Source organism: Gavia stellata, chromosome 33, assembly GCF_030936135.1.
Source record: "Gavia stellata isolate bGavSte3 chromosome 33, bGavSte3.hap2, whole genome shotgun sequence".
NCBI classification, from domain to species: domain Eukaryota; kingdom Metazoa; phylum Chordata; class Aves; order Gaviiformes; family Gaviidae; genus Gavia; species Gavia stellata.
The window spans coordinates 4836879-4908967 of record NC_082626.1 but is presented as its reverse complement, the minus strand read 5'-3'; the positions used below and the strand labels follow the sequence as shown (position 1 = coordinate 4908967).

The 72089-nt window shown below is 45.9% G+C and overlaps 1 protein-coding gene across 1 annotated transcript; it reads right to left on the bottom strand.

Annotated features, from left to right (window-relative positions):
* Positions 1-23724: 23724 nt before the first annotated feature.
* LOC132320051 (uncharacterized) lies at positions 23725-62888 on the bottom strand. Its single transcript, XM_059832153.1, has 6 exons — positions 62723-62888; positions 59012-59111; positions 56267-56361; positions 26037-26122; positions 25487-25609; positions 23725-23844 (listed from the first exon to the last, which is right to left on the bottom strand). Exons 1-6 carry the CDS (start codon positions 62886-62888, stop codon positions 23725-23727), a joined length of 690 nt encoding a protein of 229 aa, XP_059688136.1.
* Positions 62889-72089: the final 9201 nt, after the last annotated feature.

Here is a 72089-nt window from a genome sequence, read left to right as displayed (position 1 = left end):
AATCAGTATCAACTAACTTGTTAAAAAAAAGAATGTTGGAGGTTGACTTCTATTGGGAAATCAAGTTCTTCATCCCTGTTCAGCTAGTAATCAAAAGGCTGGCTTTCCACCTGACCCTTTAATTGTATTTCATTTTCATATGTAATTATGGTTTCCTCAAAAAGCGTTGATTTTTCAGAGTCCTCTTTTCAGTCACGTACTGGAGTTCTATTTTCAATAATCTTACCGCAAGCACAGATCCCCTTTGTTAAAGCCAATTCAAATGAAGCCATTTAAAAATGAATTACCACTTGTACTCTCCACAACGACCTGTGCATACATTTTGCATTATAAACCAGCTGTTGTGTAAGCTATGTTTTACGGCCTCATTTAACAGGTTACAAGTCGTAATATATTGAATTTCTGTGGAATACTTACAGTTCCCAGCCCGGTCTGCCACCTGCTGAGCGAATTGTACTGGCACTCATTGGGCGACCTTTTGGAGTGGGGAGAGGGAAAAGAAAAAAAATCCCACTCAGTTTCTCTGAAGATCATCTTTTTAAAGAAATTCTACAGTTATAGTTACTTACCGGTGGTGGGTATTGATTGTCCTTGGGGGCCCAGAAGGCTTGGTAATGCTGGTTGTCTTGGTACAGGAACCTGATAGCCCTTGTGAATCAATGCAAACAGTCGGAAAATAAGCTCTACTAAAATACAAGAATCACTGCATGTCTTGAAATAAAACTCACGTTCTCTTCCAACAAACTGCTGGCTGACAGAGAGGAAGATTTAGAAAGTTCAGCGGCACTCACCAGAGCAGCAGGAGGTGTAACAGTCAGGAGCGGTGGTGGAGGTGGTGGCGGCTGCTGTGGCTCCTGAATCTGCTGACGGAGCCTCTTTGTGTAGCCAGTTCCATTTTTGAAGTTGTTCACAGCCTAGAGGCAGAAAAACATTGACAAAAAGCTAATAGGAAACTTCAGTAGAGGGACGAACAAAGGCCTGCACAGAGTAAAATTGCTTGTGTCTTCCTGTAAATGCTATCAAGCCTAAAAGAAATGGACGTACAGATATATGAACACATCACATTAAACCCTGATACTAATGATTGGTAACTCGGAGTATCTGTATTTAAAGTACTTCAGTGTTAGCTCCAAACTTGAAAGTGAGGCAATCATGTTAAACAAAAGTGGGACCTGAACTTGCCAGATTGTCTCTTCCCTTTCAGCTTTTAAGCTCTTTTTCTTCCCTTTCAGCTTTTTACAAGTAGCCTTTTCTTACAAACAGTTTCTGTGAAAGGCATCGTGTTACCTTGCGTAGGAACAGGTTGGCAATTAAAGCGTCAGGAGAAACATCGGTTTGATGACACGCTGGGCAGGTATGCTCCTCAGAGTCCAGTAATGCTGTTCTAATACCTGTGAATCATTAGAATCATCAGAATAGTTTTAGCCAAACTAAGGCAATTTGGGGGGTTCTAGCCAAGTATAAAAACACGTATATGATTAATGGGTGAATATGGTCTTGAATTGAGAGCATGAAGCTCTCCATGTTCAGTAATGTAAAGAACTTCTAGTATGCAGCAAATCACTCCAGAGTTTTGAAATTTCACTGTTGTAACATTTGAAGTCGTAGAGTAGGCTGTGTCTTGATGTTTCGACTAGTCTTTGTTCCGCTACCTAGTACAATGAGAAGTCACCAACCTCAAGGTTCCTGAATAAAACACATCTCAAAAAAGCATTAGTAGGTTTGAGTTCTGAAGGTCTTAAGCAACTGTCCCGTGGAGAAGAATGTGGATTAAATGCCTAACTAAATGCCCTTTGTGGCAGACCACAGTGAGTCACCAGAGTTGGCTATCTAATTTTGTATGAGAGAAAGGGCTGTCGACAAACTAAATGCATTCGATATCTAATACTGTAACCACCTGCACAATTACGCACTCTTCTCATACTCGTCCTTCCGCATGTAAAGAGGATTTAACTGGATATGTAAAAAGGGAAAAAAGGTTTCTGCCTTTTTTTTTTCCCTTTATGCAAGAGGAGTCCTTTCCTATTCAGGGGATACTCAAGTATTAAGTAGAACTGGCAACAAAGTAATGGCGTTATCTCCTACTTCTGCTTTCAGAAGATCAGACGTGATGTTTTGAAATAACAAACATGGGAGTAACACTTACATTCGTCACAAAAACTGTTTCCACAGCAGGGAATAACAGCTGCATCAGTCATTAGATCTTTACAAACGGGACATGACAACTCATCTGGAATGGGATCATCTGAGGAGGAGGAGGAGGAGGAGGGCTCCTCTGGTGAAAAGGGAGGCTTTTCCTTCTTTCCTCTAGCATAAGCTTCCCTAGAGGGCAGGTGGGGAAGGAAAAAGAAACCAGTCAGAGATGGGTAAAGGAAAACTCTTCCAAGCTTTTATCAAAGGGCAGATAATAGATGGAACTCTGCTCACTCCACATTTGGCTTCTAAAAAGTCGGCATTTAGTTTAAACTACTTTCCTATAGCCACAATACTGGAAGAGGGAGGGGGGAACACTTTTCCTTCTGCAGAACTCTCCCATTCATTGGGATCAACTAAGAGATGAGCTCAGACTAGAAAAATCATTTTTTGACAGCTAGAAATCAGGTGAAGTGAATCCCACCACTCCTTTGCCAGAGGCTAAATGTAAATGGCAGGCTCAGGATGAAGTTAGTCTCCGAATAATTACGTTTTATAAATGGAAGAAGTCTACGGTGCAGCTTCTACAAAAGGAGATCCACGACAGAAAAGCAGAAGTGCGACCAAGTGCATTTTCAAACAGCCACTCTTGTCAGCACACAGTAGTATTTTCTTAGTTTAGAGCAACAGGAAAACCTCAGTCTGTTTCACACATGGCATTTGACAAGAGTCAGAGGGGGAGGAAATCTCAGTCCAGCAGCTCTGTGTTAAATTTTGCAAGAAGCCTTTGAAACATAAAAGAGAAGCAAAACGAGCTTTCCAAGAGAACGACTCCGCTGTGAACACGACTGAAATGTTTTGCAGAAATACAGATTCTTAGCACACCACAAGTTGAACCAACTTCCAGGGGCACGAACAGTAGGACCACCCTATGTGAGTACTAGAAAGTATCACCGATTTTAAGGTTAAGACACAATGACAATGCTTCCTCCCCCGTAACTACAGAGGCTGGCCAACTTGGTTGCATTGCCACTCAGGCATTTACGCATGATTTCGCTCGTTCACTTTTTGGTCAGTCCAACTAATGCCATACTTACGCATTAATAGTTGGTATTGCGTATTTTCCAGTGCTTGTCAGCATAGCACCCTTTGTGTTGGGATCTTGCACCTCCATCATGAAACTCCTTGGAATTCCTGTGCTCTTTTTAAGTCTGGGAGCAGACTCAAAATTTTTGTTCTGTTAAGAAAAGCCATGCAGACATATCTCATCTGATGACCCGCACTTAAAATGACATTTCAGTGATTATTTTACGCAGCAAAGCCTTTCATCCTCTCCTTTTGCCTAGCGTAAGGGTTGCTCAGCTGAAATACTGATTTTCCTAAATGAGTATCGTCAGCATGTTCCAAAGGCTGGAGCAGTGTTTTGAACTCAGTCGACATTCTTTGGCTTAACTTCAGGTTCCTTCAGGGTGAAATATCCCTCAGCTCAACCAGAGACTCGTGCAATTAACACACGCAAATATTCAATAGATGGGGTCAACAGAAACATCTTGGTTTTATACAAAATACAGAAAATGATGAACTGTCATTAAAACCACAGTTAAAACCACAAAAATTCCCAGTAATATTGAAATACATAAAAAATATGCATGAAAGTTCACAGAGAAAGATCTATGGACATATTTAATGTCTATGACCTAGAAAAAAGAAAATTTCACATTTGTAATTCCAGGTCTCCCTTGAATTTTGAAGGGCTTTGCAACATTGCCATATAAAGTGCATTTCACCCCAAGAGAAACAACTCTTCATGTGCGTGTTCATGTATTTGTTACCTAACTGCCAAGGTAAAAAAAAAACAAAACTAAGACCAGAAGTCCCCCACAATCTTACCCCATTTGTCGGGCAGTCCTTTATATAGTGGCCAGGGTTTCCACAACGAAAGCAAGTATATGACGGTGGAGGTGGACCCAAGGGTGTCTTCATGTAACTAAACGTTTTTGGGGAGAAAAAGAAGAAGATATGCATGTGTCTCTTGTGTTAAAACAAACATCTCTACCATTTTCCCATCAGCTTCAAAGAACAGATTTGACATTACCAGCACTTACCTGGTTGGATCATATCCACAGCAAGACTGCATCATCATAGCTTTTATTTTGTCTTCTTCGGAAGCATTGGCTTCAGCCAGATTGGTGGTCTGTTTAAGAGGTAATTATTGGATGCACACATTAGAACCACATTTAAGCCCACACAGCCAAAGACAGCACCACTCACCCAGTCCTGTAAAGAGCAGCACAATGCTCGCTGAGGTCGCATGAAAACAGCTGCTTAGGCTCTGTTTGGACCTTACCTAAAGACCTGTCTAATCGATCCCATTTTCTTCCAAGTGGACTGAAGCTATGTGTAGAAAAAATTAGACTATCCACTGCCTTTAAACTGATTTTTAAGCTCCAGACTATTTGAAGGAGAAGATGTCCACTGTACATTTAATTGAGAAAGATGTATGCAAATATCACTAGTTACATTTTGCAGCATTAAAAGGACACACAACTGAAGAGCCGGAGAGGTTGTTTCTCCTTGCTGAAAGCCAGCTTCAGACACAGAAGCCTTAGAAGGAATCAAGCTTTTTATAACCCCTCAGCAAGACAAAAGATTCTTCTCTAACTTCTCTATGTTAAATGATTAAACTACAGTAAGCAGAACCTGCAGTTTTTTCCAGCTGACTGTGTCCTTTTAACGTACAAATTGTAATCCAAACCTTATGCAGAACTAGATCTTCCAATTATTGATGGCAGCTGATTGTTTTTAAGTAGTATTTGTTCAAATGTTTTTATCACACACTAGTCCATTTTATTAAATGGGTGTTTCATACAGACAGTAACATTGTCCAGATCGACATCTCTGAGAGCGCTTCCATTAACGTTTACAGAAAACTTTACAGATACTTGACTAGTTTGTGTGAACCCAAACGGTTTACAAAACACATCCAAACCCCACAAAACGTTCCCAGGAATAGAGCAAAAGTCAAAGATGGCATTTAATACATAGTAAGAGTCAAAAAGAAAACTTTTTACAACACATTGCCTCCATGCTAAGCCAGTCTGCACAAAAGAGGTTAGAGGAAGTAACAGTCTGGAGCTGCTTTATGCTATGTCCCTGCATTTTTCTGATATACTTAAATTTTCTCAAAAGCTTACATGTGCAAACCACTTGGACAGTTTTCCACATTTTAGAGTAAAACTTCACAGGAGTTTACAGAAACAAGGACACGTTTAGGGACAGCACTAATGGAGACCAATTTCTTTTGCTGGCTACCTTCCCAAGGAATTTTCTTGTTTGTGTTTGGTTTGTTGGTTTTTTTTGCCAAATGGACACAACTTAATTTCTGCAGTGAGAGATGGAAGAAGGTAGCAGTGGGAAGAGCTTTCTCCTTCTCGGAAATGAACTCCAGCCTTTCTTTTCAGAACAAAGAACTAGCTCCTCTGCATTAGGCCCTGCCTTCTCTCATCTTTGTAACTTTAAAGACTAGTCATTTCATTGGCTAGCACTGTGCCTTTTCACAAAGTGCCACCACTAGTGCTTTCCCAGAGAAAGTTACACATTGTTGAGCAAAAAATGCAGGCAGTTCCATGGCAAAACATGGCATTACAACAGTTTCAGAAGGTCACATCTGCTAATATGCCACACGTACACCTTGGTCTAGTCCTATAAACAGTTAGGTATATTTACACAATTGACATAGCCTGCGTTCAAACAAAGTCTATTGTGTTGTCCACTCTCTAGCTACTACGATTTATGAAATCGTGCAGCATTCAAAGAATGGATCTATAACTATAATGACTAGAAATTGAAAAATAGCCATGCAATTGTCCACGTTCCAGAAACGCCTCTAATTTGGCTGCTGCAAACCCCCTGAAATGTCCGTAACTTAGAGCCAACTAAACTCTTCTGTGAAAATTGTGTGAGTTTCCAGTGCAAAATTAACGAAAGGTATGAAAAATGGTAAACAGCTTCTGAAGTGCTGCTTCTTTGTGTCTTGAAGACGAGTAATACTGCAACATTACGTTGAGGCTGCTAAGGTACTCCCCTTCTATCTTCCCAAACTGGCGACTACTCTTCACAGGATAGTATCAAAATACACACACACTTTAAAGTTAAAAGAAATACTTTAAATTCTTAAAAACTACATTCAAGCTTTGCTCACATTACAACAGTTATCCAGCTACAGATCACAGCATAAGATTTAAAAAGACGAAGCAACCCCCTTTTTTTTTAAAGTATTTGACAAGACTCTCGAGATACCTTAATAAGCTGGGCCAGAGGAATCGGTGCGGAAGAGTCATCAATCTGTTCAGAAAAAATTAAACACACGTTCAAGTTCTACAATCAAAACATAGCAATAGTTAACCTCTACTGTAGCCTGAAAGTCTGCACTATATCCTCTGAGTGTCACGGAAAGAGGCATTTCCAACCTAGTGTAATTTGTATTTGTTCCAAACAAAGTCCAAACCTATGACAGCTTAAGAGTGCCTATGTGGTTAATGAGGAGAAACAACAATAACCAAACCTGCTGGAGATCAACTTACTGCTCCAGAGTATCTCAGAGAGGGACCCTTGTCAAATGTTTACAACTGCTTAGAAGTCAAAGGGCTAAGGAAGCTGCCAATTCTCAGCAAAAAAAAGGATTTGAAAAAAAATTTAAGTTTATTTGAGAAGGAAGCATCACTACAGGAAACTTATTTTCAGGGTAGTTTGGAAATTAATCAGTGAACGTCTCCTCACTTACAAATGCACATGGTTATGCTTTTTATGAACGCAGTCTAGTTGCCGGTGAAAATGAAGCACAGGCATATCAGCCCTGAAACACGAACTCTGCCCCTCCTGTCAGTAAGTTTAGAAACGCCAAACTCACCATACCCCACAAAACCCCAATAAAAATGCCAACCCAAAACATCAGCCATAGCAGTAACCCACCACTTTGTCTAGAAAAAAAAGAAACTGCTCAAAGTATTGAAATAAAGGTGTTTACCATGACAGAGTAGCCTATAAAAACTGATTTCTTGTATTTTATTAGACCACAGGCCATACCCTCCAAATTGGTTATGGAACTGTGAGAATTTAATATTATTCTCCTTGCTACCAGTCCAAAAGCAATTTCTAAGGATGATGAAAACATGGACTCAGAGCACAATCCTCTAATTTTTTTCTCCATTGCAGCCACACTCCTCCCTCCCTGCTGCCTACTGGAACAGCTTGCAGGAATGAAGTCCTCAGGCCACGGGGTAGTAATGGATTGCAGTGTCTAGTGTGAACTAATACCGAAGGGCAGTTTTGCCACAAGTGAAAAGGGTAACTCTTCTCTTGTTCCTTTTCCAGCATATTGAATTACATTCTGCCACCAACAGCACTTCAGCTTACACTAGTAAAACATTATCAGAAAGACACCGGAATCACTGCTTACGATGTCTGAAGTTGTTCAAAAACATGGAAAAAATTTCACCATGTAAACTGAACAGCTCTCCTCAAGGGGTCATGAAACTGGTCAGAAGAGAGACTAAAACCCTTCCCTGGAAAAAGCTCTTGTCCTTTATTACCTCATGTAGTGGAGGAATTCAAGGGAACAGTTTTAGCAGAGTCTGGGGGAAAAATACCTACCTGCAGAAGATGATTCCTCCCTGCAGTTAATCCTTCCCTCTCCCTCCATTTAGGAAAGCAGATGCAACATTACTGTATTACCAACTCCAAAGTTCTTGAAAATGTGCCTTTGGAGAGGAACATCCAGATCTGGAAAAAGAGGCCACCTTTCCATTGCCAAGTCTTACCACAAGATCCAACTTCCCTTCTCTGAGAACATTTGGTACCTAGTTCTGTTAAAATGGAAGCCTGCTCAAGCATTTTGAAGCTTCATGCTCCGCATGCCACTCTTCTTTACTTGTGGGAAAACAGGCCTATGTTCTCTCCTGGCAGGCACAACCACTGTCACGTGGTGCTTTTTCAGCAGCAAACAAGAAATGAGGAAAGCTCTCGACTGCAGTCTAGCATTAAACAGTCTAATATTGACCAGTAACTGAAACAGAGCAGTTGATAAACTATTAATTAGTTCTTCTGGTTTTTAGGAAGCGGTTATTATATGGCCTGCAGGCAACAGTCTCATTTCTTAACAGAGGTGATAGCACTCCTTTCTACTAAACAGCTATCAAAAGCAGCAAATAGATAATTAATGTACTATTTAGTACGTTTGCCCAACGGCCACCTTCCAATCAGCCGACATTCTTGTGTCTTTTTTTTTTCCCTTTAAATGTCTACTGGAGTATTTCCTGCCAGTCCCTCCAGTCAGTCAAGTAGAAACAACATCTCCATGAAACGTGTATACAGCCCTAAGGTAATACTGCAGAAGAACTGGGGGGGGAAAAACCCCACACACCAAAAACTAAACCCAAAACCCCAGACTCGACAGTCAATGTATTAACTCCCATTTCAAACAGAAGACTAAACAGAAACTAACACAAAGCAAGTGGGAAAGGGGACAGAACAGAGGACGAAAAGGCTAATTTCACTGCTGGGGTGCTACATTTAAATTACAGTGGTTTCCTAAAACCCGACAGCTTGGCTAAACTAAAAATTCAGCCAGGAAGGATCCCAGTTGTGCTCAACAGCGCTAAAACGATGGGCACGACTCTCTGCATTTCTGCAGCCTCTAAGGACAAATACCAACTAGAGATCCTTGCAGTTACTGACATAGTAATGCTAAACCAAAAAGGATCCCCTTTCTTGCCTTGGCTGTAGTAACAGTAGGCCAGCAGCACAAATTTGGAAGTGTACAACAACAACAGCTAACATAACAGCAAGACAATGAAGGAAGAGTTAAAGTATCAGCTTTTGTGCAGCCTTTTTAAAAATATCTTAACTAAACTTCATTTTGCTGCCTTACTGTTCAACAATAATTGGCAAGCTTTCCAGTGATTTATTCCCACCACAGTAAGATCCAGGTTCTGCTTTGAAATACCTACAGAAATATGTATATTAAAAAACCAACCAAACAAAACAAACCCCCCACCCTTCAGACCAAGACCTGAGCTATCTTTAAGAATAAAGCTCATTGTGCCTCCAAGCCTAGAAGCACCTGAGACTGCCGTGCTTTGACAGTGAGAGAGAGAGAGAGGACTTGTAAAGAGAGATGCAAGGCTTCCACCCTCCCTGTGGCTACCCACAACCCATGTCAGGTACAGTCAGAGCAAACAAGAAGGGAATGTTTTTGCCTGGTCTTTCATTTACTTTAATTAGTTCTAACAAACACTAAGTCTTCCCTCCCACTCCAGGAGTCTTCCTTTTTCTATGTTTTTTTGGTTTGGTTTTTTTTTTTTTTTTTTGAGACATCTATGTTAGCTTATGGTAAGATGCTACTTAGAAAGGTAACACAGACATGCCAGGGAGCACACGAGGCTAATGTTTATAACAATAACAACAACAACAACAACAACAACAACAACAATAATAATAATGTTTGAACATGAGAGTTGTGTTTATACACATGCTAGTAAGCAAAGAGGAAAACAACTGTTTTCAGGAAATAAAACCCCATCAGAATTAGACCAAATACTCTAAACGTGGTTTACATAAATGCATTACTTTAACTGCTAGGGTCACTGGGCCAGTTAAACTAACTCAAAATCACAATGAGAGGCATTCATGTCCAAAAAGGAATTTGAACCAATCAGTGATAGAATTATGGATGTCAGATTTAGACGTAGTGGGTTTAGACCTACCTACAAAAAGTTTTCAATTTTAAGTTGATTGCCTACCATTCCACGAGCATCAGAGGCTGTATTCTTCACAGAACACAGACCCAGAGTTCATGAATTTCTAGATTAAGTTACCCTAACACCTTATCAAGTGATCAGATCCAATGATCCAGGGTTAGTGTAATGCCTCACACCGTTCCAGTGAAGAAAATGCAGAATGTGAAAATGGCAAAAAATACACTCCAAACAACTTTTATTGCAAGAAACAAAAAGCACACAACAACCTATACCAACATCCAGATTACTAGCTGTCGACAGACAGCTGTAGAACATGGCACCATGTTCAACTGTGCAAACCTTGAGCCTACACGATCTAAAAATTATCATACGTTACCTGCACAGTACACAGTCATTCAGGAAATATTCTGGCATATTCAATGTGAAACACAATGCATTACTAGGCACAAAGACCAAGATTCACATTAGAACTGTGCAAACGATGGCATGACTCAGTTATTACTATGCTGAATCCAATACATGGTATTCACAACATATACTATGGTCTACTGGAAAAGATATTAAGTTAATGTTTGGAAAATTAATACAAGGCTACATTGTTGAGAATTAAGTGCAGTATGGAGAAAAAAGTCTGAGATGGTGTTTTTACATACTGCTTTTGGTGTTCCACTCACTGGCTCAGTTCGACTTCTAGAAGAAGAAATCAAGGAGATGAGAACTTAAAGCACTTGTACCCAACATCAAGCAGTGAAAACATGTTATAAAACCTGAACATCAAAACATTATGTTCTGATAGTCTAGTGAATGTGGAAATTTATTCCTATACATAACTCGTCTCTCTCTTTTGATAACATTCAATGCATTAAACACCACCCCCCACCCCCCAAATCCCACGTCTACTTTGTCTGAAATCACTCTAAGACTTAGAGATCGAGAACACAACAGTGCAAGAGGAAGTCTTCAGACATTTTGTCTCTGCTGCGTTAAGTTTTGTGTTCTTAAATGCTCAACCCTCAAGATAATGAAGGTAACTTTAGCCAATCCCTATATCCCGCCCTAGTCTTACAAATAGCTACCAGAGAGAGTACTTTAGTTTCTAAGAACGAACAGGGGTAGTCGAGACCCTTTGAAGTGCTAGTTTACTTAAGAGAAAAAATCAGTCATCTGACAAAGAAATAACAACAGTGTCAGCAGCACAGTCTTTAGAACAGTGTTTCTTTGTGGCAGCCCAAGCACTGTGTTCAGATATCTACCGTACTTAGCCATGAAAGTGCCAAAATACTACATGGGTTACATATGCTACATTGACTAAAAATAGTAGTAGAAATGTCACCTGAAAGCAGTTCCTAGGGTTTTGTGTGCTTTAGGAGCCCTGTAACAAAAAAAAAAAAGGTCTTAATTGCCAGAATTTGCTTTAAGAAAATCTTGAAAATGCTACAATATCTTGGGAAATACTTATTACATTTGAAACCTTGCTGAGCTTCCACATACTCCTTGATCTGTATCTGCATGCTGCTCATCAGGAATCAGACATGCAACCACTGATATCGTTAACAAACCATTCACACATCATCCAAAGTGTCCCATGAGCAGAGGCAATTCAAAGGCTGCTGTGGAACTGATGTCCAAATAGAAAGGCTCATGCTTCCTGCCACTGCTAGACCACCACCGGGCTCGCAGTTAGAGCCATGTACCTCCTGAAGATGAGCAAGTTCGAGGAGATACTTTAGATTGCCACACAAGGGTTTCTTCATCCACTGACCCTGAAGAACATACTCCAAGGCGAGTAACGCATTTTGAAGGCCTCTCCACCATTACAGCACACATTCATCATTCCCAAACGTTAACCACTCTACCAGTTGTTTCTGCAATGTTTCCAGCTGAAGGAATAGAAAGCTAATCTGCCTGGTTAATTTTCAACGTTAGAACAGCAGTGCCATTCCTTCCTTACCCCCACATCCAGCTACTTATTTGATCTTTGAGGCTAGCAGCACCTATCCTCTCGTTTTAGGGCAGCGTTACAATAGCAGGAGAGGGTGACATCCAACCAGTAAGGGAGGATGCACTGACAAGACAGCACTAAGCATCCGTATTTCGATTAACCCCCCCCAAACAAGGCCACGTTTATAAGCACAACGCTGTGGCGTCCCGAATTACTAGGCAGTGCCTGAAAGCACTGCAGCAGCTACTGCAGTAATATGCCCAAAGTTTACATGCAGAGCCACATAAAATCAGGGGGTTTTGCTTGCAAATGCTTCATGGGCACCAGCACGCTGCTGCAGTGTTTCTTCAAGACACACTGTAACTCATCAGTCTACTTGATTTATGAGAACCAACGTTAGAAAGACATGGCAAAACCACAAGCTAATAATAGCTACTGATTGTGGTGGAGAGGCGTACCTTTAAGGCGGCTGGAAAACATGGCCATTCAAACAATGCTAATGCAGCTGATACAGAACGGGACTGTATGAATACATACATGACATGCATTTGAAGAGCTGTAATTTTAATCAGTACACCCGATTCTCTGTCCTCCGTAAATCTTAGGAACACAGAATTAAAACCTGGAGCACAGATACCAGCTTAGGGTAAAAACAGACAAAGAAAGACAACCAGTAACATTTAGGAACGTGCGGAACTGCTTACTGAGTTTCAAGTTTGGAAAGGATTAACTGTTCCTTCATCGTGCTCGCACAAAAGGCAATACACTTTAGGATATTGTTGTTCTTCTCTTGCCTGAAACAGGCACTGTCTTTAGGAAACGAATAGGAATCACTTGTGAATGGAAATTCTTGTTTGCCTGGCTGGCCAGCTGGCAACCCTTGGTCTTTCCTCTATAGCTAGTATGCAGAACCCCCAGATTTGGGGCGTAAGAATACCTGCCATATCCCGCCCCCCTCCCCCAAATGCAAGAAATAGTTAAACACTCAGAATCAGACTCTTCTGAGACGGGAACAAATTACAAGTTTACACTACAGTGCGTATCTCTCTTTACTATAAAAGCAATAAAAGCAAACACATATAATAAGGAATCTCTCCACCTAGAGGGAACAGGATCTACAACTTGGATCTCAGAACAGTCAACCCCAGGAACAAACCCCACAGAATCATCTTACAAGTTACCATTGTTGGAGTTCGAACCCCGTGCCCCAGCAGGCCAAAAAATGTAAGTCTACTTTGGGACAGATGCGCTAAAATCTACCCCCTGACAACAAAACTTAACAGCAGCTTTAACAAGAAAGATACAAGCGGAATGCCTCTGTAAACTAGTATCTGTAAAAAAAGTCAACACACTGAAACCCCTAACAAAGAATACAATGCTTTATGGATACTTACAGAACAAAGGTTTTGCTGGTAGCTTTAACTCCTCCCACAGGGATTCTTCTAACAATTACCGATGAGTTCTTAGGAATCAGGGCATGATCATCTGTGTATTCTGAAAACAACATAAAGACAGACATAAACCAACATAAATTCAGGTTTGAGACTCAAACACAAGCAGCAAAATCTCCCTCATTTTTTAAAATAGTTTGAATGCCAACAGCAAAATGGTCTCAAAGGTCACTAAAGGAGAGTCTGCTAATGCACGAGGTTCTTTCCTCATCTAGCTTAGGTTGCTTTGGCTTCCGTTAGGCTACAAAACCAATAGACCTCTGGAGAAAAACAAACCACAGCAAAGTCTCACCTGCATAAACCAGATTCTAAAGCCTGCCTAGCTTGCCCTGCAGCAAACCAGGCACTTAGCTAAAGCACGAAAACTCTGCGCCGTCGCTTTCATAGCTCTTAACTGAAAACGCTTCACCTGTGCTGCTAGTGCTCCAGACTGACAGAACACAGAAGAGAGCCTGCCATGGCTGCCTATTTCTTGGGGCTTAATCCATCAACAACCACACTTCTCAGCTGCTCAGTGCTTTGCATGTAAATGGAAACAGCACTGACGCCCAGACAAACAATGGTAGATCACGCCAGCTGCAGTTCTGGAAGCCGAAAGCAGCTGTTTCTACCTGCTGAACGGAGTCATACGGAGTATTCCTTCTGGTCCAGACCACAAATCACCAGATTAAGACCAGTCCAGAGTGTCATGTTTGTTTTGTTTGGGTTTTAATTTTGCCTGATAAGCAGAATAGCAGAAAAGCAGAATAGCACATTCTCCAAGTGTTTGGAGTCAGAATGTTACAGGGCAGGCAAGAGTACTCAAGAAACCTCAGTTCTGGAGTTTGCAGTTCTTCCACTATATTGTGAGAACATCTATTGTAAAAGACAGGTCAAGAAATCCAGATCAAATTAAATGGAGGCAAGTTTAAATGCATCATTCTCGAGTATAGGCTTTTTGAAGGGAATTCTGCCTTTATAGAACTTGCCTCTGCAGTAAGCATGGAAGAGGACACCCCCCCACACCCCCCCGCACCTTTTAAAATAGGTCCCAACCATCCATTTTGCCTCCCCAGCATCTTAAAGAGAGTCCATCACATCAGTTTTTTCCACTGGTATTTAAAATCCTGTTTCCTTTTAGCTTATATTAGCATTGCTTCTATTACTAGATTGCCATGATGAAAAGTAACAATTACTGAACTGTAAAAGCTTAGAGTGCTCGGCAAAATCTGAACAAGTAGGCCACCTTCACTCAAGGTTCACTTTGTTCTTTCCACGATCATTTCAGCCTTTAGTCAGGACTCCTGCACAGGCAACGTTATAAAACCCCAATACTTTATGTCCACGTGCAAGAATGCCAAACATCCCATTTAGGCAGAATATCCGGGTCTAGTGTTTCCCTTTATCTTCTGAAGGTGAGTTTAAGCATCTACATCTGCTTAACAAAAACTGAAATTCACGGTCACGCATAGAAACCAGAAATTGGGCATACATATACATGGCACTGAAATGTATTCTCTAGCTTTGCTCTGAAAACCACTGGGGGATTTTTGCATTTTCACATGGAAAACACCCTTAGGAAAGCTTCAATAAGCATCAGTGTCACTCATATACGCAGTGTTAAGATTTTATACTCATTTTACAATGGCCAAAGGGCAACACAACCTGCCTAGAGGAGGATCTTGTCACTGTCAAACAAGAGGGATGCTCTTTAAAGCAGGGAAGATACTCCTGCTTTAACTTCACCTTTAGGCAACACCACATTTAACAGAACCTAGTGAGGCAGATACTTTTCCTTCAGTGGATTCGGATTACGTATGAAAACAAAGCAACAGACTTTGTAAAACTGGTATTATGGATATAGAGTAACACTTTGGGGGGGAACATACTGATGAGCATAAGTTTTTGTTCTAAAACTTTATAACAGAATGCTATATGACTTGATAACAGTTTCTGCTATAACAGAATCCACATGTTTGGCCTATTTCGAAACATTTCTCCTTCTGGTGATAATAATTGGTCTCCATCACAGTTTATTACCATCCACCATTCTGGTTTTAAGGCTCTGTTTGACACAGACCCAGCTATTACAGGAGTGACGTCAGCCAGTTGGCCATTCAGCCCGCTAGCATTTGTGAAGCTGAAAGGACATCAGCATCTGAAGACAAAATTCAGAGACCCTCTGCAGCAAAGCCCTTCAAGCCAATTAAACACTGTTCAAAAGCTCTCGACAATTGTATTCAATGCTACTAGAGAAATTCAAGACTTCTGAAACATATCACTACCTACGCATGTCATGCAATCCAATGGCATCCCTAAGACCCCTAACATTGTGCTGTGAAGTCTCTTCGCAACCATTCTCCTGAAAATAGTTTTAATGTCTGTAGATACACAGCGAGCTTTCGGTCCGACCACTCTAAAGGCTAGGGCTGAAGTTACGGTCCCCACAGCATACATATTATCCTGTTTAAGTTTTAATACATCACACAGGAAGAGGAAAAAACACCTGTACACATTTTAAAGAAAAGACGGTTGTAAGAGTGTCACAGAACCAGAGGAAAAAGACAAGAAATTTCATGTTTAAGGAATGAAAACACTTGACAAGTCTTTTTGTTTCCGAAAAGTCACAACCCAAGGTATTTAATCCCATTCAAACTCACCAAGATGGCAGACTACCAAACTGAAATGTCATACTAAGTAATACAAAACCATTATCACCTCCGAGAATCAAGCACCATTTACTAGATTTAAAAGAATATATGCCTTCTCTAAGAACATTTCTTATGTATATTGACCATAAATGTTCTGCCATAAAACTTCAGTACTGCCCTGATGTGGTTAACACGTAGTAGCAGGAGAAAAAGACACGGGTAGAAAGGGATGATGAAAATGATGCTCAGTAGCATCTGAATGGCAATGTCTTTGGTGTAGAAAAGAAGGTATATTAACAAGAAATTCCAAAGCATAATTTAGATACAGAGAACACTCATGGGCAAGTGTCCTCAAGGCTTTAAAGGCTCTGTATAGCTTATAACTCACAGATTCACTCTTGATCCAAAACGTGGCAGGGAGCAGTTTCTGTAACAGCCACAAAACCAGTTTTCCAATGTAGTGGAGTAAAACAAGTCGAAGACAAAATTAAGTCACCAAACCCACTTTTTGTCTTCCAATTAGCCATCTGTTCCATTTCTATCACTTTCAGCTTCCTCCACCAGATTTCAAAGAAATCTGGCAAGTTTGTTATTACAAGTTATCCTCCCACATTTCCTTATCATTCTACCTAGAAGAATTCCAGGAAACCAAAACGTTTGTAAGCACTACATGTCGCACATCAACCACACATTCTTCGCCGCCTAGCTCCGCCTCTAAAACACAGATCTGAAGGTTGTTGTCAGAACAGCAACTACGAAAGAACAGCAACTATGAAAGAACAGCTCTGTGAGGCCCCCAACACAAGTCACAGCTACCGATCGTGGCCGAATCGCATTATGGCTTCCCGGCCCACTTAAACCCCGGTGCCGCTTGCCCTCCTGGTCCCCCTGCACGCCGGCGGGATGGGTCCCAGGCTGAGACACGCTACGTGGGGACGAGCCACAAAGTGTGGGTCCCGCAGGCCACGGCCGCTGTGGGGCCATCTGCGACGATGCCAGCTGCACGGTCCCCAAGGCCCCACGCCCGCTGCCTCCACGCACCTTCTTTGGTCTGGGCGTTGGTGATCTGCAGGTCGCAGTTGGCCGCCTTCAGCTTTTCACGGCCCATGATCCGGCGCTTGAGGTCGCACAGGGAGATGTGGAGGCCGCCAAAGGTGACTGTGTCATAGCTCAACTTGGAGAAGAACTTGTAGTGGACACAAGACATGGTCAGGGCCAGGCGGTGCCCGCTCCGCGACGGCGTCTACCACGGCAGATGGCGTTGCGACCTCTGCGCCCGTTAGGGCCCACGGCGGCTCGGGGAAGGGCCCACCGAGGGGGTCGGAGCAAGCAACACAGGCTGAGCTTGAGCTCCTCCTCGCAGCCCAAGCAGACAACAGGGAGAGGACCCTGCAGCCCCCGGCTTGTCCTCCGCTCCCTCCCTCGCACACAGCGCTTCCAGGCCTGACCGCTCGCTATGGCGACGCCGGAGCCCCTGCCTCAACATTCCGCAGAGGGGTTTCCCGGCCGACAACTGCACGGGGCGTGGCTAGCACATCACTGCGCATGCACAATGGCACACCGCGCCCACCCACACCCCCCTCCTCATGTGACCCAGCGCATTATGACTAAAGGCCCACCTAACGTGATCGAGGCGGCCCCGCCATCTTCTTCCTAACGCCAAGCACCCCGAGGGGAGAGCTATCACCGGTCGGGGTCACCGCCTGTCAGCCCCGGGCCTGTCACTGCCCCAGCCCGCTGGTGTCCCTGCTGTCCCCCGGCCTGTCACCGCCTGGTGTCCTGTAACCCCCCAGGCCTGTCACCGCCTGGTCTCCCTCCTGTCACCCCCCAGGCTGTCACCACCCGCTGTCCCCTCCTCTCAGCAGCCAGCCAGGGCAAGACAGCCTGGGGGAGATGCAGCGGGCTTTGCCCTGTGGCGCTCGGCTGCCCACGCCGCAGGGCCAGCGAAGGGAGGGGACATCTCTGGGTGTTTGAGCGGATCTTGGTGCATTTATGGCAAGTTCAGTCAAAGAAGCCAGTGACCATTTAAGTTTGCTGCCATAAACCAATGTACTTCCCAACCGTGGCCCAACCACAGTTGCTTGAACGCTGGAGACGAGGACTAAAGAGTAAGGAACAAACCATTAGCGTTAGGAGGTGCCCCAGGACAATACTTCTTGCTTTCTCAATCATCACAGCTGCTGCTGCCACAGCCCTAGCGGTGGAATATGGAGTCTACGTATTCTTTCCATCATTCGGCCATAGCCACAGTCCAAACTACAGCAGCAGAGGCAAATAAGCCCGACTGTTGCATATGCACTAAAAGCCCATGCTTTACCAGAAATCAGCTCTCCTAGGCATCAGTCCCACTGAATTCTCAGTGGTACAAGGATGGGCATCTACGTTACGAATTTTCCCTGAAGAAAGGAAGCATACCGCCCTTCCGCCAAGAAGGGTTTGTCGCTGGATCTGTTCCATAGATCTGTTCCTATGCCTAAAGGCTATTGGTATTCCCCCACAGATTCTTCCAAAACCTTACTATATACCACATCCAGTGAGTGTGGAAGGGAGATGCTGCAGAAGCCCTTACAGAAATCCTATTGCAATAAGCCATCACGCTGTAGAGTTCTTCCTGGAGGGAGTTTATCAGGCCCTGCAGACTCCGAGACAATGTGGATATTCGCAGACAGAGTAACTTGGTATTCGGCAGGAAGCCATAATGTTAAAAGTTTGGTTGTCGCTACAGGCCGATAGGCTCAGAGTCATCTACCCTGCGTCTGAACCTTACAGCATTACCTATCAACCAAATCCGGCACAGGCTAACCCTTTAACAGGAAATAATTTACATGATTCAGATTTATTTGAAGATTCTACTACCCTATTTGCACAACGACCAGGGCAATATTAGATAGGTGGAGAAAGGGCATTCGAGGATTTACCCTCAACCTGAGCTGAAAAGTGTATTCTAAGTGCATTAACACCCCCCGCACAGGTTAGAACCAGTATCTCTTCTGCCTCTGTAGCTCCCGGCTACTGCTATCTAGGGGAAAAAGTGTTACAGCCCTCTGATAGAACGTGGCACCGAGTTCCACCCATCTGTAACAGCTTTTATCCCACGGTTAGGGGGTGCAGAACTAGAAAGAGCTACTGCAAATGCGTCAAGAGAATTAGAAAAAGCCACTAATGAAAGCGCAGGTAGTATTACAGCCCTACAGGAAGAAAGCAAATTATTATCACCAGTGGTAACATAGACTCGATTAGCCCTAGACCACCTTTTAGAAGTCCAGGACAGAGTATGTGCATTATTGCCTAACAGCTGCTGGAGTTTTATGTAAATCAAGACCAGAAAACGGAAACTGACAGAAACAAGATAAAGACTCATTTAAAAATATTACATGAAGTAAGGCAGGGATCTCCCCTAAATCTATTTGGGTGGCTAACCTCTTGGCTCCCAGGCTTAGGTGGAGGACTGTGAACTAAAAGGATTTGGGTTGTGTATCCACTCTCCTGGTTTGCTTTGTAATTATACATGTGTGTTTACACTGTTGTGTTACCTTATGAACTCGACTTACGACTTAATGAATAGTGTAGTGTGTCCCTGATGGTCAAAAGAAAAGGAGGGACTGTTAGGGAAATCTCATTCCCTAACTATTGTACAAAATAGTCTTTAGAGTATGAAATTGTATGACCTTTCTTAAGATGTATCTAGTCGACATTGTGTACTGCACAGCCATGGTTCCGTCAGCATGACTGAAGGACCCCAGCTCATTGCGTGGAGGAGAAGGAGAGCCCCCACCCTGAAGAAGAAAGGGTATCCCTGGACTGCCCAGATGACGCCAGCATCCCAGCCCCTCCGACACCTCTGGGAAACCCTCCCATGATCTGGCATCAGAGATAAGGAACTGCAGCGAGACCGACTTCAGGGATGTCTCGATTGAGGAAGAAGCAGGTGGATGATGATGCGATAGATTTAGAGTTGCTTTGCAAAACAACAGTATATGGGTGTGTTCAGTAGCCATTGGTCAAATCATGTTGTACCTGAATTCTTGAAATAGCATAAGAACCAGGTGTAAAACCACATTCGGGGTGCCCCAATTTGACTGGGACACCTCATGTGCCTGAACTGAGAATGCCTCTTGCAATTCTAAACTTTGTGTCCTAGCCTCTCTCCTCGGACGGCACGGGCCAGTTGCAAACTTTTCGTGACAACATCCCTCTCCCCATTCTGACAATTATCCTCCAAGGCCAAGAATTGCCCCTGGGGTTGGCCCAGAAGCCCACCGTTCAGCAGTGGACCCTTTACCTCCATCATCGCGCTGTCCTCCCAGGAAATGATTGTTCACAAAGGGCTCCCACTGAAACCATACCTCAAATAGGACTGCCGCAAGAATATGAGAGCGATGCACCATCCTCTCCTATGCAAGATGCTCCCTCTTTCGACCCCAGTCATACTTTCAGAGTGTGGTTTACAGACAGAAGTGCCCACTTGAAAAATGGTCTTTGGTTCGGTAAAGCCACAGCCATTTCTGCGGATGGAAAAGCAGAGTTAACTGAGGAAATAAAAGGTTCCGCCCAATGAGCTGAGTCCCCGGCCATCACCCGAGCCTTTGAAGCTGGAGCCAGCACAGTTTATACTGACTCCGACGCTGTATGGGCTGGAGCCACCCAGTGCCTTGGGAATGGGCAAGAGCTGCTGCACTCCCTTCAGAGAAGATGCAGGCAGGGATACATCTCTGCTTGTGCCTTGCCTGGGAGAACCAGGATAACAGCAGTGGCCTGGAGCCTAACCTGGTATTTGGGCCCTGCGTTGCTGCTGTCCAAGTACTTAAGAAAGGCGATTAACAATTGAACTTGTGACCGGTAACCCCTGCTCCTGACTCCTGGTAATATGGTTAGCATAACGAAGGCCATTTCATGAGGCAAACGGCCATGCTCTGTGACCGTGCTGGTCACCTAGCAGTCCCCCTTCCCCTCCTCAACAGGCCCTGAAGGTCCCGTGCACCAGGCAGACTTCTTCTCCCCCTCCCTATCTGCCTCAAGGTGCCTGGGCGCCAGGCTGACTGCTTCCTTCCTTCCGGGCCTTGAAGGTCCCAGGCACCCGGCCAACCAGGTTGTGATGACCCCGTCACAACCCAGGGAGGCACAGCAGCACACAGAGCACCATCTAGAAAATCAAGCAGCACTTCTTCCCTCTTCTCCTCCAAGGGCTAATTTGTGGAGGAAATGACAAATGCCCCCTTCCCCTCCTGTGGGGCAGAGGTTTTCTGCCTTGATACAACACATAAAATTCTACGGGAATGGCGTGAACCTCACCGAGTTGCCTGGCTCTTCCACCTGCCCTACACACCCAAAACTAACAGCGCTTAAATAACAATGCTTTAATAATGGGCAGGTACCCACCAGATGCCCAGTGGCATGAGCTCATTCTCCTGCTCTCTCCAACCCACAAACCCTTTAAAACCCCCAATGGCAGCCTGTCGTTTTTCCCACGCTGACATGAGAAAAGGGCCTATGGCAACCCATTTCTAAACGGGGAATCCCTTTCTCTATCACTGAGTCCCAGGCACCCAACCAACCAGCTTGTGATCATCCCGTGACAGAGAATTAAGAGGAGGACAAACAGGAGGAGGAGAAAAAGAAGGAAGACAAACAGGATGAAGCAGAGGACGGAAGGAGGACGAACGGGATGAAGAGGGTGAGGAACATAGAAAGACAATGAGAACAAGGAGGAAGAAGAGAAAGAAAAGAAGGAAGAGGAAGCACATGAGGAGGAGGAAGAGGAGGGGAAAGAAGAGGTGGAGGAGGAACACAAGGAACACTCAGAAGAGGAACAGGTGGCACAACAGGTGACACAAGAGCAGGAGGAAGAATAGGAAGAGAAAAGGATGGGCCGGAGGAGGAACCAAAGACAGAAGAACATGCTATAGAAAAGGAGGAGGGGACAAACATGATAAGGAAGTTAAAAAAGGAGGAGAAAAAGGAGGAGGAGGAGGAGGACGAGGAGGTAGAGGGGCAGCAGGAGGAGAAGGAGGAGGGAAAAGGAGAAGGAGAATGAAGAGGAACGGGAATATGAGGAGGAGGAAGACGAAAAAAAAGAAGGGGAGGATGACATACGGGGTGAAAAGGAACAGAACAAAGAGGAGGCGGTGGAGGAGGAGGTGGAGAAAGACAAGAAGGAGGAGGAGAAACAAGAAGAGGATGAGCAAGAGGATGAATAGGAGAATAAAGACGACTAACAGGAGAAGAAGGATTAGGATGAAGTTGTGGAGGAGGAGTGGGAGGAAGGGGGAGGAAGGGGAGGAGGATGAGGACAACTACAGCAAGAACAAGCTGTAGGAGAGACAGAAGGAGGACAGGAAGGCTAAAAGAATGACAATGAAGAGGAGTAGGAACAGGAGGTGGAGGAAGATGATCAGGAAGAGGAAGAGGGGGAGGAGAAGAGGAAGCATTGCGAGCTAAACGCTCCAAGGCGCACACACAGCAATGTACAAGGGCATGCAGTGAAAGGACAAGGGGTAATGGCTTTAAGCTGAAAGAGGGTAGATTTAGATTAGCTATTAGGAAGAAATTCTTTACCATGAGGGTGGTGAGACACTGAACCAGGTTTCCCAGAGAAGTTGTGGATGCCCCAACCCTCGACATGTTCAAGGCCAGGTTGGACGGGGCTTTGAGCAACCTGGTCTAGGGGAAGGTGTCTCTGCCCATGGCAGGGGGTTGGAGCTAGATGATCTCAAGGTCCCTTCCAACCTAAAGCATTCTATGATTCTCTGATTCTATGAAATGACAAATAAACATACCTGGGAACAAGTCCCCATGGGCACCTTTTTTCTCCTTTTTCCCTTCCAGGTGACGCTGGTCAAGCCCAGGCACCTGCAGCCACTCGCTCTACACAAGTCCCCTGATGCTGGATAGCCGATACACGTTTAATAAAACAAGGTACCCCCAGAGGTTTTGTCTGTTCACCTTGAGCTGGGGAGAAGGTGTGTATGTGGGTGAGGACAATATGCTTTATCCCTTTAATTTTTATACCTCAGCAAAAACACTGCAAGATTTGGACTGCAGGAGAGCACTGAAATCAAAGGGTGAGTGACCAAGAAGGCTCCAACCACACATTTCCACCCGACTGCCTTAAACAAAACAGAGTTTGGATCCTGATTGCTCACTGCGGCCTGGAATAGTCTCATGCCTCATGTGAAAATTCCTGCGTGCATGGCTGAGGACAGACACAAGCTACAAAAGAAAAAAAAACCCTGATTTGGTGAACACCAAAACACCCGTGACTTCCTCAAACCCTTCATTGCCCCATCTGAGAGTCAAGGGACAGGATCTCCTGACAGCTCTTTCACAGGCACTGCCCTGAAACCCCTCCACACTGCTTCTCTACTAGTGCACAAGGAAGACTTTCATTTTTAAGTGTATGTTGACAGATTCTCAAATTACACAAGTACTTTTGAACAAGGACAAGCCCTGTGCCTCGCATCTGGCAACCAACAGGGATGGGGACCCAGCAGCACAGACCAGTGCCATGCACAAAGCACCACCCTACGCACAGGGAAAGCACGACAAGCCAGGTGCCCAAGAATGCCGAAAAAGGGCTCCTCACATCAGTCCTCTGTATGACCCGGTTAGTTCTTTTAGTCAGACACAGAAATCGGAAGGGATTTCTTCTTCTTTTGCTGAGGTACCCTTTTAAGTAGATATTGCCAAAGAATGCAAAGAACACCCCAAGAAGTGAAAGTGGGTACTTACATCCTCACTAGATGCGTATCACTGAAATGTTTCTCACATTCTCTTCTCTACTCTAGAGGGTCCCCACTTAAGATGCATTCCAGTTAGGTTACCGTGAAGCATACACCACTGCCAGACCTTTCTCTAGGCTGAAGGCTGACAGCAGGGTACAAGGACAGTCCTTTCTGGACATCTCCCTCCTGGGTAGAAATGCTAGAGACTTCCTGTAAGGACAGAAACACAAAGAGCTACAATAAGCTTTTTAAATCAAACACAGCAAATAAAAAGCAAGCAAAAAAAAAAAAAAAATTGACAGAAAAACCTCTGAGGCACTAATGAGGAATAAAAGGTCTCCTGTTAAGTCCACTACCCCTCACTAAACAGACAAGTGGCTTAAAGAGATGCCTGCAAAGAAACTGGGGATGGGAGATAACCATGATAACTCTAGTACAAGTGACCAACGTGGAAAAAACAGCACTGACCCTTCTCCTGCTCCCCCTACGAGCTCCTCACCAGCCCCGTGAAGAAAAGGCCAAACCACGGATGATTGAACCACACCTCAGAAGAAGCTGCCCCCCCCAAATTCAAAATGATCAAGAAATCCATTTGAAATACGGATTCACATCCACTATCGTGGATGATGAACCTTGCCCTAAGCACATGTGGTGCCTTCAGAGGGGAGCTAAGGACTGCATGAAGTCACCGCCACGAGCAGATGTTCAAACCCAAAGCACCCAGAACATGCAGACAAACCTCCACCATCTTTTCAGCAATGTTTCAAGTCATGCAATACTCGGTCCAGGACTTCACAAAATGTCTCTAAACTTAACAATAGCAGCCTCTTTGCAGCTTTCTTACTCAAAAGCAAAAACCAAAGAGCCACGGACCCTTGGGGATACTCTTGTCCTTCCGTGTGGCTGGTGTCTTCCCATGGCTCTTCCTCACGGCAGGAGAAATGACCATGCATTTGGAAGTCCACATAAATTCAGAAGTACACGTAGCCCTCTGGCAGTCATTCCCTATGGGCCAGAAGTCCTCTCACCCCTCCCCGTTTGGCAGTCATTCTCCATGGACCGCAAGTCCTCCATACCTACCTACCTACCTGCCTACCTACCTACCTAACAACTCGCAAGAAATGAGTCGAACTGCACCAGAAGTGACACTGCCCGACCTGCAGTAGATATATTAGACCAGAAATGATGGTTTCAAGACAGAAAACACAGCACAATCCACCAGAACAGCAAAAACACAACCAGAAGAAACACGGTACACAAACCAAAGGCCCCTATCCAAACCCTAAATGTCAAACAAGCTGAAAAAAGGACTCGCCGCAAAAAAAGACCGTGCAGAATAACCTAACCCCAGGAACCCAGGGCCAACAAACCCAGATTCTGTCCGTAACTATAACACGCTTTAATCCTAACTCACTTAAAATCTGGAACCACATAGTCCTGTCACCCCATAACCATGGCACATTGTAGCCAAAGCCACCAGGACATCCCCAGCGTCCATCTTCTCCCCCTGAAAAATGCTCCCGGGAAGAAAGGTTGAGGCACTCAGAAGCTTTGAACTGGCCAGCCATGGCCACGGGGCTTCAGCTCATCATTTCTGTGCCACAGCCACCAGGCAGATGACCCTGTCCTCCCTGTGAGACCCCTCAGGGCAGCTGTACCCAGCTCCAGGCGGCTGGATACGGCCTCTGCTCTATGGGGAGGCGCTTCCTAGGAGCAGGATCTCTCACGAGGGCACTGGGAAACCCTCCTCAGGCCTGGAAGCCTGCAAAACATCTCTGCGCTGCTCCATCTCTCACCAAAACCATGGGTGGAGAGAAGGCTGCTTTGCTGGCCTCCAAGAGAACCAGCTCACCTGGGCTGCTCTGCGGCCACCGGGCGACTTTGCTGTCAGGCGGGTCTCAGCGTTACTCTGCAGCTGGCTCTCACCTCCCTGCAGGACGCTCTCCAGCACACGGTACATCTCCACTTGGTCACCCTGGGGACAAAGATTCGAAGGGAGGGATGGGATAGGGGTTGCTTTGTCCCCATTCCCAGGGTGCCACAAGAGAGACCTGCCACGCTGAAATCAGCTGTGTGTCGTGGACACCACGTACGAGCTGCAGACGTGGGTCAGGACAGCTGTGGGGAGGGGGCAAGACATTCTGTGGTGCCCCCGGCAATAGCAGAAAGCAGAGCTGGAGACAATGGGGGGCAGCCCAGGGCAGCCGGCAGCCGGCGGTGGAGCCCGGCAGGGTGCAGCGCCCCCAGAAATGCCCAGCTCCTTGAGCTTTGGCACCGCACCGGGGCTGCAGCACGCGGCCGGCATCAGCTGGGGATTTGCTGGGGAAACGCAGGAAGGGCTGACCTTGACGCCCCACACACGTACTCGGCCCCAGGATTTGATCACCTGTCTCTCTGCCCACCGCCACCACAGGATCCAGAAAGCAGCACCGCTGGCCCTGCTGCCATCCTGGGCCATCTCTTGACGTTGACTCTTTAACCAGCAGGCCTAAGAAGAGGGAAAAGTGCCCAGAATTAAGCTGGTAGTGCTCGAGGTAGTGCAGGCAGGATGATTTTTGGAGCTGCCTGGTGCTGCCGTGCCAGTATTCTTCCTTCCTCCACTCCCTGCCCTCCTTGTCCCTCTGTCATTCTCCTCCCCTATGGCCATCTCCCATCCCTCTGTCTGTCTCCAGTTCCTCTCCTGCCACCCCACCGCCCTGCCCCACCCCTCTCCGCTGCTCTGTCCACCTCTTCTCCTCCTCTCGACTCCACCGGGGCTCAGGGGCCTGGGCCTGGGCCTGGGCCTGGGCTGGGGCAGCCCCGGGGCAGGCGGCCATGGGCCCTGCGGAGGGGCGGGGCTGGGCAAGGGGACGGTGTCCCTGAGAGGCAGCCAGCAGGAAGGGGTGCCCCGGGGCATGCTGGGAGCCGTAGTCCTGGAGCATGGGGTGGCCAGGCGGCCATGTTCCTTCCCAGCCCATGCTGGGAGCTGCCACTTCCCCACACTTGGCTTCCCCGCAGCCGTGTTCTCTCGGGAGGCACAGCCTCTGCTCCAGCTGTGGCCCGGCTGAGGTGAGGGCTGGGGGCGCCCAGGGCTGGTGGTGGGGAGCTTCAAACCGCCCGGTGCGATAGGGTCCCGGTCAGCTGGAGCCAGGCCCCGCAGGTCAGCCTCGGGAGTGACCGGAGAGCTGGGGAGGGGAAGGAGACGGAGACAGACCCCTCCGGCCACAGTCACCAGGCACCCTGACTCCCAGAACCCCCGGGAGTGGCCCCAGCATGTTTAGTGACTACAAGAATAGGAGCAGTGTGGTCCTCTGTTAACTCTTACAGGGCTTTCACTGCAACTGCCCTCTTGCGGGACTGGGAATAGTCAGCTGCCTTGGAAAATTACCAGCCAGATTATTCTTGCTCGAGCCTTCTCTCCCCTGCTAGAAAAGACTTCATTTTGAAATACGTCCTTGCATCAGCAAGATCCAGGAAGTCGGGATCGTTTCCTGATGAATCCAGGCTGCTGCCGTTCAGTGGCAGAGCTGAACACTTCTCCCCACAAGCGCTCGGCCAGTGGTTTTGCAGGGGTGTGTGTTTCGGCGTGTGTTTCTGAGCAGGCATGTGCATGAAACATCAGTGTTTCTCTGTGCTGTAGCTGGGACTGGTGACAGCCGGGTGGGTGGGAACATGTGCCATCAGGGAAGACACTTCCTGCAGCTGCCCTGCCATGTACTGCAGGATAAAAGAGCTCTTCTGGTCGTGTCCTGCCATCGAGAGCTGCTGAGTGCCTGGGAAGGTGTTGGGTTCCTCCTGCCTGCGGTCGGCACTGGTCCGTACTGGGTAGCCTCCCACAGCAGCCAGTGCTGTACGCCCCTACCAGTTGTCAGGCAAACATCTGCAGCTGGAATGTGTGGCACGTTCCTCTGATTCGTCCATTCTCCACCTCGCGCAGCAGCGCATTTAAGACACTGAACTGTGCTCTTTTTTTGCTGTTAACGTTCAAAAATCTTGCTTTGGGCTGGTCAGCAAGGGTTTTGGAAAACATCGCTGTTGCATTTTGAGAATAAAATAGGTTCCCATGCTTCCCCGTACCTCCCAAACTGTGTAGGATCCAGACCTTTTCCCCCTACCCCACCATGTGTAGCCTGGCTTTGTTCGTTTTGCTGCCTCATACCGAGAATATAGCAAACAGCTGAGAAGCGTGCTGTGTGCTCCAGGCCAAAGAAAGTTTGAAAGGGTCCCAGTTTATTTTATGCAGCCATGCAGCATGGTACATTTTGGCAGGAACACTGGGATGATGTATCAGCAGTTAGTGAAAATGAGGTGAGACTGGTAGGGGTTTATTTTCAGTGCCCGGTTTGGGAAAGAATATACTCCAATATTCTGAGATACGGAACTATTAGAACAAAGTGAGTGCAAGGTAAGGAGCATTATGCCGCATTTATTCCTAAATGTATGTTTTCATTTCATTCGAACGAGAAAGTAAACCAAGCTTGTAGCTGCAGAAGAATTCAAATAGCTGTCTTTGTTTCCCAGAGTGAGTGTACAAGCGCTGGGGAGCAGTTTGCAGGATTAGAACTTCAGCCTTCAGCAAACCAACCTGTGAAAACCCAGACATCCGCTGTTACAAAGAGGAAAAAGCTGTAGGCCTTTGCTTCAGACTCCGCAAAAGATTTACCAAGCCCGAGGAAAGTGACAAAAAGTGAAGAAAAGCCACAGCGTACGTTTGAGATGGCAGGTGAGATTTCCATCCACATTCCTCAAACATAGCAGCCTCATTTTGTTTGAGGACGCAGCGTTGGAATCGAACTGCAAGAGCCCTTTTTTTTTTACTGCACGTGGTATACTGTAGTGCAAATACCTTTCACGTCCCAAATTAAATTGCCAAGACTCTAGTGAAACCTCTGCATAACAGCCCAGAATTTTCCTTAGTGCGTGATTGCTTTCAAGAGTCGAGTCCAGATAGGTGGCATTTCATAAGCCATATGCCACCTGGGGTCCAGGCTTATCTGCTGTTAGAGATTTTCATTTTCTAGTGAAAAAGGGAAATGCTGATTGTGTGCATGCTTTTTCTCTTTCCTAGATTGTTGCGCTATGTTTAGTAATGTGCTGTTTACAAAAATAATTTATGGGTGTCTATGAAGTTGGAGTTGTTAAGGTTCTTGTGGATGAATGTACCAGTGGAGCTAACTTTGTATTTAAATCAAGGGAAGCGTAATGTAATTTCACTTAAAATGTGCTCTGTTGCCCCTTATACCTTGGAGGGGCAGATTCTGACCTTTTAAACATTAAAAAAAAAAAATCAAATCGGGGAAGAAGTGGAGGTGGAACGTCTGAACTGGTGAAAGGCAAATAATCTCTCACTGATGTCCACAAATAGCAGAACTGATGCAGTCATGACCTTGAAATACAGAGACATTAATGTTAAATACCGGCAGCTGAAGAACCTAACAGTCAAGGTAGAAAACAATTTTTCCCCCACCACCCTTTTTCTTTTTTTTTTTTCTTTTTTGCATTTTGAAGTTTCTACTTGTATAAATACTGATGTATTTGAAAGGTTGCCATATCCTATGTAGCTGATGAAGTGTGGCAGATAGGACTTTTCTGCATAGAGAGATGGTAAGCTGGAGAGTGGAAAATGGTTTTATGGAACAAGTGTAAAAGTATAAAATAGGATAAAAAGGCTTGTAAAGCTTTCTGACATTTTAGTGGTATAAAAATCCCTGAATTTACTAAAATCAGAAGAGTAGCTTGATTACAGATTTGAAATGGTAATACTATACTTGCTATCGAGTCCGCACGTTGATTCACAGACGCACACGCACGGACACAAAGGTACAGCTGTATGTACAAAGGTACCTGTTAAAAATTCCCCTCAAGTTCCGTGAAATACTCACTTCATACGTCTCAGCATTTCTCAGCTGGCGAGGGTTGAGCCTCGAGGAGGAGAGGGTTTCAGGCCAGGTCCCATCGCCAGCTTTCAGCGGCGGTGCTCCGAACTTTGCAAGCTGGCGAGTGTGTGATTCCAACACTGTTTCCGATGCCATGAGTACCTTAGATGGGCTGTAGGAAATCACCATAGAAGTTGGCAGTCACCATCACTCGTGGTAATACTAGTGTCTCCCACTGTATGTTGAGGACGCGTTTTTCTGTGCAGCTCAGTGAGAAACCTGCAGAAATGCTGCTGCCAGCTTGTACTGTGTGATGGAGCACGGGAGAGAGAGGTGCAGGCTGACCAGGCTCAGCGCAGCTCCTGCTATGTCTTTTAGGCCAGTTTCAACAACTGTAGAGCTGCCTAGACTCGGGAGCAAGCTTTTGTGCATACGGTCTGCCTTTCTGCAGTCCCTTAATTGCCCCAGTAATGTTGCTTTCAATTGCGAGGGCAGACCGGGATGCTCTTCCCTGAGGAGTAACATGCTCCGGTGCCTCCCGTAAACGTGTCCCGAGTCTCCTGTGTTGAGATGCACCTGAGAATTGCAGTGTTTCCTCAAGACATATTTGGAAGGAGTCAGGCCCTGTCTGTCTCAAGACCCGGTCCAATTTCTAATTGAAATTGTGTCAGTTGCTCCTGCTTGTGTCTGAAGTCAGTTAGTGAGTTTGGTCAGATTTGCATACTCAAACCTGCCCATGAGATCCTGAATTCCTAAGCTGCTGCTTTGAGGGCCATTAGTTAATGCAAATGGCCTGAAAGCTGTAGTCAGTAAGAATAAGACAATGTTGAGTTGTGCAAATTGCCTTCTAAAGGTGAGCAAATGGATGCCATTTTCTCCTGAAAGTGCTGAAGAAGGGCAGTTTTCACTTGGGGCTGCTCTGATCCGCTCCACTCTGAAAAGTGACTGGATGGGAAGAGCTGCCCAAGTGCTGCAGCCCTGCTGCCTCTGTGTCTGTGTATGTGTGTGTGTGTGTGTGTCTGTGTGTGTGTCTGTGTCTGTGTGTGTTTGTGTTTGTGTCTGTGTGTGTCTGTGTGTCTGTGTGTGTGTTCAGAACTGCCTTTCTCCACCTCGCTGCTTCTCAGTCTGTTGAGCTGCAACTCATCTGTGAATGAACGCGTGCTCTTTCATTCGAGCCCATGTTGCCACATGGCTGAACGGGGTTTCATCTTGTGTCTCTGTGCAGAGTAAAGCTGGGCAAGTGTTAAACCAGGGCGAACTGGAAGGACATGAAAATTCATGAGGAAGCGATGGAAGATGGAAGATGGAAGAAGCCTGGGATCTCTCCAGCCCATGCCAAGGGAATCACAGCACCTTCCGCTTCTCGAGGTATCTTTTCCTTCTTGGGATCTATATCCTGTAACAACAAGGCTGCCGCCTCCACATATTTAGCTTCTGGAATTAAAATCTCTATTTCACCTCCCTTAAATTTAATATCTGCTTCTAGTTTTTCAAGTAAAACCCTCCCCAGTAACAGTTTTGGAGAATCTGGCAAGTATAAAAATGGGTGGGTGACCCATTGTTTTCCTAATTTCGTTTGTAGGGGTTTAAAGAGTGGCCGAGTTTCAGGAATCCCAGTTGCGCCAATAACATTTCTGGTTTTAATACTTAATTCTCTCTCTAGTGTATTTAAAACAGAGTAAGTAGCCCCCGTGTCCACCAAAAATTGAGTTTTCTCGTTCGCTAGCTTTGCTTTAACCCGAGGTTCCTCTGGGAGAGATTCCTGCGGTTCCCTTCAGTCTTCACTGATTGAGAATAGAGGGTTCGGAGGGGAATTTTGTTTCCGGAAAGGGCGCTCGCGTTTCCAATGCCCCTCCTTTTTTTCAGTTGGCACACTGATTCCTTCCCAAACGGGGTCTAGCCTGCAAAACGTCCCCGGGAGATTCTCCTCATCCTTGTCCCCTTCTTTGGTATAATCCTTTTTCTTTACCCCGAGCATTTTCTTCTAACACTGCTATTAATCTGCTGTTTGTTCTTTCCTTCTGACTATCCCTGTTTCTGTATGCAACCCAAGCCACATCTAATAATTTTCCCAAATGACAGGCATCATTTCCTTGTCGTTTTTGTAATTTTCTTCTTACGTCATCCGCGGACTGCCCTATAAACAGGGGAGCTAACTGATTTCTACCTTCCTCTGACTCGGGATCAATAGTAGTATATTTTCGGGCGGCTTCCTTTAGTTTATGCATCAAATCAGTGGGGGATTCTTTCCGATCCTGTTTAATTTCGTATCATTTAGACCAACTGATAGCTTTTGGTGATGCATTTTGAATACTAAACAAGATCCATTTCCGAGACTTTGTCAGAAGCCGTCTATGCCCATCCATGTTTGGATCCCAGTTCGGGTCTGTGGAGGGGAGGTGATTTTCCACCATTCCCTGCAGATTCCCGGAAGCAACTTGTGCTTCTACCTGGGTCCTGTCCGCTTTGCGAATCATTTCCCTTTCAGTACTATCAAACAATACTTGCGTAATGGCCTCAATATCTTTCCAATCAGGTCTTTTAAAATTAGATTGCAGAAAACCATCATTCAAGATATGTAGGCTTCCTGCCTACTTCAGCTTGGGAAGGGAAAAAAATAAAGACACGTTCTCTGCTCTAGCCCGGGCAGACACTGTTCTTGTAGGCTCCCAAGACGATTGTGGTCTCTCACTTGCTCATAGTCCCGCGGCTGCCGGCACATGACAGGACACCAGGAGGAAAGGTTGTGGCCACGTGGCAGGAAGCAGTGACCCACATGCTTCAGCAAAACCTGTGAGTGGCTGCTTGCAGTGGCACTGCATTCAGGAGCTGGCAGGCTGGGTCACTCCGGCCTCCATTCTGCAGGGCCTTTCCCCTCGGTAGCAAAACCTGCGAGCGGCTGGAGAAGCTGTCAGGGAGCAGCCGGGGCTGTGATGGAAGGTGGCTGTGGGGTCAGCAGGGATAGGGCTTTGGAGACAAAATGACTGGCTACGACATTGCTAGACGGAGCCCACGGGATGGGGTGCAACCTGCAGCACGGAGCCCACGGGATGGGGTGCAACCTGCAGCGGGTCCATGGGGACAGCATCGCTTGGGATGGGGACAGGGGTGCACGGGGCAGTGGGGCCACCAGAGATGGGAGCATGGGGAGTGCGGGAGACCGGGGCCGTGGGGCTATGGGGAGGGAGAAGGGCACTGGCTGGGCAGCTGTGGTGTGAGAGGAGGGGTGTGGGGGCCATAGGGGCTGTGGGACACTAGAGTAGGCGGGCAGCTGTGGGGTCATGGGGATCTGCAGGGAGGAAGGGAGGGGGTTTGGGATGGGTCTAGGGGGCTGTGGGTGCTAAGATTTGCCGGCCTGCGTGTAAATGTATCCCCGGCTGCTGGAGCTGGAGTAGTTTCAGACACGCTTACAGGGGTTGGCCGGCACGTAGCTAAATGTTTGCCGAAAAGGTGGAGTAAAAAAACTACCATGGCCTGAGAAGACGGTGGTTCCAGCTGATTACACAGCATCATAAATACTGCGGGGACAGAGGGCGGGAGGGCAGGTGAGGCTGGCACACAAGGCCCTGGCTTGCATCAGGCAGGCTGGCAGTGCCCAGTGCCTAGCAGATGAGACTGGGCCTGGCCTCCAGGGGCTGCAGGGACTGGCACGCAGGGCAAGCCCCTGTCCCTGCACCCCAACAAAGACGCCCGAGCACATGGAGGTGGAGATAGAAAAGGCTTTATTGGGGGCGGCTGTCAAAAGGGCAGCAGCCCCTCACTGACCGTGGGGAGGATCTTTGCCAGTACATATGCCAGGTGGGTGTAGGTCTCCTCACACAGCACACGCAACAACAGGTGGTAGAAGAGCTCAGGGTCATACGAGGAGATGCAGAACTGGCCCTTGACAGTTCTTCTGTCAAGCTGAAAGCCTGGAGAAGCATCAGCTCAGGTTTGGCCCTTTCGTCCTGGGCTTCTGCTGTACTGGTCAAGTCTGCAGGCAGCAGACGTCTGCCATGCTCCTGCAGAGGCTCACTGCTGAGGAGGGCTGCAGACTCCTCCAGGGCATCCGTGCCTGATAAGATCATGGAGCACATCCTCCTGGAAGACTTATGAAGACATATTGAAGACAGGGAGGTGCTTACAGCCAGCCAACATGGCTTCACCAGGGGCAAATCGGACAGACAGGAGCCAAAATGGACTGAGAGCAGCCGTGCGGAGAAAGACTTGGGAATCCTGGTGGACGAAACCTTGGACTTGAGCCGGCCATGTGCACTTGCAGCCCACAAAGCCAATCGTAACCTGGGCTGCATCCAAAGAAGCGTGGCCAGCAGGTGGAGGGAGGGGATTCTCTGACCTCCGCTCCACTGTCGTGAGACCCCACCTGCAGTACTGCATCCAGCTCTGGGGTCCCCAGTACAAGAAAGACACGGTCCTGTTAGAGCGGATCCAGAGGAGGGCCACAAAAATCATGCAAGGTCTGGAAGACCTCTGCTGTGAAGAAAGGCTGAGAGAGTTGGGGTTGTTCAGCCTGGAGAAGAGAAGGCTCTGGGCAGATTTTCCTGTGTCTTTTCAATATCTAAAGGGGGCTTGGAAGAAAGATGGAGGGAGACTTTTTACCAAGGCCTGTAGTGACAGGACAAGGGGCAATGGTTTTGAACTGAAAGAGCGTAGGTTTAGCTTGGACATAGGGAAGCAATGTTTTACGATGAGGGTGGTGAGAGACTGGAACAGGTTGCCCAGAGGAGTTTTGGCTGCCCCATCACTGGAAGTGTTCAAGGCCAGGTTGGATGGGGCTTTGAGCAACCTGATCTAGTGAAAGATGTCTCTGCCCATGTCAGGAGGGTTGGACTAGATGATCTTTAAAGGTCCCTTCCAACGCAAACCATTCTATGATTCGATGACCTGGAGCAGCCCCTACCCAGCTGCTGGCCAGGAGTAGCACACTCCCTTGGTGCCCAGACAGCCATGGGCTAAGGAACATCCCTGGGCAGCCAGGAAGGCAGAGGAGGTGGTACAGGGCTCACCGGGGAACGCTCTGGGTGCCTGCAGCAGCTCTTCCTGGCCTGGGGACAGCAGGTGGCCCCAGCACTGGGAGGAGGGAGGAGGGAGGCAGGGAGGCAGGGAGTGAGGCCAGGACAGCAGCAGGACTTGAGAGAGACCACGCCTCCCCTGGCTGCTGATCATTTCCACGATGCACATTTCCTCCATTCGCACCCTTAGCATATTCCGTGAGACTTAGGACATATCTACAGACATGTAGACTGTATGGGGCGCCACAAAAATAAATAATTTTCAGATTCCTGATTAACTTTCGTATTGTTTTGAGTTGATTTCACTGAGCGTTATTACTCTTTTTTTTTTTTTTTTTTCATATTGATTCCTTGTGCTTGTTAGGTGCGGTTGAATGTCTATCTGGCTTTTCTTTTGTTTCTTGGCAAGTCAATGAAGAGAGGATATTTGCTACCTAATTTGGGGGGAATTTCACATGGTTTCAAATGAACACTTGGCATTTCCAAAGGCTGGGTTCGTGGTACAGCAATTATCATCTGATAAAAGGTGATTGAAATATGGCTTGAGTTGGAAACGTCTGAGAAAGTTCTTACTGCCATGAGTACAATACCGCACTGTTCATCCCAAGTCATCAGAAATTCTTGATTTAAAAATTAGAGCTCTGAAGACAGATGGCATAGCTGACCTGGTTCCATTCACCTTCACTCACATCATGTGGAGCTAACTCACTCATGCTTCTGCGTGCAGTATTTTGTGAAGGCAGTTAGCGCTTGCCAATAAATCTCTCAAGCATGAAAGCAGAGGAGTTTCCTTTGAACCACAGAAGGGCGAGAAATGTATCCTCACCTCAACGTTTTGTTTTCGATTAGGTTTCAAATCCCTGAATTATAAATCAATGTGTTTTGACAGGTTTTAACTGTGATTTTTATCAGTGGCAGGAACAGAGGCGATCATCTCCCTATCTGCTTACGGGAACCTGCATGGGTAAATAACCGGAATACTTCACAGAGTAGTGATCTTCAAATGGTTAATTAAGCCATCATAACAGCTATCTCTATATGTTAGTTTAAATATATATAAATGGCATCCGAATGTCAGGTATACTAATTCTGTTTATTGAAATTTCTAAGTACTTGAGTTTGGGGGTTTGCTATCCAAGGCAGTGGCAGGTTTTAAAGACTGCTGTTTTATTCCCTGTGAAACAAATATAACAGCCTTTCTCCTGAGTACTGTAGGGGCTCTCCGTTCTTCCCGAAGAATAGTTGTTGCCTAAGTAATGTATCTGTAGCTTCTTAGTCTTGGAAAGAACTAGGGAGTGCCCAGCAAGAGGGATCCAGGTCAGGTGAGATGATCCCCACCAGGACTTGGATGTGCCTCATTTTCATGTTAAGAATCATGAAATAATTGCATACACGAGAGTCATCAATGCTATATTTAGACAACGAAAGCCTTGATGCTTGTACATTGTTCAATGGTACTTTTACTCCGCTTTGAACTATGCTCTGTCCATTTGCCATTCTGCTCCTTGGCCCTCAGGAGTGACTCATGGTAGAGGTTTAAGCAAGTCAGGAAAATGCTCATGCCGTTAGAAGACGGAAGCATATGTGAATACGGTAATGCCTGCACCGTGTTTAGCATTTCATTTAAAAGCATGTAAACCAGGATATCCTTAGAGGAGAATTTCCCCCTTTTTTGTCCATTTCCTGTTTCTGTGGTCCTTCTGAAGCAGTGAATTACCAGGAACTAAATGTATGCTTCATGACATGTCCTTTACTTGTCCCTGTGGTGATACCTGCAGAAGGTCTTTACCCTGAGGAAGGAACAAAGAGCAGCATAGAAGCAGAACTATTCCCTGGAGGTTAAAAAGATGTCAAAATCCAATGGCTTGGTTTTAGAAAGGAAACCCACTAAAAGCATACGAAAGAAATGGCCGAGACCATGAAAGCCTCTGTATCTGCTGAGTCTCAGGGAAGGGAAGAAATTCTATTCCAGTATTCGTCAACTGAGCCATGACCCAGTCAGGAATAACCGCCTTCGCCCACTGATGCAGGTTCATGGGCTGAAAACCCCTCACAGCAAATAAAGCTGAGAGTTGATTTGCAACAATAGCTGTGTATTGGACCTGCATAGGTGTTTAAATGCAGGCTGGTTTTAAGTTAAATAGCAAAGTGAAAGTCCTGGCCGCCTCTGGGGCTTCCTGAGGAGCCCTGACATTGGCAAGCAGTACCTCGTAGCTGCCTTGCGAGACGGCACTGACTTTGTGGGTTTGGGGAGATCATTTCTGAGTAGACACCGCCGACCCCCTCAGTTGCCCTCAGACTCCCCCGACCCCCTCAGTTCCCAGCCAGGCACCACCGATTACCTCAGCTCTCCCACATACACCCTCGCTCCCCGCAGTTCCCCTCACCAACAGCCCTGACGCCCTCACTTCCCCCGCAGACACTCCCATCCCCTCCCTTCTCCCAGACTCCTCCGACCCCCTCAGGCACCCAGGTACCCGCTCCCTTGCTGCCCCTCCAGAGACCCTGGCCCTGGCCTGCTCCCCGGCTCAGGGGAATACAGCGATGACTCTTCTGGCAGTAATGCAAGAAATGAACCTTTCAGGAACGTGTAAAGACAATGAGGCCACTCAGAACTTTTGCAAGGTGTATTTGCTATCGGTGGCGGTGAGTTTGTGTTTCTTGATGGAAATACATGAAGTCTTGTAGCTTCTGGGATTGTGTGACTGTGTTGGGGCGGTGCTTAGGGCACTGTGAATGAATCCAAAGCCAATACTTAACAGCCTGGGTCTTTTTCAAGCAAATCATGATGCAAGCGACACTCTCCCATTCTGATAATTTTGATGTTAAAAGAAGTCTTTGACAGAAAGAATGAGCAAGCACAAGGCCCAGAAATTGCAGACTGACCGGGAAAAGGAATGCTTAAACCAGCCTTTGAGGAAGATGTTAAAGCAGGGTAATGTTCACCATTTTGTTACTAATAATGAAGCAAAATCCTCTGCCAGGGAGTGTCTTAACGGGATGCTGAAAACCAAGATGTGGAGCTATTTTACAGCCCAGAACACCTTTTGCTACATTGACGTGCTGTCAGAGTTTATAAAGAGCTTGTCATGCTTTAACCCCAGTGGGCAACTAAGCACCACACAGCCATTCACTCACTCCCCCCACAACGGGATGGGGGAAGAGAGTTGGAAGGGTAAAAGTGAGAAAACTCATGGGATGAGATAAAAGCAGTTAAATAATGGAAATAAATAAATACAGAAGTTGTAATGAAAAGGAAAATAACAGAGAGAAACAGACCCCAGGAAAGCCAAGTGATGCAAATGAAAACAATTGCTCAGCACCAAAAGACCGATGCCCAGCCAGTCCCCGAGCAGTGGCCCCCCTGCCACCCTCCCCCCTAGTTTTATTGCTGAGCATTATGTCATGTGGTGTGGAATATCCCTTTGGTCAGTTGGGGTCAGCTTTCCTGGCTGTGTCCCTTCCCAATTTCTTGCGCACCCCCAGCCTACTCGCTGGTGGGGTGGTGTGAGAAACAGAAAAAGCCTTGACTCCGTGTAAGCACTGCTCAGTGCTTACTCAGGAAAACATCCCTGTGTTATCAACACTGTTTCCCGCACAAATCCAAAACATAGCCCCATACTAGCTACTAATAATAATGGCCAGATCATGACAGTGATGTAGGGTAAGCCACACTAACATGCTGATAAATTGCCAGCACATTGGCACAATCAGCCTTGAAATAAAGACTGGCCAGAACAAGCACGCCTTATTTCACTTTCGGAAGGTGACCGTGGAGTTGCATCTCTGTGCCCCGGCACTTTTTCATAGCTGGGAATGGGGAAGATTGCATAGATCCGAACAATACCCTTCTGTACCTGTGCTGCAAGATTGTAAAAGCTGCCAGTCAAACCTTGGAGCTGGTGAGGCTGTGGGTCTCATGAATTACCCACTGGCCTCTATTTTCAGCCAGCTGGATGTTATGCTGGGGGACAGACTGAGAAGCCAGAGCAAAAACTGCTGCCCCTCCTGCACCTTCATTGAGCTGCCTGTCAATCACAGCCCTGATGCGCTGTCCACGCACTTCTCCACAAAGACCCAGCTGGGCAGCAGGAAGATTAGGGGACTGAGGCATCGCTCAGCTCTGACAGCCCAGAGTAGGAGGACTGAAGTATTCGGACCTCTCCGCAGCCATCTGTTCTTTCAAGACAAGATTTTGGTGAATGGTCTGGATGTAAAAAACTTGGGCTGACGTGCAGCAAAGACAGCTTTTTTTTGATGAGCTCTCTGGCAGTTTGTCATAATTTATTCATTTATTCATAAATTAAATAATGCGATTGCTATTCCATCCCTGGGATAAGGACGTTCCCCATTATTGTAATTACTAGCTATAATCCAGTCTTTGCTTCTTTTTCTTTTTCAACTCTGCTATTCCCGGTTGCTCATGACATTTTATCTTTTTTCTTTCCAAAACCATTTGTTTCAACTCATTTTATTTCTCTTGCTCTCTTCTTCCTCGTTCCATCCTCTCACATACCAGTTTCACTACAACATAGTATCAGCTGAACATAACCACCAAAGTTCGTAATCCAAACAATCCCCCAACAAAATATACTTTAATGCTGTGTTAAGTTACATCCACCTCTATTTTCTGTTGCAATTTGACTTTCCCCTTCATTTCGCCCTTTTGTGAGTAGTTATGACTCACATCCATTCCTCACTGCAAGTTGTCAAATTCCTCAATATGCATGGGACCAAGGATCCCAGGAAGATAATCTGAGTTCCCAGTTGGCCATGTTGCAGTTAGGGTAGGTAACCTGAAAGAAAAGACAAATCCAGCTTCATTCCCTTTGGCTATTAGATATTTTGGATATCCACTGCTCGGAAACGAGATGTTCATTACCCTGGTGGTCAAAGCACCTTCCACATGGCACTTTGAAGGAGTGTTTGTAATAAGCAAGGAAAACTTCCTTTTTGCAGGTGGTTAACCTGGACAGTTTGTCCTACAGATAATTGATGATTATCTTTTTTGCCCAAAGTGAAAGTTACACAGGGGCTGCTATCAAAAGCTTTCCAGATCGGACTGCCAGTCATGGTCCGTCAATTGTTTCGGGCAGTGACTGCGTTGTTAAGGTGACGTGGCCACCCGTGAAATGAGGAGGTACTAGTCGAGGCTTTGGACTCACCGGTCCAAGTGCAAAGTGGTACTTGAGTCTTACGAAGTCCATTGCTGTGTTCAATAATACCATTAGACTGGGGATGGTACGGAATGTGGAAAAGGCATCAAATTCCTTGGGCTTCAGACAACCTGTGTATATTTTTATTTTTGCAAGTCGGATGGGGGTGGTGCACACTGAATGGGTGAGGGCAGCATATCAGGGGGTGGCATGGCACCCCGTTGCCATTGGATATTGTACTCTGTCAAGCTCCCTGTACGCCCCGTTTCCACCACGATCCAGGCCTGACATCACAGAATCACAGAATCGCAGAATCACTAAGGTTGGAAAAGACCTGTAAGACCATCAAGTCCAACCATCAACCCAAGACCACCATGCCCACTAAACCATGTCCCGCAATGCCACGCCCACACGTCCCTTGAACGCCTCCAGCCATGGTGACTCCGCCATCTCCCTGGGCAGCCTGTTCCAGTGCTTCACCACTCTCAGTAAAGCAATTTTTCCTAATATCCAGCCTAAACCTCCCCTGGCGCAACTTGAGGCCATTTCATCTTGTCCTGTCGCTAGTCACTTGGGAGAAGAGACCAACACCCACCTCACCACAACCCCCTTTCAGGTCATTGGAGAGAGCTATAAGGTCTCCCCTCAGCCTCCTCTTCTCCAGACTGAACAACTCCAGTTCCCTCAGCCACTCCTCATCAGGCTTGTGCTCCAGATCCCTCACCAGCTCCGTCGCCCTTCTCTGGACATGCTCCAGCACCTCAATGTCCTTCTTGTAGTGAGGGGCCCAAAAGTGAACACAGTATTCGAGGTGCGGCCTCACCAGCGCTGAGTACAGGGGCACGATCACCTCTCTACTCCTGCTGGCCACACTATTTCTGATACAGGCCAGGATGCCGTTGGCCTTCTTGGCCACCTGGGCACACTGCCAGCTCATATTCAGCTGTGCCGGCTCATATTCACATGCTATGTACATTGTCATCTCCTGAATTGTACTGGAGTGTGCCATTCCCTGGGTAAGGGGAGCAGGCTCCCTCATTATTTTGAGGACAGGCAACGGGGTCTGAATTTCAAAGGTTGTGTCTGATGCCATGGGTTCAGTATCTAATAGGGCTGTGTAAGTAGCCAGTAGTGATTTTTCCAAGAGTATATACCGTGACCGGGAACCTTGCCACCCCTTTGATCCAAACCCTGCGGGAGTTATTTGGGCATTAGTGGACCACAGTCTCCATTGGCTCAGCACTTGCCTAGCCACCGAAAGGTCCCAACACACTCTCGATCTCTCTCGCCAGAGTCCATCACCGAAATTCAAAATGTCCAGCGACTGCTCCAACACAGAAGGTGCCAGCTCTGCAAGCGGTTTCTGGCCTTCATCTTCCCTTGGCAGACCAGTCTGTCACCTAAATTGAAAATGTTTATAATGTTCCCAACATTCTCTCGCACTCTCTCCAGACCCCATCAACTAAATTCAAAAAGTCCAGCGACTGTCCTGTCACGGATGGTGCCAGGACTGAAAAGCTGTTGCTGGCCCTCACCTTCCCTTGGCAGCCCTTTCACAGCCCCACCAACATTCGGGCTCTGTGCTTGCTTACCCTTTAATTGTCCCAAAATGTGGAGGAATGGCTTAGTAACAAGGGACATGATCTGATTCCCATGAGCAACCCAGTCTTTGATGAGGGGGAAGGCTCAGAGGAAACTGTTAACTGTCCTTGAAAACCTGTTGTGATAAGAGACAGTGGAATGGTAAACAAGAAGAAGGAACTACATCTGCGAAGAGGAGAAGTACCAATCACACTTGCCGCCTTGGCGCGTGAACAGAGGCTGTAAGCCAATTATACAATTGTTGCGGACGCGTGTTCTTGGCATCTGTCTATATATACTCTGTAAGCTTGAATAAAGGGGAGAACGACTATACTCATATTGAGATTCCATTGTTACTCCGGGTCCGTCTCCCACTCCAACACCAAAACTCTCTCCACTCTCACCAGAGTCCGTCAGCTGAATTGAAAACGTCCAGGCACTGCTCCCACATGGCAGGTGCCAGGAATGAAAGCTGTTGCTGGCCCTCACCTTCCCTTGGCAGCCCTTTCACAGGCCCACCAACACTGGGGCTCTGCCCTTACCTTCGCTCTTCAGGGTTCCAACATTCTCTCCCAAACATGTTTGAGCCCAGCTCTGTAATGAAAAATGTCAGGAGAATGTTTACATATGGAAGGTGCCAGCACTGAAAATGTTCTGGGCATCTCCATCCCTTGGCAGCCCTTTCACAGCCCAACAACGCTGGGGCTCTGCTCTTACCTAGCCACTTCACGTTCCCAACATTCTCTCACTATAGCGAAGGCGGATTCCAAAACAGGAAATGACGAGCGACTCCTCCCACATGAAGGTGTCAGGAATAAAAGCTGTTGCTGATGCTTACCTTTCTTTGGCAGCCCTTTCAGAGCCCCATCAAAACTGGGTCTTTTCACGTGCCTAGCCACATAGTTGTCCCAAAACAATCTCGCACTCTTGCAAGTGCACAGATCCGAAATTGAAAATGTCCCGTGACTTCTCTCACACGGAATGTTGCAGGACAGAAAGCTGTTGCTGGCCCTCACCTTCCCTGGGTAGCCCTTTCACAGCCAACCAACACTGCGGTTCAGCGCTTGCTTTGCCTCCTAACAGTCACAAGGTGCTCTCTCTCTCTCTCTCTCTCAATCTTACAAGAGCCCAGCCCTGAAACTGAAAATGTCCAGCAACTGCTCCCACGTAGAAGGTGCCAGCACTGAAAGCTGTTGCTGGCCCTCACCTTCCTCTGGTAACCTCTTAAATGAACCACCAACTCTTGGGCTCTGTGCTTGCCTGGACTCTTAAAGGTCCCAATATCCTCTCGCTCTCCTGCTCACTCTCTCCAGAGCCCATCACTGAAATTGCAAAAGTCCAGCCATTGCTCCTACTCTAAAGGTGCCAGCACTGAAAGCTGTTGCTGGCCCTCAGCTTTGTTGCGTTTAAGGGAATGTACTTTCAAAATTTGTCTGTCAGAGTCCCAGGACTTTCACTGAGCAGATCCACAAAAATTGAAATCAGTTATTTTATTGAGAGCGACAGAAACAGATTCGAAATTGCCGTTGATAAATTCACTAACTACAGTAGTGCTCCTAGTTAAGGTTAATATTGCTAGAAAACTTGATAGTGATACAACAACCCGGGGATAACTTTCACCCAGAGGGTGAGAGGCGTAGCGTGTACCCAGAGAGGCGTCCCTGCCTGGGGTGGAGGAAGAGAATGCAGTCCGTCGACTGGTCCGTCAGGTATCGAGGTTCTTCTCTCCCACTTTAACAATCACTTTCTCCGTCTTTTATCCCCAAAACTACGAGGTTCCCCCCCCACCCCGCATATGTGACGTGTAGCATGATGTGGGTGGAGAGACGAGTGCTATAGTCGTACATATGTTTAGCATGACCTCTATAATCTTCACTAGCATATGCAGGGGGGTGAGTTGTAATGTGCATTTCACCGGTAATGAGGCAAAAGTCAGTTATTGGACACGAAGCCTTTTGAAGAAACAAAGAACCATTCATGTTTTTGTTATCTTGCTATCTTTGCTGACCACAAGCAGGGCTGTCCTGGCTCCACAGGGCCCCCTCCTTATCTGCACCCTCTGTTAGCCAGGGTGCAACAACACACAAGGCTAAACAACAATTACTATGATCTATGCAGTTTTCTGCAGCCCAGCTGCAGGTCACTTGAGCGTGTTTACAATCCTCCTCGCCAATCTTCCGTTATTTTCCCATACTGCCCATGCTAACTTTTAGCAAATTGAGCTCAGGAAACCAGCTGGCATGGAGCTCTAGATGTTTTCTCTCAAAGCCATTTTTGTGACTGTGGTGTAAGCATGCCAAAAGGCCCACATCTTCATATCGTATTCTGCTGCTTGCAAAAATAGCCCTGTAGTTCTGTGTGTGCTACTGTCATGCAGAAAGCTAACCACGTAAATACCTGTTTGCAGGACTGCACAGTAGCTGCAGAACCTCATTTCATTTCTAGCCAGCGTTCTCCTGAAAATGAGCTGAGCGTTACCTGGGACAGCTCTTGAACACAGGACTGGGAGGAAACAGAAGGGATATGAAATGAATTAAAGGTATTATTAAAGACAAATGCAGGGAATTAAACTAGTTTAGCCCTGTCCCTTTGCACAGCAGAACCAAGGCCTGGCTTGGAGCATCCGTATGGCTATACCTTGTCAGTGGAAGCAATGGGGTGCTGTTCCTCTTGAAGGAGGTGCAGGAGGACCCCTATCAGCACCCAGCTGAGCTATATGGTTGTTGAAGCATGGACTCCGTTCTCCTCTGGAGTTCAGTGCAACGGGTCGCGTGGGTGAAGCGTTTGTATGATTTCCTCCAATTTAGGTTTTACATCAGCTTCAATAATAACCCATAAAGAAGTCAATGAAAGGATTTCTCCTGCCAACGTCCGCTAAGACTGCTGGAGAAGAAAAAAGAAGCTCTTCCCTTCAACACCCACCCTCCACTCCCAACTCCCCACTCCCCCCCCCCAAAAAAAAAAGAAAATTCTCATTCACTCTTCACCCTTAATCCTTCCTTCTTCAAAGCTGTATGGCAGCCATGTTACGATGAAGTGATAAAGAGCTTACTTTGGAGCTAGAGGAGGAAAAAACCATAGAGGACTCTCAAGTCTCATTCCAAGGATTGAGAAACCTTAAAACATGGAGAGGGAACATCCTTGCTGCGCCCTGAGTTTGTCAGCCACCTTCTGCTCTTTCTTAGTCAAACACGCCAATATGCTATACTCCTGCAACTAAACTGTTGCATATTTTCTAAGGTTTATGTCTTGAATAACTATTGTTTCTTTTTATTTTTACCTTCCCAGCTTTTTTCTGATCTTTACCTTCTGGAGCTCTTTGATGCATTCAATACAAGAGAGAAAGCAAATGTAAAAGGGGGCTGTCTACTGTATGGACCAATCAAGTTCACTTCCAGTGACCTGACATGCCTTGTAATAGACAACACATCTAACTCAAAACATAACAAATCAGGTTTCTTTCTATTGTATGTTGTTTTATTGTTTGAAATCATGTCTGAGTATTTTTATTACATGTAAAAACCAAAGTGACTTGTATTACTAAGATTAAAGCCATTCTAAACTCAGTCAAACTAGAATTAAACGGCACTGTCGAAGTACTATCTAATACAGCAAATCCCCAGATCAGAATTAACAAATAGTGTTGGACTACAACTAAACCATTCCATTAATCCATAATCAACGCTTATGGATTCCCAAATAAGAAATCTGGAGAGAAAGCTGCCCTTTTAATTATACATGGTCTCAGTCAGCGCACTAAGCTTATCTGAACATCTCGCTGTTAGCCCAGCTGAGCTACTTGAAAGTCACAGTTGCAGTCCTTGGTGCTTCTACTTAATTGGACTGTTACGGGGCAGATGTTTTCGTGTGATTTCTCTTGCTCTCTTTACAAAAAATAAGTTTTACAGCAGAGCGCTGCTCTGGAAAGGCTGGCAGCTCTAGCTAAACACTGAGAAAAGCTAATTGATGCTGTGTGCTTTTTTCCAACATGAAGAGCATGCACAAGTTCAAAAATGTTTTGCAAGAGAGAATATGAAGATGAATTAAGAACAGAAACGCATTAAGGTTGGCTGCTCCTCCTTCACTTTTTTCACAGCAGGTTCCATTGGAGGGGATTTGTCACCATCGGTGTTCACCTTCTCCTGGGAGGCTTTTGCTGGTTTTCTTATATTGTCTGTCTTAGGAGGAACAGCCACCTCTACTTTCCGCTTTGTCTTGTCAGTTTTTGCTTCTGGCCTATCCTTCTCTTTTTTCTCCTTTTCAGGTGCTGCTTTGAAAGCCATAGAACCTGCTTCCATAGGCTCATCTCGCACAGGGGTGGCATCATCTCTGCTTGGGAGCATGAACAGAGAGTCCATTTTCACGTCTTCTGCTGTAAGTGGCTCTCTTGGTTTTCTCATTCCTTCTAACCACTCAGCATTGGGAAATCCTCCATTCTCATCCCCTTTTCTTCTCTTCCGGTGCTTTTTGTCTTTATTTCCTTTGTCACCTCCCAGTCGATGTTCCACCTCCTTCTCTTTTGATTTTGTAGGATCTTTGATGCCATGCCTCTCTCTTCCAGAAGTTTTTCCAGGGTAATTTCCAGCTGTATTACACTTCTGGTGGCTCTGCCCACCAGGATAATCCTGCCTCCGTCCCCGAGCATATGGTGAATTCTCTCGTCTGGTCCCAGGTGGACCAAACCTGTCTGGAGAAAAGTAGCCTCTTCTTGCATACGGCGGCGATCGTGAGTAGGAGCGAGAAGGGGAACGACTAAATGACCGAGAGTAGGAGCGAGAGCGGGAAGAACCGGATCTTGACTTGGAGTAGGTATACAAACTTGTAGAGGAAGATGAAGCACTACAGGGAGACTTGGGCCTTAAAAACACCACAACACACACAGACAAAAAAGATAAGTTAATTCAAAACAGTCACTCTCCCCATTTTTTTTCCTCCCAAATTTGGTTTGTTTTCTTTTTTCCTCTCCACATGCTTACGTCAAAGGTTCTTTCAGCTGCTGGCATAACGCTACTGCAAATTGCAGAACTTGCAAAAGTTTCTGCTTACAAGACAGAGCAGCTGCTGCTTTGTTAGTGTAAAATCATACAGGAAGGGTAAGTCTATTTCCACTCACTTCTATCACATGATCACTCTCCCACAGATATTGATTGATTTACGGTGGTGTAGCCGGGCCTCTACTGGCACGTGAACGCGCACATTTTTCACTACTCCGCAGCTACATGCAGTGCAAATCATTTTTGTTGCAGTAAGATGCAACTTGACACTGCAATAATAGATACCACAGACTCCTCTCTCTCCAACTGAGAGAAAGCAGCTTGGCTATTTGAGATGACTAAATAGAAGAAATTCAAAATTGCCATAAAATGACAGCGTTGACTCTTCCAGTACTTTGCTCAATCAGTATCAACTAAGTTGTTAAAAAAAAGAACGTTGGAGGGTGACTTCTATTGGGAAATCAAGTTCTTCATCCCTGTTCAGCTAGTAATCAAAATGCTGGCTTTCCACCTGACCCTTTAATTGTATTTCATTTTCATATGTAATTATGGTTTCCTCAAAAAGCGTTGATTTTTCAGAGTCCTCTTTTCGGTCACGTACTGGAGTTCTATTTTCAATCATCTTACCGCAAGCACAGATCCCCTTTGTTAAAGCCAATTCAAATGAAGCCATTTAAAAATGAATTACCACTTGTACTCTCCACAACGACCTGTGCATACATTTTGCATTATAAACCAGCTGTTGTGTAAGCTATGTTTTACGGCCTCATTTAACAGGTTACAAGTCGTAATATATTGAATTTCTGTGGAATACTTACAGTTCCCAGCCCGGTCTGCCTCCTGCTGAGCGAATTGTACTGGCACTCATTGGGCGACCTTTTGGAGTGGGGAGAGGGAAAAGAAAAAAAATCCCACTCAGTTTCTCTGAAGATCATCTTTTTAAAGAAATTCTACAGTTATAGTTACTTACCGGTGGTGGGTATTGATTGTCCTTGGGGGCCCAGAAGGCTTGGTAATGCTGGTTGCCTTGGTACAGGAACCTGATAGCCCTTGTGAATCAATGCAAACAGTCGGAAAATAAGCTCTACTAAAATACAAGAATCACTGCATATCTTGAAATAAAACTCACGTTCTCTTCCAACAAACTGCTGGCTGACAGAGAGGAAGATTTAGAAAGTTCAGCGGCACTCACCAGAGCAGCAGGAGGTGTAACAGTCAGGAGCGGTGGTGGAGGTGGTGGCGGCTGCTGTGGCTCCTGAATCTGCTGACGGAGCCTCTTTGTGTAGCCAGTTCCATTTTTGAAGTTGTTCACAGCCTAGAGGCAGAAAAACATTGACAAAAAGCTAATAGGAAACTTCAGTAGAGGGACGAACAAAGGCCTGCACAGAGTAAAATTGCTTGTGTCTTCCTGTAAATGCTATCAAGCCTAAAAGAAATGGACGTACAGATATATGAACACATCACATTAAACCCTGATACTAATGATTGGTAACTCGGAGTATCTGTATTTAAAGTACTTCAGTGTTAGCTCCAAACTTGAAAGTGAGGCAATCATGTTAAACAAAAGTGGGACCTGAACTTGCCAGATTGTCTCTTCCCTTTCAGCTTTTAAGCTCTTTTTCTTCCCTTTCAGCTTTTTACAAGTAGCCTTTTCTTACAAACAGTTTCTGTGAAAGGCATCGTGTTACCTTGCGTAGGAACAGGTTGGCAATTAAAGCGTCAGGAGAAACATCGGTTTGATGACACGCTGGGCAGGTATGCTCCTCAGAGTCCAGTAATGCTGTTCTAATACCTGTGAATCATTAGAATCATCAGAATAGTTTTAGCCAAACTAAGGCAATTTTGGGGGTTCTAGCCAAGTATAAAAACACGTATATGATTAATGGGTGAATATGGTCTTGAATTGAGAGCATGAAGCTCTCCATGTTCAGTAATGTAAAGAACTTCTAGTATGCAGCAAATCACTCCAGAGTTTTGAAATTTCACTGTTGTAACATTTGAAGTCGTAGAGTAGGCTGTGTCTTGATGTTTCAACTAGTCTTTGTTCCGCTACCTAGTACAATGAGAAGTCACCAACCTCAAGGCTCCTGAATAAAACACATCTCAAAAAAGCATTAGGAGGTTTGAGTTCTGAAGGTCTTAAGCAACTGTCCCGTGGAGAAGAATGTGGATTAAATGCCTAACTAAATGCCCTTTGTGGCAGACCACCTGCACAATTACGCACTCTTCTCATACTCGTCCTTCCGCATGTAAAGAGGATTTAACTGGATATGTAAAAAGGGAAAAAAGGTTTCTGCCTTTTTTTTTTCCCTTTATGCAAGAGGAGTCCTTTCCTATTCAGGGGATACTCAAGTGTTAAGTAGAACTGGCAACAAAGTAATGGCGTTATCTCCTACTTCTGCTTTCAGAAGATCAGACGTGATGTTTTGAAATAACAAACATGGGAGTAACACTTACATTCGTCACAAAAACTGTTTCCACAGCAGGGAATAACAGCTGCATCAGTCATTAGCTCTTTACAAACGGGACATGACAACTCATCTGGAATGGGATCACCTGAGGAGGAGGAGGAGGAGGAGGGCTCCTCTGGTGAAAAGGGAGGCTTTTCCTTCTTTCCTCTAGCATAAGCTTCCCTAGAGGGCAGGTGGGGAAGGAAAAAGAAACCAGTCAGAGATGGGTAAAGGAAAACTCTTCCAAGCTTTTATCAAAGGGCAGATGATAGATGGAACTCTGCTCACTCCACATTTGGCTTCTAAAAAGTCGGCATTTAGTTTAAACTACTTTCCTATAGCCACAATACTGGAAGAGGGAGGGGGGAACACTTTTCCTTCTGCAGAACTCTCCCATTCATTGGGATCAACTAAGAGATGAGCTCAGACTAGAAAAATCATTTTTTGACAGCTAGAAATCAGGTGAAGTGAACCCCACCACTCCTTTGCCAGAGGCTAAATGTAAATGGCAGGCTCAGGATGAAGTTAGTCTCCGAATAATTACGTTTTATAAATGGAAGAAGTCTACGGTGCAGCTTCTACAAAAGGAGATCCACGACAGAAAAGCAGAAGTGCGACCAAGTGCATTTTCAAACAGCCACTCTTGTCAGCACACAGCAGTATTTTCTTAGTTTAGAGCAACAGGAAAACCTCAGTCTGTTTCACACATGGCATTTGACAAGAGTCAGAGGGGGAGGAAATCTCAGTCCAGCAGCTCTGTGTTAAATTTTGCAAGAAGCCTTTGAAACATAAAAGAGAAGCAAAACGAGCTTTCCAAGAGAACGACTCCGCTGTGAACACGACTGAAATGTTTTGCAGAAATACAGATTCTTAGCACACCACAAGTTGAACCAACTTCCAGGGGCACGAACAGTAGGACCACTCTATGTGAGTTCTAGAAAGTATCACCGATTTTAAGGTTAAGACACAATGACAATGCTTCCTCCCCCGTAACTACAGAGGCTGGCCAACTTGGTTGCATTGCCACTCAGGCATTTACGCATGGTTTCGCTCGTTCACTTTTTGGTCAGTCCAACTAATGCCATACTTACGCATTAATAGTTGGTATTGCGTATTTCCCAGTGCTTGTCAGCATAGCACCCTTTGTGTTGGGATCTTGCACCTCCATCATGAAACTCCTTGGAATTCCTGTGCTCTTTTTAAGTCTGGGAGCAGACTCAAAATTTTTGTTCTGTTAAGAAAAGCCATGCAGACATATCTCATCTGATGACCCGCACTTAAAATGACATTTCAGTGATTATTTTACGCAGCAAAGCCTTTCATCCTCTCCTTTTGCCTAGCGTAAGGGTTGCTCAGCTGAAATACTGATTTTCCTAAATGAGTATCGTCAGCATGTTCCAAAGGCTGGAGCAGTGTTTTGAACTCAGTCGACATTCTTTGGCTTAACTTCAGGTTCCTTCAGGGTGAAATATCCCTCAGCTCAACCAGAGACTCGTGCAATTAACACACGCAAATATTCAATAGATGGGGTCAACAGAAACATCTTGGTTTTATACTAAATACAAAAAATGGTGAACTGTCATTAAAACCACAGTTAAAACCACAAAAATTCCCAGTAATATTGAAATACATAAAAATATGCATGAAAGTTCACAGAGAAAGATCTATGGACATATTTAATGTCTATGACCTAGAAAAAAGAAAATTTCACATTTGTAATTCCAGGTCTCCCTTGAATTTTGAAGGGCTTTGCAACATTGCCATATAAAGTGCATTTCACCCCAAGAGAAACAACTCTTCATATGCGTGGTCATGTATTTGTTACCTAACTGCCAAGGTAAAAAAAAAACAAAACTAAGACCAGAAGTCCCCCACAATCTTACCCCATTTGTCGGGCAGTCCTTTATATAGTGGCCAGGGTTTCCACAACGAAAGCAAGTATATGACGGTGGAGGTGGACCCAAGGGTTTCTTCATGTAACTAAACGTTTTTGGGGAGAAAAAGAAGATATGCATGTGTCTCTTGTGTTAAAACAAACATCTCTACCATTTTCCCATCAGCTTCAAAGAACACATTTGACATTACCAGCACTTACCTGGTTGGATCATATCCACAGCAAGACTGCATCATCATAGCTTTTATTTTGTCTTCTTCGGAAGCATTGGCTTCAGCCAGATTGGTGGTCTGTTTAAGAGGTAATTATTGGATGCACACATTAGAACCACATTTAAGCCCACACAGCCAAAGACAGCACCACTCACCCAGTCCTGTAAAGAGCAGCACAACGCTCGCTGAGGTCGCATGAAAACAGCTGCTTAGGCTCTGTTTGGACCTTACCTAAAGACCTGTCTAATCGATCCCATTTTCTTCCAAGTGGACTGAAGCTATGTGTAGAAAAAATTAGACTATCCACTGCCTTTAAACTGATTTTTAAGCTCCAGACTATTTGAAGGAGAAGATGTCCACTGTACATTTAATTGAGAAAGATGTATGCAAATATCACTAGTTACATTTTGCATCACTATTTACATTTTGCAACACACAACTGAAGAGCCGGAGAGGTTGCTTCTCCTTGCTGAAAGCCAGCTTCAGACACAGAAGCCTTAGAAGGAATCAAGCTTTTTATAACCCCTCAGCAAGACAAAAGATTCTTCTCTAACTTCTCTATGTTAAATGATTAAACTACAGTAAGCAGAACCTGCAGTTTTTTCCAGCTGACTGTGTCCTTTTAACGTACAAATTGTAATCCAAACCTTATGCAGAACTAGATCTTCCAATTATTGATGGCAGCTGATTGTTTTTAAGTAGTATTTGTTCAAATGTTTTTATCACACACTAGTCCATTTTATTAAATGGGTGTTTCATACAGACAGTAACATTGTCCAGATCGACATCTCTGAGAGCACTTCCATTAACGTTTACAGAAAACTTTACAGATACTTGACTAGTTTGTGTGAACCCAAACGGTTTACAAAACACATCCAAACCCCACAAAACGTTCCCAGGAATAGAGCAAAAGTCAAAGATGGCATTTAATACATAGTAAGAGTCAAAAAGAAAACTTTTTACAACACATTGCCTCCATGCTAAGCCCGTCTGCACAAAAGAGGTTAGAGGAAGTAACAGTCTGGAGCTGCTTTATGCTATGTCCCTGCATTTTTCTGATATACTTAAATTTTCTCAAAAGCTTACATGTGTACACCACTTGGACAGTTTTCCACATTTTAGAGTAAAACTTCACAGGAGTTTACGGAAACAAGGACACGTTTAGGGACAGCACTAATGGAGACCAATTTCTTTTGCTGGCTACCTTCCCAAGGAATTTTCTTGTTTGTGTTTGGTTTGTTGGTTTTTTTTGCCAAATGGACACAACTTAATTTCTGCAGTGAGAGATGGAAGAAGGTAGCAGTGGGAAGAGCTTTCTCCTTCTCGGAAATGAACTCCAGCCTTTCTTTTCAGAACAAAGAACTAGCTCCTCTGCATTAGGCCCTGCCTTCTCTCATCTTTGTAACTTTAAAGACTAGTCATTTCATTGGCTAGCACTGTGCCTTTTCACAAAGTGCAACCACTAGTGCTTTCCCAGAGAAAGTTACACATTGTTGAGCAAAAAATGCAGGCAGTTCCATGGCAAAACATGGCATTACAACAGTTTCAGAAGGTCACATCTGCTAATATGCCACACGTACACCTTGGTCTAGTCCTATAAACAGTTAGGTATATTTACACAATTGACACAGCCTGCGTTCAAACAAAGTCTATTGTGTTGTCCACTCTCTAGCTACTATGATTTATGAAATCGTGCAGCATTCAAAGAATGGATCTATAACTATAATGACTAGAAATTGAAAAATAGCCATGCAATTGTCCACGTTCCAGAAACGCCTCTAATTTGGCTGCTGCAAACCCCCTGAAATGTCCGTAACTCAGAGCCAACTAAACTCTTCTGTGAAAATTGTGTGAGTTTCCAGTGCAAAATTAACGAAAGGTATGAAAAATGGTAAACAGCTTCTGAAGTGCTGCTTCTTTGTGTCTTGAAGACGAGTAATACTGCAACATTACGTTGAGGCTGCTAAGGTACTCCCCTTCTATCTTCCCAAACTGGCGACTACTCTTCACAGGATAGTATCAAAATACACACACACTTTAAAGTTAAAAGAAATACTTTAAATTCTTAAAAACTACATTCAAGCTTTGCTCACATTACAACAGTTATCCAGCTACAGATCACAGCATAAGATTTAAAAAGACGAAGCAACCCCCTTTTTTTTTAAAGTATTTGACAAGACTCTCGAGATACCTTAATAAGCTGGGCCAGAGGAATCGGTGCGGAAGAGTCATCAATCTGTTCAGAAAAAATTAAACACACGTTCAAGTTCTACAATCAAAACATAGCAATAGTTAACCTCTACTGTAGCCTGAAAGTCTGCACTATATCCTCTGAGTGTCACAGAAAGAGGCATTTCCAACCTAGTGTAATTTGTATTTGTTCCAAACAAAGTCCAAACCTATGACAGCTTAAGAGTGCCTATGTGGTTAATGAGGAGAAACAACAATAACCAAACCTGCTGGAGATCAACTTACTGCTCCAGAGTATCTCAGAGAGGGACCCTTGTCAAATGCTTACAACTGCTTAGAAGTCAAAGGGCTAAGGAAGCTGCCAATTTTCAGCAAAAAAAAGGATTTGAAAAAAAATTTAAGTTTATTTGAGAAGGAAGCATCACTACAGGAAACTTATTTTCAGGGTAGTTTGGAAATTAATCAGTGAACGTCTCCTCACTTACAAATGCACATGGTTATGCTTTTTATGAACGCAGTCTAGTTGCCGGTGAAAATGAAGCACAGGCATATCAGCCCTGAAACACGAACTCTGCCCCTCCTGTCAGTAAGTTTAGAAACGCCAAACTCACCATACCCCACAAAACCCCAATAAAAATGCCAACCCAAAACATCAGCCATAGCAGTAACCCACCACTTTGTCTAGGAAAAAAAGGAACTGCTCAAAGTATTGAAATAAAGGTGTTTACCATGACAGAGTAGCCTATAAAAACTGATTTCTTGTATTTTATTAGACCACAGGCCATACCCTCCAAATTGGTTATGGAACTGTGAGAATTTAATATTATTCTCCTTGCTACCAGTCCAAAAGCAATTTCTAAGGATGATGAAAACATGGACTCAGAGCACAATCCTCTAATTTTTTTCTCCATTGCAGCCACACTCCTCCCTCCCTGCTGCCTACTGGAACAGCTTGCAGGAATGAAGTCCTCAGGCCACGGGGTAGTAATGGATTGCAGTGTCTAGTGAGAACTAATACCGAAGGGCAGTTTTGCCACAAGTGAAAAGGGTAACTCTTCTCTTGTTCCTTTTCCAGCATATTGAATTACATTCTGCCACCAACAGCACTTCAACTTACACTAGTAAAACATTATCAGAAAGACACCGGAATCACTGCTTACGATGTCTGAAGTTGTTCAAAAACATGGAAAAAATTTCACCATGTAAACTGAACAGCTCCGCATGCCACTCTTCTTTACTTGTGGGAAAACAGGCCTATGTTCTCTCCTGGCAGGCACAACCACTGTCACGTGGTGCTTTTTCAGCAGCAAACAAGAAATGAGGAAAGCTCTCGACTGGAGTCTAGCATTAAACAGTCTAATATTGACCAGTAACTGAAACAGAGCAGTTGATAAACTATTAATTAGTTCTTCTGGTTTTTAGGAAGCGGTTATTATATGGCCTGCAGGCAACAGTCTCATTTCTTAACGGAGGTGATAGCACTCCTTTCTACTAAACAGCTATCAAAAGCAGCAAATAGATAATTAATGTACTATTTAGTACGTTTGCCCAACGGCCACCTTCCAATCAGCCGACATTCTTGTGTCTTTTTTTTTTCCCTTTAAATGTCTACTGGAGTATTTCCTGCCAGTCCCTCCAGTCAGTCAAGTAGAAACAACATCTCCATGAAACGTGTATACAGCCCTAAGGTAATACTGCAGAAGAACTGGGGGGGAAAAAACCCCACACACCAAAAACTAAACCCAAAACCCCAGACTCGACAGTCAATGTATTAACTCCCATTTCAAACAGAAGACTAAACAGAAACTAACACAAAGCAAGTGGGAAAGGGGACAGAACAGAGGATGAAAAGGCTAATTTCACTGCTGGGGTGCTACATTTAAATTACAGTGGTTTCCTAAAACCCGACAGCTTGGCTAAACTAAAAATTCAGCCAGGAAGGATCCCAGTTGTGCTCAACAGCGCTAAAACGACGGGCACGACTCTCTGCATTTCTGCAGCCTCTAAGGACAAATACCAACTAGAGATCCTTGCAGTTACTGACATAGTAATGCTAAACCAAAAAGGATCCCCTTTCTTGCCTTGGCTGTAGTAACAGTAGGCCAGCAGCACAAATTTGGAAGTGTACAACAACAACAGCTAACATAACAGCAAGACAATGAAGGAAGAGTTAAAGTATCAGCTTTTGTGCAGCCTTTTTAAAAATATCTTAACTAAACTTCATTTTGCTGCCTTACTGTTCAACAATAATTGGCAAGCTTTCCAGTGATTTATTCCCACCACAGTAAGATCCAGGCTCTGCTTTGAAATACCTACAGAAATACGTGTATTAAAAAACCAACCAAACAAAACAAACCCCCCACCCTTCAGACCAAGACCTGAGCTAGCTTTAAGAATAAAGCTCATTGTGCCTCCAAGCCTAGAAGCACCTGAGGCTGCCGTGCTTTGACAGTGAGAGAGAGAGAGAGGACTTGTAAAGAGAGATGCAAGCTTCCACCCTCCCTGTGGCTACCCACAACCCATGTCAGGTACAGTCAGAGCAAACAAGAAGGGAATGTTTTTGCCTGGTCTTTCATTTACTTTAATTAGTTCTAACAAACACTAAGTCTTCCCTCCCACTCCAGGAGTCTTCCTTCTTCTGTGTTTTTTTGGTTTGGGTTTTTTTTTTTTTTGAGACATCTATGTTAGCTTATGGTAAGATGCTACTTAGAAAGGTAACACAGACATGCCAGGGAGCACACGAGGCTAATGTTTATAACAATAACAATAACAACAACAACAACAACAACAATAATAATAATAATGTTTGAACATGAGAGTTGTGTTTATACACATGCTAGTAAGCAAAGAGGAAAACAACTGTTTTCAGGAAATAAAACCCCATCAGAATTAGACCAAATACTCTAAACATGGTTTACATAAATGCATTACTTTAACTGCTAGGGTCACTGAGCCAGTTAAACTAACTCAAAATCACAATGAGAGGCATTCATGTCCAAAAAGGAATTTGAACCAATCAGTGATAGAATTATGGATGTCAGATTTAGACGTAGTGGTTTTAGACCTTACCTGCACAGTACACAGTCATTCAGGAAATATTCTGGCATATTCAATGTGAAACACAATGCATTACTAGGCACAAATAGCAAGATTCACATTAGAACTGTGCAAACGATGGCATGACTCAGTTATTACTATGCTGAATCCAATACATGGTATTCACAACATATACTATGGTCTACTGGAAAAGATATTAAGTTAATGTTTGGAAAATTAATACAAGGCTACATTGTTGAGAATTAAGTGCAGTGTGGAGAAAAAAGTCTGAGATGGTGTTTTTACATACTGCTTTTGGTGTTCCACTCACTGGCTCAGTTCGACTTCTAGAAGAAGAAATCAAGGAGATGAGAACTTAAAGCACTTGTACCCAACATCAAGCAGTGAAAACACGTTATAAAACCTGAACATCAAAACATTATGTTCTGATAGGCTAGTGAATGGGGAAATTTCTTCCTATACATAAACTCGTCTCTCTCTTTTGATCACATTCAATGCATTAAACACCACCCCCCCACCCCCCAAATCCCACGTCTACTTTGTCTGAAATCACTCTAAGACTTAGAGATCGAGAACACAACAGTGCAAGAGGAAGTCTTCAGACATTTTGTCTCTGCTGCGTTAAGTTTTGTGTTCTTAAATGCTCAACCCTCAAGATAATGAAGGTAACTTTAGCCAATCCCTATATCCCGCCCTAGTCTTACAAATAGCTACCAGAGAGAGTACTTTAGTTTCTAAGAAAGAACAGGGGTAGTCGAGACCCTTTGAAGTGCTAGTTTACTTAAGAGAAAAAATCAGTCATCTGACAAAGAAATAACAACAGTGTCAGCAGCACAGTCTTTAGAACAGTGTTTCTTTGTGGCAGCCCAAGCACTGTGTTCAGATATCTACCGTACTTAGCCATGAAAGTGCCAAAATACTACATGGGTTACATATGCTACATTGACTAAAAATAGTAGTAGAAATGTCACCTGAAAGCAGTTCCCAGGGTTTTGTGCGCTTTAGGAGCCCTGTGACAAAAAAAAAAAAAAGGTCTTAATTGCCAGAATTTGCTTTAAGAAAATCTTGAAAATGCTACAATATCTTGGGAAATACTTATTACATTTGAAACCTTGCTGAGCTTCCACATACTCCTTGATCTGTATCTGCATGCTGCTCATCAGGAATCAGACATGCAACCACTGATATCGTTAACAAACCATTCACACATCATCCAAAGTGTCCCATGAGCAGAGGCAATTCAAAGGCTGCTGTGGAACTGATGTCCAAATAGAAAGGCTCATGCTTCCTGCCACTGCTAGACCACCACCGGGCTCGCAGTTAGAGCCATGTACCTCCTGAAGATGAGCAAGTTCGAGGAGATACTTTAGATTGCCACACAAGGGTTTCTTCATCCACTGACCCTGAAGAACATACTCCAAGGCGAGTAACGCATTTTGAAGGCCTCTCCACCATTACAGCACACATTCATCATTCCCAAACGTTAACCACTCTACCAGTTGTTTCTGCAATGTTTCCAGCTGAAGGAATAGAAAGCTAATCTGCCTGGTTAATTTTCAACGTTAGAACAGCAGTGCCATTCCTTCCTTACCCCCACATCCAGCTACTTATTTAATCTTTGAGGCTAGCAGCACCTATCCTCTCGTTTTAGGGCAGCGTTACAATAGCAGGAGAGGGTGACATCCAACCAGTAAGGGAGGATGCACTGACAAGACAGCACTAAGCATCCGTATTTCGATTAACCCCCCCCAAACAAGGCCACGTTTATAAGCACAACGCTGTGGCGTCCCGAATTACTAGGCAGTGCCTGAAAGCACTGCAGCAGCTACTGCAGTAATATGCCCAAAGTTTACATGCAGAGCCACATAAAATCAGGGGTTTTTGCTTGCAAATGCTTCATGGGCACCAGCACGCTGCTGCAGTGTTTCTTCAAGACACACTGTAACTCATCAGTCTACTTGATTTATGAGAACCAACGTTAGAAAGACATGGCAAAACCACAAGCTAATAATAGCTACTGATTGTGGTGGAGAGGCGTACCTTTAAGGCGGCTGGAAAACATGGCCATTCAAACAATGCTAATGCAGCTGATACAGAACGGGACTGTATGAATACATACATGACATGCATTTGAAGAGCTGTAATTTTAATCAGTACACCCGATTCTCTGTCCTCCGTAAATCTTAGGAACACAGAATTAAAACCTGGAGCACAGATACCAGCTTAGGGTAAAAACAGACAAAGAAAGACAACCAGTAACATTTAGGAACGTGCGGAACTGCTTACTGAGTTTCAAGTTTGGAAAGGATTAACTGTTCCTTCATCGTGCTCGCACAAAAGGCAATACACTTTAGGATATTGTTGTTCTTCTCTTGCCTGAAACAGGCACTGTCTTTAGGAAACGAATAGGAATCACTTGTGAATGGAAATTCTTGTTTGCCTGGCTGGCCAGCTGGCAACCCTTGGTCTTTCCTCTATAGCTAGTATGCAGAACCCCCAGATTTGGGGCGTAAGAATACCTGCCATATCCCGCCCCCCTCCCCCAAATGCAAGAAATAGTTAAACACTCAGAATCAGACTCTTCTGAGACGGGAACAAATTACAAGTTTACACTACAGTGCGTATCTCTCTTTACTATAAAAGCAATAAAAGCAAACACATATAATAAGGAATCTCTCCACCTAGAGGGAACAGGATCTACAACTTGGATCTCAGAACAGTCAACCCCAGGAACAAACCCCACAGAATCATCTTACAAGTTACCATTGTTGGAGTTCGAACCCCGTGCCCCAGCAGGCCAAAAAATGTAAGTCTACTTTGGGACAGATGCGCTAAAATCTACCCCCTGACAACAAAACTTAACAGCAGCTTTAACAAGAAAGATACAAGCGGAATGCCTCTGTAAACTAGTATCTGTAAAAAAAGTCAACACACTGAAACCCCTAACAAAGAATACAATGCTTTATGGATACTTACAGAACAAAGGTTTTGCTGGTAGCTTTAACTCCTCCCACAGGGATTCTTCTAACAATTACCGATGAGTTCTTAGGAATCAGGGCATGATCATCTGTGTATTCTGAAAACAACATAAAGACAGACATATACCAACATAAATTCAGGTTTGAGAATCAAACACAAGCAGCAAAATCTCCCTCATTTTTTAAAATAGTTTGAATGCCAACAGCAAAATGGTCTCAAAGGTCACTAAAGGAGAGTCTGCTAATGCACGAGGTTCTTTCCTCATCTAGCTTAGGTTGCTTTGGCTTCCGTTAGGCTACAAAACCAATAGACCTCTGGAGAAAAACAAACCACAGCAAAGTCTCACCTGCATAAACCAGATTCTAAAGCCTGCCTAGCTTGCCCTGCAGCAAACCAGGCACTTAGCTAAAGCACGAAAACTCTGCGCCGTCGCTTTCATAGCTCTTAACTGAAAACGCTTCACCTGTGCTGCTAGTGCTCCAGACTGACAGAACACAGAAGAGAGCCTGCCATGGCTGCCTACTTCTTGGGGCTTAATCCATCAACAACCACACTTCTCAGCTGCTCAGTGCTTTGCATTTCAATGGAAACAGCACTGATGCCCAGACAAACAATGGTAGATCACGCCAGCTGCAGTTCTGGAAGCCGAAAGCAGCTGTTTCTACCTGCTGAACGGAGTCATACGGAGTATTCCTTCTGGTCCAGACCACAAATCACCAGATTAAGACCAGTCCAGAGTGTCATGTTTGTTTTGTTTGGGTTTTAATTTTGCCTGATAAGCAGAATAGCACATTCTCCAAGTGTTTGGAGTCAGAATGTTACAGGGCAGGCAAGAGTACTCAAGAAACCTCAGTTCTGGAGTTTGCAGTTCTTCCACTATATTGTGAGAACATCTATTGTAAAAGACAGGTCAAGAAATCCAGATCAAATTAAAAGGAGGCAAGTTTAAATGCATCATTCTTGAGTATAGGCTTTTTGAAGGGAATTCTGCCTTTATAGAACTTGCCTCTGCAGTAAGCATGGAAGAGGACACCCCCCCACACCCCCCCGCACCTTTTAAAATAGGTCCCAACCATCCATTTTGCCTCCCCAGCATCTTAAAGAGAGTCCATCACATCAGTTTTTTCCACTGGTATTTAAAATCCTGTTTCCTTTTAGCTTATATTAGCATTGCTTCTATTACTAGATTGCCATGATGAAAAGTAACAATTACTGAACTGTAAAAGCTTAGAGTGCTCGGCAAAATCTGAACAAGTAGGCCACCTTCACTCAAGGTTCACTTTGTTCTTTCCACGATCATTTCAGCCTTTAGTCAGGACTCCTGCACAGGCAACGTTATAAAACCCCAATACTTTATGTCCACGTGCAAGAATGCCAAACATCCCATTTAGGCAGAATATCCGGGTCTAGTGTTTCCCTTTATCTTCTGAAGGTGAGTTTAAGCATCTACATCTGCTTAACAAAAACTGAAATTCACGGTCACGCAGAGAAACCAGCAATTGGGCATACATATACACGGCACTGAAATGTATTCTCTAGCTTTGCTCTGAAAACCACTGGGGGATTTTTGCCTTTTCACATGGAAAACACCCTTAGGAAAGCTTCAATAAGCATCAGTGTCACTCATATACGCAGTGTAAGATTTTATACTCATTTTACAACGGCCAAAGGGCAACACAACCTGCCTAGAGGAGGATCTTGTCACTGTCAAACAAGAGGGATGCTCTTTAAAGCAGGGAAGATACTCCTGCTTTAACTTCACCTTTAGGCAACACCACATTTAACAGAACCTAGTGAGGCAGATACTTTTCCTTCAGTGGATTCTGATTACATATGAAAACAAAGCAACAGACTTTGTAAAACTGGTATTATGGATATAGAGTAACACTTTGGGGGGGAACATACTTACGAGCATAAGTTTTTGTTCTAAAACTTTATAACAGAATGCTATATGACTTGATAACAGTTTCTGCTATAACAGAATCCACATGTTTGGCCTATTTTGAAACATTTCTCCTTCTGGTGATAATAATTGGTCTCCATCACAGTTTATTACCATCCACCATTCTGGTTTTAAGGCTCTGTTTGACACAGACCCAGCTATTACAGGAGTGACGTCAGCCAGTTGGCCATTCAGCCCGCTAGCATTTGTGAAGCTGAAAGGACATCAGCATCTGAAGACAAAATTCAGAGACCCTCTGCAGCAAAGCCCTTCAAGCCAATTAAACACTGTTCAAAAGCTCTTGACAATTGTATTCAATGCTACTAGAGAAATTCAAGACTTCTGAAACATATCACTACCTACGCATGTCATGCAATCCAATGGCATCCCTAAGACCCCTAACATTGTGCTGTGAAGTCTCTTCGCAACCATTCTCCTGAAAATAGTTTTAATGTCTGTAGATACACAGCGAGCTTTCGGTCCGACCACTCTAAAGGCTAGGGCTGAAGTTACGGTCCCCACAGCATACATATTATCCTGTTTAAGCTTTAATACATCACACAGGAAGAGGAAAAAACCACCTGTACACATTTTAAAGAAAAGACGGTTGTAAGAGTGTCACAGAACCAGAGGAAAAAGACAAGAAATTTCATGTTTAAGGAATGAAAACACTTGACAAGTCTTTTTGTTTCCGAAAAGTCACAACCCAAGGTATTTAATCCCATTCAAACTCACCAAGATGGCAGACTACCAAACTGAAATGTCATACTAAGTAATACAAAACCATTATCACCTCTGAGAATCAAGCACCAATTACTAGATTTAAAAGAATATATGCCTTCTCTAAGAACATTTCTTATGTATATTGACCATAAATGTTCTGCCATAAAACTTCAGTACTGCCCGGATGTGGTTAACACGTGTAGCAGGAGAAAAAGACACGGGTAGAAAGGGATGATGAAAATGATGCTCAGTAGCATCTGAATGGCAATGTCTTTGGTGTAGAAAAGAAGGTATATTAACAAGAAATTCCAAAGCATAATTTAGATACAGAGAACACTCATGGGCAAGTGTCCTCAAGGCTTTAAAGGCTCTGTATAGCTTATAACTCACAGATTCACTCTTGATCCAAAACGTGGCGAGGAGCAGTTTCTGTAACAGCCACAAAACCAGTTTTCCAATGTAGTGGAGTAAAACGAGTCGAAGACAAAATTAAGTCACCAAACCCACTTTTTGTCTTCCAATTAGCCATCTGTTCCATTTCTATCACTTTCAGCTTCCTCCACCAGATTTCAAAGAAATCTGGCAAGTTTGTTATTACAAGTTATCCTCCCACATTTCCTTATCATTCTACCTAGAAGAATTCCAGGAAACCAAAACGTTTGTAAGCACTACATGTCGCACATCAAGCACACATTCTTCGCCGCCTAGCTCCGCCTCTAAAACACAGATCTGAAGGTTGTTGTCAGAACAGCAACTACGAAAGAACAGCAACTATGAAAGAACAGCTCTGTGAGGCCCCCAACACAAGTCACAGCCACCGATCGTGGCCGAATCGCATTATGGCTTCCCGGCCCACTTAAACCCCGGTGCCGCTTGCCCTCCTGGTCCCCCTGCACGCCGGCGGGATGGGTCCCAGGCTGAGACACGCTACGTGGGGACGAGCCACAAAGTGTGGGTCCCGCAGGCCACGGCCGCCGTGGGGCCATCTGCGACGATGCCAGCCGCACGGTCCCCAAGGCCCCACGCCCGCTGCCTCCACGCACCTTCTTTGGTCTGGGTGTTGGTGATCTGCAGGTCGCAGTTGGCCGCCTTCAGCTTTTCACGGCCCATGATCCGGCGCTTGAGGTCGCACAGGGAGATGTGGAGGCCGCCAAAGGTGACTGTGTCATAGCTCAACTTGGAGAAGAACTTGTAGTGGACACAAGACATGGTCAGGGCCAGGCGGTGCCCGCTCCGCGACGGCGTCTACCACGGCAGATGGCGTTGCGACCTCTGCGCCCGTTAGGGCCCACGGCGGCTCGGGGAAGGGCCCACCGAGGGGGTCGGAGCAAGCAACACAGGCTGAGCTTGCGCTCCTCCTCGCAGCCCAGGCAGACAACAGGGAGAGGACCCTGCAGCCCCCGGCTTGTCCTCCGCTCCCTCCCTCGCACACAGCGCTTCCAGGCCTGACCGCTCGCTATGGCGACGCCGGAGCCCCTGCCTCAACATTCCGCAGAGGGGTTTCCCGGGACAACTGCACGGGGCGTGGCTAGCACATCACTGCGCATGCACAATGGCACACCGCGCCCACCCACAGCCCCCTCCTCATGTGACCCAGCGCATTATGACTAAAGGCCCACCTAACGTGACCGAGGCGGCCCCGCCATCTTCTTCCTAACGCCAAGCACCCCGAGGGGAGAGCTATCACCGGTCGGGGTCACCGCCTGTCAGCCCCGGGCCTGTCACTGCCCCAGCCCGCTGGTGTCCCTGCTGTCCCCCGGCCTGTCACCGCCTGGTGTCCTGTAACCCCCCAGGCCTGTCACCGCCTGGTCTCCCTCCTGTCACCCCCCAGGCTGTCACCACCCGCTGTCCCCTCCTCTCAGCAGCCAGCCAGGGCAAGACAGCCTGGGGGAGATGCAGCGGGCTTTGCCCTGTGGCGCTCGGCTGCCCACGCCGCAGGGCCAGCGAAGGGAGGGGACATCTCTGGGTGTTTGAGCGGATCTTGGTGCATTTATGGCAAGTTCAGTCAAAGAAGCCAGTGACCATTTAAGTTTGCTGCCATAAACCAATGTACTTCCCAACCGTGGCCCAACCACAGTTGCTTGAACGCTGGAGACGAGGACTAAAGAGTAAGGAACAAACCATTAGCGTTAGGAGGTGCCCCAGGACAATACTTCTTGCTTTCTCAATCATCACAGCTGCTGCTGCCACAGCCCTAGCGGTGGAATATGGAGTCTACGTATTCTTTCCATCATTCGGCCATAGCCACAGTCCAAACTACAGCAGCAGAGGCAAATAAGCCCGACTGTTGCATATGCACTAAAAGCCCATGCTTTGCCAGAAATCAACTCTCCTAGGCATCAGTCCCACTGAATTCTCAGTGGTACAAGGATGGGCATCTACGTTACGAATTTTCCCTGAAGAAAGGAAGCATACCGCCCTGCGTCTGAACCTTACAGTATTACCTATCAACCAAATCCGGCACAGGCTAACCCTTTAACAGGAAATAATTTACATGATTCAGATTTATTTGAAGATTCTACTACCCTATTTGCACAACGACCAGGGCAATATTAGATAGGTGGAGAAAGGGCATTCGAGGATTTACCCTCAACCTGAGCTGAAAAGTGTATTCTAAGTGCATTAACACCCCCCGCACAGGTTAGAACCAGTATCTCTTCTGCCTCTGTAGCTCCTGGCTACTGCTATCTAGGGGAAAAAGTGTTACAGCCCTCTGATAGAACGTGGCACCGAGTTCCACCCATCTGTAACAGCTTTTATCCCACGGTTAGGGGGTGCAGAACTAGAAAGAGCTACTGCAAATGCATCAAGAGAATTAGAAAAAGCCACTAATGAAAGCGCAGGTAGTATTACAGCCCTACAGGAAGAAAGCAAATTATTATCACCAGTGGTAACATAGACTCGATTAGCCCTAGACCACCTTTTAGAAGTCCAGGACAGAGTATGTGCATTATTGCCTAACAGCTGCTGGAGTTTTATGTAAATCAAGACCAGAAAACGGAAACTGACAGAAACAAGATAAAGACTCATTTAAAAATATTACATGAAGTAAGGCAGGGATCTCCCCTAAATCTATTTGGGTGGCTAACCTCTTGGCTCCCAGGCTTAGGTGGAGGACTGTGAACTAAAAGGATTTGGGTTGTGTATCCACTCTCCTGTTTTGCTTTGTAATTATACATGTGTGTTTACACTGTTGTGTTACCTTATGAACTCGACTTACGACTTAATGAATAGTGTAGTGTGTCCCTGATGGTCAAAAGAAAAGGAGGGACTGTTAGGGAAATCTCATTCCCTAACTATTGTACAAAATAGTCTTTAGAGTATGAAATTGTATGACCTTTCTTAAGATGTATCTAGTCGACATTGTGTACTGCACAGCCATGGTTCCGTCAGCATGACTGAAGGACCCCAGCTCATTGCGTGGAGGAGAAGGAGAGCCCCCACCCTGAAGAAGAAAGGGTATCCCTGGACTGCCCAGATGACGCCAGCATCCCAGCCCCTCCGACACCTCTGGGAAACCCTCCCATGATCTGGCATCAGAGATAAGGAACTGCAGCGAGACCGACTTCAGGGATGTCTCGATTGAGGAAGAAGCAGGTGGATGATGATGCGATAGATTTAGAGTTGCTTTGCAAAACAACAGTATATGGGTGTGTTCAGTAGCCATTGGTCAAATCATGTTGTACCTGAATTCTTGAAATAGCATAAGAACCAGGTGTAAAACCACATTCGGGGTGCCCCAATTTGACTGGGACACCTCATGTGCATGAATTGAGAATGCCTCTTGCAATTCTAAACTTTGTGTCCTAGCCTCTCTCCTCGGACGGCACGGGCCAGTTGCAAACTTTTCGTGACAACATCCCTCTCTCCATTCTGACAATTATCCTCCAAGGCCAAGAATTGCCCCTGGGGTTGGCCCAGAAGCCCACCGTTCAGCAGTGGACCCTTTACCTCCATCATCGCGCTGTCCTCCCAGGAAATGATTGTTCACAAAGGGCTCCCACTGAAACCATACCTCAAATAGGACTGCCGCAAGAATATCAGAGCGATGCACCATCCTCTCCTATGCAAGATGCTCCCTCTTTCGACCCCAGTCATACTTTCAGAGTGTGGTTTACAGACAGAAGTGCCCACTTGAAAAATGGTCTTTGGTTCGGTAAAGCCACAGCCATTTCTGCGGATGGAAAAGCAGAGTTAACTGAGGAAATAAAAGGTTCCGCCCAATGAGCTGAGTCCCCGGCCATCACCCGAGCCTTTGAAGCTGGAGCCAGCACAGTTTATACTGACTCCGACGCTGTATGGGCTGGAGCCACCCAGTGCCTTGGGAATGGGCAAGAGCTGCTGCACTCCCTTCAGAGAAGATGCAGGCAGGGATACATCTCTGCTTGTGCCTTGCCTGGGAGAACCAGGATAACAGCAGTGGCCTGGAGCCTAACCTGGTATTTGGGCCCTGCGTTGCTGCTGTCCAAGTACTTAAGAAAGGCGATTAACAATTGAACTTGTGACCGGTAACCCCTGCTCCTGACTCCTGGTAATATGGTTAGCATAACGAAGGCCATTTCATGAGGCAAACGGCCATGCTCTGTGACCGTGCTGGTCACCTAGCAGTCCCCCTTCCCCTCCTCAACAGGCCCTGAAGGTCCTGTGCACCAGGCAGACTTCTTCTCCCCCTCCCTATCTGCCTCAAGGTTCCTGGGCGCCAGGCTGACTTCTTCCTTCCTTACGGGCCTTGAAGGTCCCAGGCACCCGGCCAACCAGGTTGTGATGACCCCGTCACAACCCAGGGAGGCGCAGCAGCACACAGAGCACCATCTAGAAAATCAAGCAGCACTTCTTCCCTCTTCTCCTCCAAGGGCTAATTTGTGGAGGAAATGACAAATGCCCCCTTCCCCTCCTGTGGGGCAGAGGTTTTCTGCCTTGATACAACACATAAAATTCTACGGGAATGGCGTGAACCTCACCGAGTTGCCTGGCTCTTCCACCTGCCCTACACACCCAAAACTAACAGCGCTTAAATAACAATGCTTTAATAATGGGCAGGTACCCACCAGATGCCCAGTGGCATGAGCTCATTCTCCTGCTCTCTCCAACCCACAAACCCTTTAAAACCCCCAATGGCAGCCTGTCGTTTTTCCCACGCTGACATGAGAAAAGGGCATATGGCAACCCATTTCTAAACGGGGAATCCCTTTCTCTATCACTGAGTCCCAGGCACCCAACCAACCAGCTTGTGATCATCCCGTGACAGAGAATTAAGAGGAGGACAAACAGGAGGAGGAGAAAAAGAAGGAAGACAAACAGGATGAAGCAGAGGACGGCAGAAGGAGGACGAACGGGATGAAGAGGGTGAGGAACATAGAAAGACAATGAGAACAAGGAGGAAGAAGAGAAAGAAAAGAAGGAAGAGGAAGCACATGAGGAGGAGGAAGAGGAGGGGAAAGAAGAGGTGGAGGAGGAACACAAGGAACACTCAGAAGAGGAACAGGTGGCACAACAGGTGACACAAGAGCAGGAGGAAGAATAGGAAGAGAAAAGGATGAGCCGGAGGAGGAACCAAAGACAGAAGAACATGCTATAGAAAAGGAGGAGGGGACAAACATGATAAGGAAGTTAAAAAAGGAGGAGAAAAAGGAGGAGGAGGAGGAGGAGGAGGTAGAGGGGCAGCAGGAGGAGAAGGAGGAGGGAAAAGGAGAAGGAGAATGAAGAGGAACGGGAATATGAGGAGGAGGAAGACGAAAAAAAAGAAGGGGAGGATGACATACGGGGTGAAAAGGAACAGAACAAAGAGGAGGCGGTGGAGGAGGAGGTGGAGAAAGACAAGAAGGAGGAGGAGAAACAAGAAGAGGATGAGCAAGAGGATGAATAGGAGAATAAAGACGACTAACAGGAAAAGAAGGATTAGGATGAAGTTGTGGAGGAGGAGTGGGAGGAAGGGGGAGGAAGGGGAGGAGGATGAGGACAACTACAGCAAGAACAAGCAGTAGGAGAGACAGAAGGAGGACAGGAAGGCTAAAAGAATGACAATGAAGAGGAGTAGGAACAGGAGGTGGAGGAAGATGATCAGGAAGAGGAAGAGGGGGAGGAGAAGAGGAAGCATTGCGAGCTAAACGCTCCAAGGCGCACACACAGCAATGTACAAGGGCATGCAGTGAAAGGACAAGGGGTAATGGCTTTAAGCTGAAAGAGGGTAGATTTAGATTAGCTATTAGGAAGAAATTCTTTACCATGAGGGTGGTGAGACACTGAACCAGGTTTCCCAGAGAAGTTGTGGATGCCCCAACCCTCGACATGTTCAAGGCCAGGTTGGACGGGGCTTTGAGCAACCTGGTCTAGGGGAAGGTGTCTCTGCCCATGGCAGGGGGTTGGAGCTAGATGATCTCAAGGTCCCTTCCAACCTAAAGCATTCTATGATTCTCTGATTCTATGAAATGACAAATAAACATACCTGGGAACAAGTCCCCATGGGCACCTTTTTTCTCTTTTTTCCCTTCCAGGTGACGCTGGTCAAGCCCAGGCACCTGCAGCCACTCGCTCTACACAAGTCCCCTGATGCTGGATAGCCGATACACGTTTAATAAAACAAGGTACCCCCAGAGGTTTTGTCTGTTCACCTTGAGCTGGGGAGAAGGTGTGTATGTGGGTGAGGACAATCTGCGTTATCCCTTTAATTTTTATACCTCAGCAAAAACACTGCAAGATTTGGACTGCAGGAGAGCACTGAAATCAAAGGGTGAGTGACCAAGAAGGCTCCAACCACACATTTCCACCCGACTGCCTTAAACAAAACAGAGTTTGGATCCTGATTGCTCACTGCGGCCTGGAATAGTCTCATGCCTCATGTGAAAATTCCTGCGTGCATGGCTGAGGACAGACACAAGCTACAAAAGAAAAAAAAACCCTGATTTGGTGAACACCAAAACACCCGTGACTTCCTCAAACCCTTCATTGCCCCATCTGAGAGTCAAGGGACAGGATCTTCTAACAGCTCTTTCACAGGCACTGCCCTGAAACCCCTCCACACTGCTTCTCTACTAGTGCACAAGGAAGACTTTCATTTTTAAGTGTATGTTGACAGATTCTCAAATTACACAAGTACTTTTGAACAAGGACAAGCCCTGTGCCTCGCATCTGGCAACCAACAGGGATGGGGACCCAGCAGCACAGACCAGTGCCATGCACAAAGCACCACCCTACGCACAGGGAAAGCACGACAAGCCAGGTGCCCAAGAATGCCGAAAAAGGGCTCCTCACATCAGTCCTCTGTATGACCCGGTTAGTTCTTTTAGTCAGACACAGAAATCGGAAGGGATTTCTTCTTCTTTTGCTGAGGTACCCTTTTAAGTAGATATTGCCAAAGAATGCAAAGAACACCCCAAGAAGTGAAAGTGGGTACTTACATCCTCACTAGATGCGTATCACTGAAATGTTTCTCACATTCTCTTCTCTACTCTAGAGGGTCCCCACTTAAGATGCATTCCAGTTAGGTTACCGTGAAGCATACACCACTGCCAGACCTTTCTCTAGGCTGAAGGCTGACAGCAGGGTACAAGGACAGTCCTTTCTGGACATCTCCCTCCTGGGTAGAAATGCTAGAGACTTCCTGTAAGGACAGAAACACAAAGAGCTACAATAAGCTTTTTAAATCAAGCATAGCAAATAAAAAGCAAGCAAAAAAAAAAAAAAAAAATTGACAGAGAAACCTCTGAGGCACTAATGAGGAATAAAAGGTCTCCTGTTAAGTCCACTACCCCTCACTAAACAGACAAGTGGCTTAGAGAGATGCCTGCAAAGAAACTGGGGATGGGAGATAACCATGATAACTCTAGTACAAGTGACCAACGTGGAAAAAGCAGCACTGACCCTTCTCCTGCTCCCCCTACGACCTCCTCACCGGCCCCGTGAAGAGGCGAAACCACGGATGATTGAACCAGACCTCAGAAGAAGTTGCCCCCCCCAAATTCAAAATGATCAAGAAATCCATTTGAAATACGGATTCACATCCACTATCGTGGATGATGAACCTTGCCCTAAGCACACGTGGTGCCTTCAGAGGGGAGCTAAGAACTGCATGAAGTCACCGCCACGAGCAGATGTTCAAACCCAAAGCACCCAGAACATGCAGACAAACCTCCACCATCTTTTCAGCAATGTTTCAAGTCATGCGATACTCGGTCCAGGACTTCACAAAATGTCTCTAAACTTAACAATAGCAGCCTCTTTGCAGCTTTCTTACTCAAAAGCAAAAACCAAAGAGCCACGGACCCTTGGGGATACTCTTGTCCTTCCGTGTGGCTGGTGTCTTCCCATGGCTCTTCCTCACGGCAGGAGAAATGACCATGCATTTGGAAGTCCACATAAATTCAGAAGTACACGTAGCCCTCTGGCAGTCATTCCCTATGGGCCAGAAGTCCTCTCACCCCTCCCCAGAACTGCCTGTTAGTCGTCTGGCAGTCATTCTCCATGGACCGCAAGTCCTCCATACCTACCTACCTACCTGCCTACCTACCTACCTACCAACTCGCAAGAAATGAGTCGAACTGCACCAGAAGTGACACTGCCCGACCTGCAGTAGATATATTAGACCAGAAATGATGGTTTCAAGACAGAAAACACAGCACAATCCACCAGAACAGCAAAAACACAACCAGAAGAAACACGGTACACAAACCAAAGGCCCCTATCCAAACCCTAAATGTCAAACAAACTGAAAAAAGGACTCGCCACAAAAAAAGACCGTGCAGAATAACCTAACCCCAGGAACCCAGGGCCAACAAACCCAGATTCTGTCCCTAACTATAACACGCTTTAATCCTAACTCACTTAAAATCTGGAACCGCATAATCCTGCCACCCCATAACCATGGCACATTGTAGCCAAAGCCACCAGGACATCCCCAGCGTCCATCTTCTCCCCCTGAAAAATGCTCCCGGGAAGAAAGGTTGAGGCACTCAGAAGCTTTGAACTGGCCAGCCATGGCCACGGCGCTTCAGCTCATCATTTCTGTGCCACAGCCACCAGGCAGATGACCCTGTCCTCCCTGTGAGACCCCTCAGGGCAGCTGTACCCAGCTCCAGGCGGCTGGATACGGCCTCTGCTCTATGGGGAGGCGCTTCCCAGGAGCAGGATCTCTCACGAGGGCACTGGGAAACCCTCCTCAGGCCTGGAAGCCTGCAAAACATCTCTGCGCTGCTCCATCTCTCACCAAAACCATGGGTGGAGAGAAGGCTGCTTTGCTGGCCTCCAAGAGAACCAGCTCACCTGGGCTGCTCTGCGGCCACCGGGCGACTTTGCTGTCAGGCGGGTCTCAGCGTTACTCTGCAGCTGGCTCTCACCTCCCTGCAGGACGCTCTCCAGCACACGGTACATCTCCACTTGGTCACCCTGGGGACAAAGATTCGAAGGGAGGGATGGGATAGGGGTTGCTTTGTCCCCATTCCCAGGGTGCCACAAGAGAGACCTGCCACGCTGAAATCAGCTGTGTGTCGTGGACACCACGTACGAGCTGCAGACGTGGGTCAGGACAGCTGTGGGGAGGGGGCAAGACATTCTGTGGTGCCCCCGGCAATAGCAGAAAGCAGAGCTGGAGACAATGGGGGGCAGCCCAGGGCAGCCGGCAGCCGGCGGTGGAGCCCGGCAGGGTGCAGCGCCCCCAGAAATGCCCAGCTCCTTGAGCTTTGGCACCGCACCGGGGCTGCAGCACGCGGCCGGCATCAGCTGGGGATTTGCTGGGGAAACGCAGGAAGGGCTGACCTTGACGCCCCACACACGTACTCGGCCCCAGGATTTGATCACCTGTCTCTCTGCCCACCGCCACCACAGGATCCAGAAAGCAGCACCGCTGGCCCTGCTGCCATCCTGGGCCATCTCTTGACGTTGACTCTTTAACCAGCAGGCCTAAGAAGAGGGAAAAGTGCCCAGAATTAAGCTGGTAGTGCTCAAGGTAGTGCAGGCAGGATGGTTTTTTGAGCTGCCTGGTGCTGCCGTGCCAGTATTCTTCCTTCCTCCACTCCCTGCCCTCCTTGTCCCTCTGTCATTCTCCTCCCCTATGGCCATCTCCCATCCCTCTGTCTGTCTCCAGTTCCTCTCCTGCCACCCCACCGCCCTGCCCCACCCCTCTCCGCTGCTCTGTCCACCTCTTCTCCTCCTCTCGACTCCACCGGGGCTCAGGGGCCTGGGCCTGGGCCTGGGCCTGGGCTGGGGCAGCCCCGGGGCAGGCGGCCATGGGCCCTGCGGAGGGGCGGGGCTGGGCAAGGGGACGGTGTCCCTGAGAGGCAGCCAGCAGGAAGGGGTGCCCCGGGGCATGCTGGGAGCCGTAGTCCTGGAGCATGGGGTGGCCAGGCGGCCATGTTCCTTCCCAGCCCATGCTGGGAGCTGCCACTTCCCCACACTTGGCTTCCCCGCAGCCGTGTT

Excerpts from the sequence above, each read along its gene's own strand:
- LOC132320051 (XM_059832153.1), bottom strand. The coding sequence starts at position 62,888 with ATGTCTTGTGTCCACTACAAGTTCTTCTCCAAGTTGAGCTATGACACA. Across the intron at positions 59,112-62,722 it reads CAACACCCAGACCAAAGAAG|AATACACAGATGATCATGCC; the intron begins GTGCGTGGAGGC and ends TGTTGTTTTCAG. Across the intron at positions 26,123-56,266 it reads TGCACTTAATTCTCAACAAT|GCCTGCTGGTTAAAGAGTCA; the intron begins GTAGCCTTGTAT and ends CCCTCTTCTTAG.